This window comes from Hevea brasiliensis, chromosome 7 (genome assembly GCF_030052815.1).
Source record: "Hevea brasiliensis isolate MT/VB/25A 57/8 chromosome 7, ASM3005281v1, whole genome shotgun sequence".
Classification (NCBI taxonomy): Eukaryota; Viridiplantae; Streptophyta; class Magnoliopsida; order Malpighiales; family Euphorbiaceae; genus Hevea; species Hevea brasiliensis.
This window is the reverse complement of record NC_079499.1, coordinates 33,971,998-34,044,086: the sequence shown is the minus strand read 5'-3', so window position 1 is coordinate 34,044,086 and position 72,089 is coordinate 33,971,998. Positions and strand designations below refer to the sequence as shown.

Sequence of the window (72,089 nt, the reverse complement as noted above, 5' to 3'; positions counted from 1 at the left end):
TATTTTGCAAACCCTGAGAGAAAAGAAGCTGTATGCTAAGTTGTCCAAGTGTGACTTCTGGTTGAATGAGATTGCATTCCTTGGACACATAGTGTCAACTGATGGGATTAGGGTGGATCCCAAGAAAATAGAAGCAGTGATAGAATGGAAGCCTCCCAGAAATACAACTGAGGTCAGAAGCTTCTTGGGGCTAGCTGGGTATTACAGGAGATTTGTGAAGGGATTTTCCTTAATAGCTGCACCAATGACCAAGTTGTTACACAAGAATGTCAGATTTGACTGGAATGACAAGTGTCAGACCAGTTTTGAGAAGTTGAAGGCTATGTTGATAGAGGCACCATGTGCAGCACACGATGTCGTGAAAGGACTTTGTGGTCTCTGATGATGCCTCTCATAATGGGTTAGGGTGTGTATTGATGCAAGAGGGGAAAGTGGTCGCTTATGCTTCCAGACAGCTAAGGCCACATGAACAAAATTACCCTACCCATGATCTAGAGCTTGCAGCAATTATCTTCGCACTGAAGATATGGAGGCATTACTTGTATGGTGAAAAGTGCTACATTTACACAGACCATAAGAGCCTAAAATACTTGCCAACCCAGAAGGAGCTCAACCTTAGACAGAGACAATGGATTGAGTTCCTGAAGGACTATGATTGTGTAATTGACTACCATCCTGGGAAGGCAAATGTAGTTGCTGATGCTTTGAGCAGAAAATCCATGACAGCTTTGAGATCATTGATTGCCCGTCTATCTTTGGTTCGAGATGGAGCTATTTTGGCCTAGTTGCAAGTGAGGCCAAACCTGCTACAGCAGATTTTAGATGGGCAAAAGGCAGATGAAAAGTTAATGGCTATTACGAGCAAAATCTCAGAGGGAAAAGCAACTGACTATGAGGTGAAAGCAGGTGGTTATCTGTACTGCAAAGGAAGACTGTGTGTACTAGATGATGGGGAATTGAAGGCCAATATTCTAAAAGAGGCACACATCAGTGTATATGCTATGCACTCAGGAAGTACAAAGATGTATCATGATTTAAAGATTCAGTATTGGTGGCCTGGTATGAAGAAGGACATAGCTGACTATGTGACTAAATGCTTGACATGTCAACAAGTCAAGGCAGAACATCAAGTTCCATCAGGTTTGCTACAGCCTATACGCATACCTGAATGGAAATGGGATCGGGTCACCATGGATTTTGTAAGTGGTCTACCTCTCACCCAGAAGAAACATGATGCAGTATGGATGATAGTTGATAGATTGACAAAGTCAGCACACTTTCTGCCAGTTAGGACTGACTACTCACTGGAGAAGTTAGCAGAATTGTATATCAGTGAGATAGTTAGACTGCATGGAATTCCACTTTCCATCATATCTGATCGAGACCCAAGGTTTATATCGAGATTTTGGAAGAAGTTGCATGAGTCCTTGTGTACACAACTCCACTTCAGCACAGCATTCCATCCTCAGACGGATGGGCAATCCGAAAGAGTAATCCAGGTCCTTGAGGATATGCTGAGGGGTTGTGTTATTAAGTTTGAGGGAAGTTGGGATAGATACCTCCCACTGGCAGAATTTGCATACAACAATAGCTACCAAGCTAGTATCCAAATGGCCCCGTATGAAGCACTGTATGGGAGGAAATGTAGAACTCTAGTGTCTTTGGGTGAATTGGCGAACAAGCGGGTAGGGCGGATCTGGTGAAACAGACTGAGGAGAAAGTGAAACTAATCAAAGCCAATCTGAAGGTTGCCTCAGACAGACAGAAATCTTATGCCGACCTGAAGAGAAAAGAAATAGAATATACGGTTGGCGACAAAGTGTTCCTCAAGGTGTCACCGTGGAAGAAGGTATTGAGGTTTGGAAGAAAAGGTAAGTTAAGCCCTAGGTTCATTGGCCCATATGAAGTTATTGAACGTGTGGGTCCAGTGGCCTATAAGCTAGCTTTACCACCCGAGCTAGACAAGATCCACAATGTGTTCCACGTGTCCATGCTCAGAAGATACCGCTCAGATCCTTCACATGTCATCTCCAGGGAAGAAATTGAAATACAGCCGGATTTGACATATGAAGAAGAACCTCTACGGATCCTGGCTCGGGAAGTGAAAGAGTTGAGAAATAAGCAGATTCCATTGGTGAAAGTGCTTTGGAGGCACCATAACACCGATGAGGCAACTTGGGAAAGTGAAGAAACGATGAGGCAACAGTTCCCTCAACTGTTTGCATCAGGTAAATTTCGAGGACGAAATTTAAATTAGAGGGGAAGAGTTGTAACACCCTCCCTGTAGCAACTCCGTACATTCTACTGTTCCGGTGACCAGTGTTGGTCCGGACAGCTAGAACGATCGAAAAAATATTTAAACTAAAGTGAGGGACCATAATTAACTCAAATATTAATAAGAAAAATTTAGTAAAAATTTTAGAAATAAAATACAACTAAGCCAAATGAGCCGGTGCCCAAAGCGATGGGTAACCTAGAGGAAAGTTGCGGTTCTCGCAACTAGGAGCCCTAGACCTAGGGAAAAATTCATAAAATAATTTTTGGAACTCCAGAGAACGGTCATTGAGGTTATTATGGCATTAGAATGCCAAGAAAATATTTAGAAAAATTTTTCAATCGGTAAATACAATTTTAACCCGTTAAGCCAAACGGAGGGCATTTTGGTCATTTCGCCTTCAGAGGCAATTTTTGGCCGACTTGTCCAGTTGAGTAAATAATTATTATGACATAAAATATGAATTAATGTTGATGAAAAATTAATTTAAAGTTAGTAGAAAAGAAAAGAAAAGAAAAATCAATATAATGCAAATTATGACATCATTATGATGTCATTTACAAGTTCCCACCAATTACATTTAAACAACCATTTAATTAACTAATAAAAGAGACAATAAAGACCAAAGAAATTAAAAAGCAAAAAGCCATCTTCTTCCCTCATTCCAGCTGCACCATGGCCAAGGAAAGCCCTCCATTTCTTTTCTTTATTTTAGCTTGAAGATCTCTCCAACCTTACCCCAAAACCCTTAAGTCCTTTCACTAAAATTGGTCATCCAACCTTGCTAAAGTGTTTGGCAGCCTAGAAAAGGAAAGAAAGTGAAGTTTAAGCTTGGAAAAATTCTGCCCTACAAGAGGTTAGTGCCTATTTACACATAAATCTCTCTTATTCTATGTTAGAGACTTAAAATGAGTAAGGATTTGTGAATTAAATGAATAAAATTTATGTGTATGTACACCATGAATTTTAATGACCCTAAGGAAGGGATAAGATTGATTGTTATTGATGGACTTAGAGTGGACTAGAGATCATGTTTAAAGAATATATATATATATATATATATATATATATATATATATATATATATATATATATATATATATATATGGATAATGAATTAGTGAGTTAATTAAGGTATCTTGTGTAAATTCATAATGGGAATTAGGGTTTTGGGAGTGAAACTTGGACTTTGTTCATGAAATGGTGAGTGAACATTCTAATAGTCATTTAGTGACCATTTGAAGTAAGTTGACCGTAATTTGAAGTGAATTAGACTATTACAAACTGAATAGGTATCTTTGCCTAGTGAGGCGGCAGTGAGGCTGTGAGTCCAGCCTGTTTGGACTGCCATAACTCTGGCTGTGTTGGTTCAATTTGTGTTTGGCCAATTGGACATGAAACTAGACATATAATGGCACAATTTTGGTGAAGAAACCATGCCCAAAAGACCAAAGCAAGTGGACCAAAAATTGGCCCCAATCCGGATGTCCTGCAACCAGATTCTGCAGAATGACCAAATGAACAGTAATTGTTCATTTGGCCATAACTCATTGTAGAATGGCCCAATTGACCTGAAATTTTTACAGCAATAATTTAAGATATAGAAAAACAACTTTCATGAAGAAACCTACCCCAAATTATGACCAGAACCTATCCAAAAAGGCAGTTGCAGTCACTGTTCACTGTACTGTAGATATGGTCAGTTCTGCAATTTTTCAATCCGGCCAGCTGTGGTTTTTGGACCATAACTGGAGCTACAAAACTCCAAATGGAGTGATTCAAAAAAAGAAATTCAACTAGAAAAAATAAGGAACAACTTTCATGTTTATCATTTTCTCAAATTCTCACTGCAACAACAACTAATGGAACAGTAAAATTTAGGTATGAAAACTGAAAAATTCTGCTCCCTTAGTTTTAAGCTTAGGAATGGTATTGGTGATTAATTCCAACAAGTTTTGAATGCAAAATGTGGTACATTGGGAGTGTTAAAACCAATGTACCTATTTTCTATGCAAAAGTCAACATTTTTGTTGACTAGTGAAGTGAATAGTGACACTAAAACTTGAAATTCAAAAATTGAAGAATTCAAAAGTATCAAATGCCCTAGTATACCTAACAAGATTGGTTTGTATAGTTTGACATGCCAATAGGGTTCAGTTAGCAGTACTGCACATGGCATTATGCCATTCTGTGATTTTATGGCTTTTAGCCATTTTGACATTGTGTTGAGACTTGGCCTCGTGCCTCATATTATTTCTGACTTGTTAGTGTTACATTTGCCTGTGGGAGATACATTTGTGACCGATGGTGTGACGGCCCGAGGTACTTGATACCCAGTGCCAGTTTACCCTTTATCCAGTCCAGTCGTTCAGTATAGGTTACTTGGGCAACCAAAAGAATGAAAGTGGATAAAGTTAACGAAATAAATGATTATAACGAGTACAAAACAAGTAAAACATCGATACATTCAATGCATATTTATTACTGTTATTTCTTTTTATTTTATTATTGGCACCACTAAGCATATTTGCTTAGCGCGTTGCTTTTGCCACGCGTAGGTTCTGGAGATACTGATCGAGAGCCCAGTAGACCGCAGACTGGGTGAGACCATCCTGCAGCTCTGCATAGTGTCCGTGTCACCTCACCATCTTCAGTGCATTGGTAGGACACTAGGTTTCATTTTGGTATTTTGTAACTAATTTTTATTTTCTCATATGTAATTGAACTTATGTAATGTATTTTGATGTCCATGTAAATAATGAAAATTGTGGTTATGAATGTAAAATTTGAGTATTTATTTATTGCTTGTATATGAGTATCATGAGAAATGAATGTTTGAGTAATGGAAAGGTTGTTGAAAATCATATTAAGACTTTGTTGATAAAATGGAGTTGGGATTGTTTGGAAATGATTTTGGAAGTGTTTTTCACAGGTTCCGAAGAACTGTTTTCTCCATTTTTAGCCGGTACTCTGCCGGATTTTCTATAAAATTTTCGGAACCTCAAATAAATTATAATGTCAATAAATGACTTAAATGAATTATATTTCACGAGTTATATTCAACACTATGATCAAAATTAATTAAGATAAAATAGAGTGTTACGGTACACCGTGTGACATATCTTACTCGGATATACTGTAGACGGGTAAGCGGTGCCACATTTAGTGGTATCAGAGCACGGTTTAGGCGTTTCTGGGCTTAGATTGAGTCCATACCATGCATTGCATTTGTAAGAGTCGAGGTGACACTAATGCAGATCTTTTTGTCTTTCTTATTTTGAATAGGATATGGACCCTACATCACAGAGGGCAGTTGAGGAGGAAGTGGAGAGTCATGCTCCACCTGCAGCAACTGAGACTGGGGGTATGGGAGAACCTGCTCCGCCAACTCAAGCAGAGTCTGCTCAGCCTCCACAGGCCATGTTCCAACAAATGGCCGAATTCTTCAGGCAAATGGCCGGGGTAATGCCAGCACCACCACCACCACCTCCACAACCAAAATCACATCTAGAAAAATTGAGAAAGTTTGGAGCAGTGGATTTCTTTGGCAAGAGAGAAGATGATTCTGTTGCAGCCGAGAATTGGTTGAACAGAATAGGCAGAGTTTTAAAACAACTCCACTGCACCCTAGAGCAAACTTTAGAGGCTGCTGTATCTCTGTTGCAAGATGATGCATATGAATGGTGGGACACGGTATCCAGTGAAGTGCAGCCAGAAGTTATAACTTGGGACTTCTTCCTCTCCGAATTTAAGAAGAAATATGTGAGTAGTGTATACCTGGAAGAGAGAAGAAGAGAGTTCATTAATCTGAGGCAGAGACAGCTGTCAGTGGCCGAGTATGAGAAGGAATTCGTCAGATTAAGCCGCTATGGAAGGGAGATAGTCCCTAATGAGGCCGAAAGGTGTAAGAGATTTGAAGAAGGATTAAATGACAATATAAAGATCATGATCACTGCCTTGGGAATCACAGACTTCACCAAGTTAGTGGAAGCTGTAATAAAGGTTGAAGAGGTTAGAATAAGTGAGCAGACCAGAAGAGAGAGATAGCAGAAGAGGGGCCTAGGTCAGTCTAGTTCATCTCCTGCATTTGGGAAGAAGTTCAAGGGTCCACCTGCACAGAGTTCAGGTCAACCACAAGGTCAGGGTCAGTCTCAGGGGCCCAGGCCACAGTTTACCCCTAGGAGAGGTCAGTCCACACCATCAATGGGTAGCTCTCCAGGGATGGGGTTCAGGGGACCAGCCCAAGCATCTTCTGCATGTCCACATTGTTTGAAATGGCATAAGGGAGAGTGTTGGTGAGTGACTGGTGCCTGCTTAAGGTGTGGGTCAACAGAGCATCAGTTGAAGAACTGTCCACGCAGAACTACTATAGCTGCTTCAACACAAGCAGACAGACCTGCTCCTGCACCATAAAGGGGTAGGAAATCGCAAATCCGGACGCGATGGGACCATCACGAGGCTCGCATCCGAGCGTGAGAGGCTCGATAACGGACCACTGCGGAGCTTATGCCATGAGAGCTCAGGAGGAGCAAGATGCCCCGGACATCATCAGGGGTACGTTCTCCCTCTACAATACATCTATGCATGCATTGGTGGATCCAGGATCCACTCATTCATACATCTGCATCAACCTACCCATAGAAAGGGGGATACTAGTAGGGGAGAGTGACCAAGACATTCTGGTCACTAATCCATTGGGCCACAGTGTAGTGGTGAACAAAGTATACAAGGGTTGCCCGTTAAGGATTCAGGGGTATGAATTTTTGGCAGACCTAATTGAGTTGCCGTTCCACGAGTTTGACGTGATTTTGGGAATGGACTGGTTGTCATGTCATCAGGTAATAGTTGGTTGCAAATTGAAGAGAATTTCTCTGAAAACTTCTGAGGGTAATGAGATCACTGTTGTGGGTGAAAGGACAGATTTCCTGTCCAATGTTATCTCAGCCACAGTTGCAAGAAGAATGATGAGAAAAGGCTGTGAAGCCTACCTAGCACATGTGATGGATACTAGGCAGGCTAAGCCAAACCTGAGTGATATACCCACAGTAAGAGACTTCCCAAAAGTATTTCCTGAAGAATTGCCTGGTTTGCCACCAGAAAGAGAAGTTGAATTTGCTATTGAGACACTGCCAGGTACAGCACCCATTTCCATTGCTCCTTATAGGATGGCACCCACTGAATTGAGGGAGTTGAAAACTCAGTTGCAAGAGTTGCTTGATAAGGGGTTCATACGCCCCAGTGTGTCACCATGGGGAGCTCGGTCTTTGTTTGTGAAGAAGAAAGATGGGACTTTGAGGCTTTGCATTGATTCTGGCGATTGAATAAAGTGACTGTGAAGAACAAATATCCGTTGCCTAGAATTGATGATCTGTTTGATCAGTTGAAGGGAGCAGGAGTATTTTCCAAAATTGATCTCAGATCAGGGTATCATCAGTTGAGGGTGAAGGATGTAGATGTGCCAAAGACTACATTCAGGACCCGGTATGGGCATTATGAGTTTCTGGTGATGCCCTTTGGCCTAAAAAATGCACCAGCGGCATTTATGGACCTTATGAACCGTATCTTCCATCCATACCTAGATCGATTCGTAGTGGTCTTTATTGATGATATTCTGGTGTATTCCAAGACCAGGAAAGAACATGATGAGCATTTGAGGATTATTTTGCAAACCCTGAGAGAAAAGAAGCTGTATGCTAAGTTGTCCAAGTGTGACTTCTGGTTGAATGAGATTGCATTCCTTGGACACATAGTGTTAGCTGATGGGATTAGAGTGGATCCCAAGAAAATAGAAGCAGTGATAGAATGGAAGCCTCCCAGAAATACAACTGAGGTCAGAAGCTTCTTGGGGCTAGCTGGGTATTACAGGAGATTTGTGAAGGGATTTTCCTTAATAGCTGCACCAATGACCAAGTTGTTACACAAGAATGTCAGATTTGACTGGAATGACAAGTGTCAGACCAGTTTTGAGAAGTTGAAGGCTATGTTGACAGAGGCACGGTGTTAACTGCGGCAAAGTGTCGAGAAAGGACTTTGTGGTCTACAGTGATGCCTCTCATAATGGGTTAGGGTGTGTATTGATGCAAGAGGGGAAAGTGGTCGCTTATGCTTCCAGACAGCTAAGGCCACATGAACAAAATTACCCTACCCATGATCTAGAGCTTGCAGTAATTATCTTCGCACTGAAGATATGGAGGCATTACTTGTATGGTGAAAAGTGCTACATTTACACAGACCACAAGAGCCTAAAATACTTGCCAACCCAGAAGGAGCTCAACCTTAGACAGAGACGATGGATTGAGTTCCTGAAGGACTATGATTATGTAATTGACTACCATCCTGGGAAGGCAAATGTAGTTGCTGATGCTTTGAGCAGAAAATCCATAACAGCTTTGAGATCATTGAATGCCCGTCTATCTTTAGTTTGAGATGGAGCTATTTTGGCTGAGTTGCAAGTGAGGCCAAACCTGTTACAGCAGATTTTAGATGGGCAAAAGGCAGATGAAAAGTTAATGGCTATTATGAGCAAAATCTCAGAGGGAAAAGCAACTGACTATGAGGTGAAAGCAGATGGGTGTCTGTACTACAAAGGAAGACTGTGTACGGATGATGGGAAATTGAAGGCCAGTATTCTAAAAGAGGCACACATCAGTGTATATGCTATGCACCCAGGAAGTACAAAGATGTATCATGATTTGAAGCTTCAGTATTGGTGGCCTGGTATGAAGAAGGACATAGCTGACTATGTGACTAAATGCTTGACATGTCAACAAGTCAAGGCAGAACATCAAGTAATATAAATTTGAGATTTCATTTACTTGAATAGTCTTGTAATATAAATTTTAAGTCTTGTAATAAATAAAATGTTTATTTATGATAAGATTAGTTTGAAAATAAATGGATTGTTTATTGAGATTTGATTTGTGAATTGAAATGAAGTTGTTAGAGTTGTATTTGAAAAAACATATTGGGAGCATTTTCCTTTGCAGAATTGAAGAACTGTTTTCTCAAAATACAGCTGGCACTTTGCCGAAATTTTGAAAAAATTTTTATAACTTCAGATTTTAATCGATGATTTAAATTTTACGAAAATTGTTTTAAAATCCCTTGTAGAATATCTAATGGGTTATCGGTAGACAAAGTAAGGGTAATTTATTAGGTGTACTATAGGATCATGTTACATCTTACAGGGGAGTTGGGTGTGACATGGTTGTGTTTTGTTCTTTCATCCTTATACTTATATAGCTAGGTCACCACTTAAAACTTACCACATGTCACCTTCTGGTTGGCTCTAGGTTTAATTCACCCAATCACATTATGCCAAGTGTCAAACCTATATTTAATCTTAATTTTAATCATCTTACATGATTAAAAGATATTTAGCAAGCTTATGTGTAGTGCCATGTGTCACCATCTCATGATGCCACATGTCACCCTGTGAAATGACCAAAATGCCCCTGTGTCTTAATTTTGAGTTTTCAACCCAAAATAATTATTTCTCTTCTTCTAATCAATTTATATCAAATATAAATCAATTAATTAATCTTTATTAATTAATTTCTCATTAATTAAATTCATATTTAAATACTTTAAATATAAATTTAACTTATACTATACATCCAATAATCTAGATTTGGTTTCAAGTCATGTTAGGGACTTTGCAATCTAATTGCAAACCAAACCTATTTAATTAAATAATTAAACTCTTTAATTAATTAATTAAATCATATTTAATTTGGTGATTACTTGTGTATGTGTGTGACCTACTAGGCTCATCACTAATTGGCAATGAGATATGATATCAACTCTTAATATCATCAAAACTCTTTCTTACATTAAATGATTTCTCTAAACCATTTTATGCACCTCATTGACCATGGTTAACATCTAGCATAGCATGCTATGGCCACCCAATCAGTAATAAGGTTTACCTTAAATGAACCTATAATCATATGTTACCATGCACTAGAATCTCTCTGTTACAAAATCCTAACTCAAGCTGGAGTCATGGTTTATGTCAAACCCCATTTGATATGAATATTATATTCTCTTTTAATTTCAGTTCTTGATTAAAAGATTTTCTCATCAGAAACTCTTTTCTGATTAAATCTATCTGCCTTGGCCAGTAACTTGAAAGATCAAGAACAATTAAATAAACATAGGATTTTATCCCTATTTACTTAGAGGAACAGATTCCATCTTGATCAACACCTACCTCCATATATAATTAGTAGGAGCCAACACATGCCCATATACCCATACACAGTACAAGTATGAAAACGGTATCAAACTCAAACCACCTATATACAAGATAACTGTGCTATCTCAGGTCTAAAGATTATATGCACTGATATGATTTATGACAATACATTGAAAAGAGTAAACTCCATGTGCTTGTCATAAGTGTCACTGGTTCGACCTACTTATCATGTATAAGTGCTTATCATGTTTGTCATATGGCATGAGACTCACCATTCCATCTTATTTATATCTTATATAAATAACTTGGGAACAAACATGAATCCAATCTTTCTGGATAAGTCATGTCCTTATTGTGAAGTATCCTCTATTGTGAACCTATTTATGATACTTTGTACTAGAAATATTGTCACCCATATTCTTAACAACTTAAGAATAGAATTTCTAACAAAATATCAATGGACCTTTTCTATTACAGATAAATATATTATGTAAACGGAAAAGTGGAAATGCCTTTTATTAATAAAAACATGTACAAGATACATACTAAATGATATGCTCTAGGGCATACTACTAACAGTATTGTGGGGAAGAAGCAGAGATTTCAGACGTAGTTGCTGGTATATTCTTAATTTTTGAAAAGAATAATTATGTACTATTTGATTTCGGCTCTACTCATCCACATGCTAGTATTAAAATTATATGTTTTACTGCTATCCCCTTGCATAGAAATAAATTTTGATTTGTTAGTGATGAATTCTTTAGGATAAGAGCCACCACAATAAGTGTGATTGTAATTAGTTTTAGAAAAGTTGGCTAGTTAGAGACATCTCCTAGAATACGATAAAATTGTAGAGCTAATTAGTGTGCCTGTTTAGTGCAAGGCAAGATGACCTAAAAGTGAGTTATAGCAATATAGTTGCCTAGAGGAGGGCAAAGATATTACTACTGATAGATATCAGTGGATACCATAATCAGAATATGTTTAAGATATCAGTGGACTCGAGAAAAATAAAATAAAATAAAATAAAATAAAATAAAAATAAATAAATAAATAAATAAAAATAAGGAAGTGTGATCTATTGAGATGTATCATAGTAACTATGCAATATTCTTGATGTTTGTGCTGTAAGCTGCAGATTATAGTACTGACTTGGGATTTATTGTGTAGAGCTACGTACTACTCGATAGTACACCAAGATAAGAATAATTGCAAGTGGCTTTTGCTTTGGTACAGTTATGCCAGAGCAGAATTCTATTAATGGAAATGAGTTTGAAAACCTAATTTGAGATTTAAAACTCCATAATTAGAATATTCAAAGATCATGGTTGGAAGGTAGCGAGAGTCAACGACTCAGTTACCCTAGCAAGAGTTACATTGCATTAGGAATTGCTAGAAGACTAGAGATTTTAGTATAGTAATAAATTAAAGATAACACCTATAGGGCGAGGTCATCCGGTCTCTGATATGGGGTTTATAATTGTTTTGGTATTGTAATGGACCTTTTGCCTAAAGTCTAGTGAAAAACAATATTCTATTTGTGTAGCAGTAAGACACAAAATATGATTTTGCTCTCATGAATGAGACAGGATGCTATGGATGATAATTATAACTTATAAAATGATTAAGAAATGATGTTCTAATGAGAACAGTAGTTTGATAGAAAATCGTTAACTCAAATATTCCGTAGGAAGAGCATAACCCACATTGTACGGATTATAATGGATTAGATCATAATCATGCAGAACTTTTGAATGGCAAGAGAAAAAGGACAGTTCTATAGACTTCCTTCTTAAGATATTAAAAGATAGTTTATAGTTAAGTAGAAGAGAAAGTAATGATTACAAAATGGTAAAAAATAAGCTATAGGATATCGGTAGATAAAAGAAAATATATAAGCGAAAATTTGAACAGTAGATTTAAACGTGATAAAGAAATATCACAAATATTGAAAGTATTAGCCAGAGTGGTTAGAGGACCAATCCAAAGTAATATTGCAGTGTAGATAATTTATTGGGAATGGTAAAAAAGCACAAACTTTTGATATAACAGTTGGGCTAAGGAATAATGTCACACCATACTCCTCCGTTGTCACACCTTATCCCTTGTAAGGCATGACATGTTCCCGTAGCATACCTAATGAATTATCGAACTCCACCTACCGATAACCCATTAGTTACGCTATAAAGGATTTTAAAATAAACCATAACTTTTTATCTTATCAATTCTTTTGCTGAAAACTGTATGAGAATAGTTAAAATTCCATGTAAACATTCATTGGAAATAATGATAAACTAAATATTGCAAAAGTTATATTTTCATAAGTCTCAAAGTAAAATACAAAATAGTTACAAACTTAAAATGTGATAGCAATGCAATGCTTTTAAATACAAACTGCTCAATGTCCGTACATCCATGCATATAGGTGCAAAATACATCAAAAGGAAATTACAGGGGTATAACTACAATATTTACCCACAAACAATACCAAAATGCTGCTTCCAAGTCTCTCACTCGGCAGCCTTCTCCTTTCCCTTACTTGCAACAACATAAAGAAGCTATTGCTGAGTATATCACTCAGTGGTACACAACTAATGACTTTAAAACTTAAGGTAAAACACAATTTGTCAAAGCATAATAAATCACATTTTTCTTAAGCATGAAAACTTCACAATAGTTCTAAGTTCATAAGAGCCATTTATTGGAATAACATTTCAAATGAGAAATCATACTTCATAAATCACAATTCACAAAGCGTTAGTGTTGCCAACATCAACACACAGTTTAGGCCATGTCACAAAATTTCATGATCAGTGTCGTGTTGTACACCACGACAAAGTAATCTCAACCTCACTAACCGTTATTAATGAGGGAAGGGCTAGCTAGCTAATGAGTACTCATGTAGTCTTACCCCACTAACCATTATTAATGGGAGACATAAGAAATATCAATTATAAAATTCCAAGTAGCCGTTACTACTGGGGAGTTCCGAAGGGACTGTCATGCTAACTGTGGTTTCAAAATAACTTTCAAGAGTTTCTAAATCAATAATCACGTTTGCAAAACAATAACATATTCAAATCATCATAAAACCCATAAAAGAGGTGGCAACACACAAATTCTTCAAGTACAAGAGAAAAATATACCTCATTCAAAATAAACTCATTTCAAATCAAACTCATTCAAATCAATTTACGAAGCTAAAATAAAGAAAAAGGTTAGTTGTGCACAAACCTTCAATAATTCTCCTTCCTTATTACCTACTTCTCCTTGTCCGTTCCAACTTTTTTTTCTACTGAAAATACATAAATAAAATACCTCAATACTAATCTTAATTGCTGCCAAGAACTCATTACATGCATGTCTAATGCATCCCAAGTTAGCTTTAAAAATTTTAGAATATTTTGGTTTTGGGACAACTTGGTGTCCCAATATTTGAACCCAATTTGTACCTAGTTTCGATCATAATTTGTTGAGGTGTTCTTCATGAAAATTTTTCATTTAGGTCTTAACTTTATTTTCCTTTTTGAATCGCCTAATTTGGAGCTGTGTAGCTCAAGTTATGCCCAAAACACGATTACTGTTTACGTTACTATTCATGCTACAGATTTAGTTCTGGCAGATTTATCAATCCAACTTTGTTTAGCAATTTGATCAAGTTAAGGCTATAATTTGGTCTAATGTTCTTCATATGAAATGTTCTACTATGTCTTAGGTTTTCGTCGGTTCAAGAATTGCCAAAATCGGAGTTTTTTAGAGAGAGTTATAGCCTTACAAAATTTACTGTTCATTTGGTCAATTTTAGGTGCCCAGATTCTGGCAGATTCAGTGACCCGAATTCATTTCACAATTTGATTGAGTTAAGTTCATAATTTGGCCTAACATTCTTCATATGAAATGTTCTACTATATCTTAGGTTTACATCGGTTCAAGAATCACCTAAATTAGTGTTTTCTATAGAGAGTTATGGCTGTTTAAACTTTACTATTCACGTGCATAATTCTGCAGGTTCCAGAATTTTATCTCCCATTTCAAGGCTCATTTCGGGTAGCTTAAGGTCATTTTCAGGGCAAGGTATCTTCATGAAAATTATAGCCCTATGTCTTAAGTTTCGTTTTCAATTGGTTTCACAATAATTGGAGTTGTGTAGCTTAAGTTATGAGCTTCCAAACACACTAATATCAGTGTGCAAAATTCTGCCCTAAGTTCAATTTTTCATTTCTTCAATTACTTTCATTAACCAACCTCAATTCACTTTTAATTCACCCAAAAAGACTTTAATTTAGTATTGACACATCAATGGCACTTCCTAGCACAAACCCCACAATTTTCAAATACCAAAGTTTGTAATTTTCCCTAATCCTACTATTTCATTACTTCCATTCATCAATCCAATGTCAATTCAAACTAAATAAACCACAAATGATCATAATTTAACACTACACACACCAACTTCACTCTCTAGCACCAAAACCCAATTTTTCCATGAACCCTAATCTTCCATAATTCAATTTATGCAATCCCATGAAATTTTACTACTTCCAATTATGCATACTACTTTACTTTAACTTAGATTTATCATCAATTTAACTAAAAATACATCAAACCCTAATTTTTCTCTCATTTGGCCAAAACCCTAGTTTAGATTCTATACATGTTTTCTTTCATTTTTTTTATGAAATTTCATCATAAATTAACTTCATTCCAAGTTTATACAAGTAATCTAACATGAAAAGAAACTTACCTCTTGTTGATTTCTTTCCAACTTTACTTTTTTTCCAATTCTTGTTCTCCTTGCTTTTAATCTCTCAATCAAAGATCTCTTTGATGTTTTCTTTTAGTGGGCTATGGAATTTATGAAGGGAATTAAAACTTGGGAGGGGAAATCAATGAGGGGAAGAAGTGGAAGAAGAAGAGAAAAGAGAGAGAGAGAGGAAGAGAGAGGAGAAGGTGGTGGTATCTTACGAAAAAAAAGAAATGAAGAAGACATTTGTCTTCTTATATATATATATATATATATATCCCCAAAATTAGTTTATTAAAATTATAAATTTTAATTGTGCCATAAGGATAATTAGACTTAAATTTTTATTCCTTTTTTTTACATTTACACTTAATTTTTCCTTTTAATTAAATAATTAAATTTAACTATCAAAAGTCCATAAGTCTTTCATTTTAATTTTGTCATAATGGAAATGAAAGTTTAAGTTTTCATTTCATAAATTTTTCCTTACATATTTTTACATGAATTTTTCTTCAATTTTTACCCCATAATTCAATTCATTAATTTCATTTAATTTAATTGATATTTTGGTCAAAAATCAACTCTTGAGGTGAATTAATCAAAATACCCCTCATCGAGTCATAATCCTTCTTTTTATAATACCCGATGAGTCCTTAACTTTTTTGTTCACTAGAATTTTTATTGTATATCTCAATTAATTTTCTATTTATTTTTAGTCCTCAAGATGTCTTTGAATAGTAATAGTCACGGACCAAAAATGATACTATTCATAACTCGGAGGTTCGGGGTATTACATCCGTAAGGCATAACATGATCCCATAATACACTTAATGAATTACCATATTTCGCCTACTGGTAATCCATTAAATATACTATAAGGGATTTTAAAATAATTTTCGTTCATTTTTAAGTTGGTGGGTAATTTTTATCAAGTATTAAAAACCTTTAATTAACACTAAGTCATAAATCAAATTCTCAATTAAAATCTGGTGTTGCAAAAAAATTTTTAAATTTCGGCAAAGTGCCGGCTGTATTTTGAGAAAACAGTTCTTCAAACCTAAAAGGAAAATACTTCCAATATGTTTTTTCAACCACAACTCTAATACAAATCATTTTCATATCCCAATTCAACACAATCAACTTAATTCAATTTTCAAGCCATACATGGGTTCAAAACTCAAGAGGAAATTTGAATATCATACTCATTAGAATAATAAAATTAATATTACAACAATATACAAGTAAAGAAATTCTCAAATTAAGATTACAATAATTTGATTTCATTACATACCAAAATAATATTACAAGAGTTTTTGTACAACTGCTCAAACAATTTACATACATATAATTATATGCATAAATCAAACTCTAATGTACAAGGGTATACCTCTAATATACCCGAAGTTAATCCCAATGAGTCTTCAAGGCGTAGCTACCAGAAATCTCACTCGATTGCTCTATCTTTACTTTCACCTGTGACAGCATACAAAGCTATCACTGAGTGGTGAACTCAGTGGTGCACAACTATAATTTAAAATATAATATACAATATCTTGCCAAAATTTTAACAAAGAATTTAAAAATCTTAAAATTCAATCAAAATTCCAAAAATCAAAATATTCGTTGCCAATAAAATAAATCATTTGTTAAAAAAGACTCTGCTCAAGAATTTCAATTTATCAAATCATAACTAAACATTTAAAGTAATTCCAGTAATTTATGGAAACAAATCTTAACTTCAATAAAATCAATTATGCATAACTCTCATTTGAAATCATAATTCTTACTATTCAAAACTCATTATTCATCTCACTAACTATGCAAGACTAATCCATAAAGGCCATCTTCGGGGTGATTCTAACTCCCTATGGTCGAGGAGATCGAATCGAGATTCTAACTCCCTATGGTCGGGGAGGTCGAATCATCGTGCATAGTACACACCACAATAATGCAACTTCCAAAATGGCCAATGAAAAACTTAGATCTAACCTCTAATAAGAGGAGAATATAAGCCTGTGTACGTACCATGGTAATCAAAACAAAGCTAACTCTCTTGTCTCCTCAACAAATGAAAGAGACAGGTAATAACCTAGTCAAGCATCTATAGTGAGATATAAAACAATATAATGAATCTCTTTGTCCTTTTGTGAGCATAAATCACAACACAATTCAATTCAATGTCAATTCTAATATCCTATAATTTTTATGCCCACCACAATTCAAAACATCAATTTGTATTTTTTTTCCATGCAAATCCCATTTCAATCACAAATTTGTGAAACTGGATTCATTCAATCCATATCAAAAATAAAATCATAACTTAATCATTTCCCCACAACTAAACTCATTTATACCATGACACATTTCAATAATCATTGAAATAAATTCAATAATTGGTAAATATAATACATAAAGAAACTAAAATCCTTTAACCAAATAAAATATGCAAAACTTTAACAATGTAAAACTAGTTGTGCACAAACCTCTTTGTTAACTAATTTACTCCACCTTTCATTTCTCCTTCGAAGATTCTCTTTTTAACTGAAATACATAAATTTAAAGTGCTTTAGTATCCATTTCTAATGCTAAAATTCTAACAATTTCTTTGCAGACTTGTCCTACTTATTACGATTTATAATTTCGGGTCTTTTACTTTTTTGTATATAGTGGTACTATTTATGGTACTATTCAAGTCAAAATGTTGACTTTTCCATACTTAATAGGTTTATTAATTCTAATTGCACTCATATACCATATTTTCGGTGTTAATTTTATTGGCATTGATTGTCAATTCAATTTTTAAGTCTCCTAAGAGAAATTGTAAATTTTTAGTTTTAGGTCATTATTTTCTACTGTTTCATTGATCTAATTACTGTGGAAATTTAGCTAAATGTCCCTCATCAAAATTGCTTCTTATTGTCTTAGCTTTAATTCTCTTTTTAAATCACTCAATTTGGAGTTTTGTAGCTCAAGTTATGCCTATTTTTCTAAGGTTGACCGGATTGGTTCAAACCCAAAAATTCTGGGCAATTTCTTGTTCTGACAGTTTTGGTGACCCAAATTTAGGTGACAATTCAACTTGGTTATGGGCAGAATTTGGGTTGGTGTTCTTCATAAAAGTTGTAGTGTTATGTCATATCTTTCCAATGCCATAAAAATAAAGTCATTTGGACCTTCATAGACCAAGTTATGGCCAACATTTGATCATTTTTGTACAGTGGTAGTGTACCAATTCTGGGTTTGACCTAATTGTTTACTAACTTAGAGTCACTTTCTAGGCATGGTTTCTATATGAAAAATATGTCATTATGTGTCTATTTTCATCTCCAATTGGCCTCACACCAATTGGAGTGACAGAATTACAGTTTTGATCCCTAAAAGGGACCTAGGTCAGGTTATCCAATAGTGACCCCTCATCAATCCGAATTTGACTTAACTTCTCATCATTCAAACACATTCTAAATTACACCATTTAACCATTTTAAACTTCACTAACTACCTTAATTCAAAGATAATTTAACAAATCAAGGTAGAAAGAAAAACTTACTTGTGAGCAGAATTGTATCCCCTCTTTTCATTAATTTCTTTCAATTATTAACCTTCTAATCTCCCTCTTAAGGTTCCATTTGAAGTTTCTATTATTTTTCACCAAGAATTTATGGCTTAATTTGGGTTTAAAAAGCTTGGTAACAAGCTTCCATGGAGAAAATTAGAGAGAGAATAGGGAGAGGAGAGAGGGACGGTTAGGGAGGTTGAAGACAACTTTTCATTTTTTTTTCTTTTTATGAGTGTTTATCCTTAAAATTGACTTGGTCAAATTCTTAATCAAATGGGAAATTAATTTTGAGGTCATGTACGTGATGGCACCATGATTTAATAATCCTATTTTCTTTTCTTTTTCTTTTCCTTTATTTTTCTCCATACTTCTTAAATTTAATTCTATATTTCAAAATTTTCATTTCTCAGATTTTATTGGACAATTAGGTCATAAGTCATCTTTAGGGGTGAACTGACCAATTTGTCCCTCACCGGTCTAATCCGGTTTGCCAATAATACTGTGTTTTTTCCAAAATACTGATCTAATTATTTGATCTAGTTCTCTACCTTTTCCTGTGATTTTTACATTTCCCTTAGCTTCGCAATTTTTCTTAGGCCTGCGGTGTCACAATGACCCGTACAAATTTAGGGTTTTGACTGATCTCACAGTCACTTCCTAGTGCGGTCAGCCATCGCTGTGATGCCTGCTCATTTAACCTTTTATGTTCTATTTTTCTGATTTGTATTTAACCTTCTGATAATCACTACTAATTTCTGTTCAGGGCTTTTCTAGGTGACTTAAATATGATTCTAATCCTCTTAATTATCCGGACTGACACCAATCACATAAACAGTGATTTGCACAGGACTATGCATATAGGGGTGTTACAAATAACATTTGGGAGAAACAATTATTGTGGTGTAGAACTCAGAAATTGTTCAGCAGACAAAGGAGAAGATTAAGCTTATTAGAGATCGACTCAAGGCTGCATCAGATCAACAAAAGTCCTATATTGATTGGAAGAGGAGAGACATTGAGTATACAATAGTTGATAAGGTATTCCTCAAGGTTTTTCTTTGGAAGAAAATTATGAGATTTGACAAAAAGGGAAAACTGTCTCCTCGCTTCATTGGAACATATGAGGTTCTGGAGAGAGTGGGTCCTCTGGCAAATTGATTGGCATTACCTCCAAAGCTAGAAAGGATACATAATGTCTTCTATGTGTCCATGTTGAGGAGGTATAGATCAGACCCATCTCATGTTCTACCTGTTAAGGAGATTAAGGTGAATCCAGACCTCACATATGAAAAAGAACCTATAGAGATTTTGACATATGAGGTGAAGTAGCTGAGAAATAAGCAAATACTATTGGTTAAAGCGCTATGGAACCATCACTCAAGCCAGGAGGCTACTTGGGAGCGTGAGGAGGACATGAGGAGACAACACCCATAACTATTTAGAAACTAAAATTAGGTAAAATTTTGGGACAAAATTTCTTTTAAGGAAGGAAGAATTGTAACACCCCTATATTAAGCAGTCTACGCATTCTATTGTTCCGGTGACCGGTGTCTGTCCGGACAGTTAGGATGTCTGGAATTACACTTAAATGATATTGAGGAGACATAAAATGATGGAATAAATAATTCGAGAATACAAGAAAAATTAAGGAAAAATAAAAGATATGAAATACAATTAGGTTAAATGAGCTTGAACCGTAGCGATGGGTGACCGCACAGAAAGTCACTGCGTAGACAGTTGATGACCCTAGACTCGTGAGGAACCCCAAGAAATAATTTTTAAGACCTATTTAAAGGTCTACAGAGGTATTAATGACATTAGAAATGTCAAAGGAAAATTCAGTGAATCGATACAAATGAAAACGAAAATTAAAGAAACCGACGAATTTGGAATTAAATCGGTATTATCGAAAATTTTGAAATACAACACGAAGATGGGCATTTTGGTCATTTGACACCTAGAATTAACTTTTGACCTAAATGTTCATTAAAAATAAGTGGTATTAAATTTTAAAAATCCCATGAAAATTAAAAGTTATATGTGAAATGTAAATAAAGAAAAATGAGGGTATAATTTGAGATAATTAAAACTTTAATTATAATAATATTAAACCTAAGTTAGTGGAAGATTAGTGGGACATATAAACATATAAAATGCCAAATTTCCATCCACTTTCATCTTCTTCTTCCTCAATTTCTCTCACTGCCGAAATGGTTTCTCTCCCTAAATCCACCATAGCCGTTCCATGCAAGAGCTTCATCTCCTCCATGTTCAAGCCATGATTCATATAACTTCCTTCATTAAAAGTGGTCCACACATCTTGGGAAGGAGATAAACAGCAAAAAGAAGGAGATTTGGTAAAGTTTTATCAAGCTCTATAAAAGGTTAGTGTCCATTTTCCCTTCCTTGTTTAATTAAACTTTGAATTAAGGTTATGGTGAGTTGATTGGTTGAGGAATTTGAAGAATTGGTTGAGTATTTGATGAACTCAAATTCGGCAGCCATGCAAGACAAATGAAGTTTGGTTAATTTTCCATGTAATTGATGATTAGGCATATTAATTAAAGCAAATTTATGTATTAGAGCTTATTGGCATGTGTGTGTTTGAAATGACAAATTGAATTAGGGCTTTTGAACAATTGTTGAAGACCTTGGGTAATTGTCTAATTCAGCAGCTTTGATGAAGTTAGAAGAGTGATATTTCCATGAAATTAAAGGCTGAATTATGGTTTTGATGCATTAGTGGATGTGTATTATGTGATGTTAGTTGAAATTTCATGCACTAGTAATTTGTTCCATGTGTATTATGTTGACTTTGACTATTTTATTTAAGGTTTTGAATTGAATATTGAGGACTTGTGTAATTGCTAGACTTTTGACCAGTTTGAGATTTGATGAATGATATTAGAATGCTATGAATCCAGAATTTGAGTGTGGGAGATGGAGGGATAGAAATTTGAAGTGTAATGTTTGTGTATTTGAGAATTAGTTGAGGGCAGTGTGCATTTTGAGCCCTAACATAATTTGTGTGACCCCAATTGGTATGAGGCCAATTAAAAGTAAAACTAAATTTAAAATGGACTAACTTTCATGCAGAAACTTTGCTGAAATTCTGCCTAAAAGTAACCTAAAAATTTGACCTAATTCGGATTGACAATTTGCAAACCCAGAATTTTGAACAAATGAACAGTATTCACTCATTTGGCCATAACTCACTGTAAACAGATCCAAATGACCTGAAATTTATATCATTAGAAAGCTTAGACATAGGGCTACAACTCTTATGGAGATACCAAAGCTCAGAAATGTTATTAACCAAATCAATTTGCATGCCCAATTTGGGTTAGTCCTCAATGCTGTTTAGTCCTCAATGCTGCCAGAAATTCTGGGTAAATACCAATCCGGCCAGTCATATTAAAATTAGCATAACTTGATCTAGAAAACTCCAAATAGAGTGATTCAAAAAGGAAATTAAAGAAGACACAATAAGGAACAACTTTGAAGAAGATAGTTTAGCCAAATGTTTACTGTAACAATGACCAATAGAGCAGTGAACTTAAGGCATGAAATCTAAAAAATTGAAATAAAGTGCAATAAGTTTTGAAATGAAATTGGCAACAAATGCCAACATATGTGGAATGTAAAATGTGACATGTTGGTAATATAAAAACCAACTTACCTATTATGTATGAAAAGTTAACATTTTACCAAATTAGTCAAATGAATAGTAACTCCATAACCCTAAATACAAGAATTCAACTTATAAGACCTAATAGGTAAATTTAGTATGTAAAAATGAAATTATTGAAATTAATTATTAGAAATGGTTCAAATGGATACTGAAACACTTTAAAATTATGTGTTTCAGTTGGAAAGGGATCTTCGAAGAAAAAAAGAAAATTGGATTAAATCAAGTCAACAAAAGAGGTTTATGCACAACTAGCCTATTTCTATATTTTAAATTTATAATAGGTTTTGAATGAATTTGATAATTGTATTTTCTCTGTGTACAAAAATTTTAATTTATTGAATGACTTTGTATGATTTAATTATGTTTTCTTTTATGCATTTAAGGATTTATTGCATAGTTTTGACAATTACAAATTGTGAATTGTACACTTGATGTATTGACAATCTTATGCATGAGTTTAAAAGTATTAAAAATGTTTATGGATTTGTAAAGATGCTTATGAGTAAAAATTGTTTGAAATATATTTTGAAATTACAGTCGGCATGACAATGTGATTGAATTTCTCATTGGCTTGTCTAATGGGATAAATTGAATTCCCTCTCTGGCTGAAGTGTTGAGGTGTGTGCCAGTTAAGGAAGAATTGAATGAGTACTCATATTTGCTAGCTAGCCTGTATATAGCCCTTTAGCCTTTGGTTATTGGGAGAATTGGCTTTGTCGTGGTATATAATTCGACATTATTTTAGTGTCAAGCTCTAAGTTGTGTAAATATTTTCAACATCCTCAAATTATGCATACTTGATAAAATGTGATTGAAACAAATATTTGTTAGTGGTTGGAAAATGATATATTGTTTCATGATTCAAGAAAAATATAAATACTACAATTGCTTTATTATGAATTGAATAAATTGTTATTACTAGATTAAACGCTATTCATCAAATAATCTGTGTGATTGGAACTATCGATTTTGATTTTATTGGGTTTTGAAGCATTTAAATATTCTGATCCTTTTTGCTATGGTTTATCAAAGTATATTTTGTATTAAATTTTAATTTATTTGTTGTGCACTATTGAGTTCACCGCTAAATGACAGCTTTGTATGCTGTCGCAGGTGAAAGAAAAGATAGAGCAGCTGAGTGAGATCACTTGAAACTGTGACTTGAAGATAAACTGAGATTATATTGGGTATAGTGTAGATATATTTCTAGACATTAGATTTTAATGTAAGCATATAACTATGTGTATGTAAGTGCTTTTGAGTAGTTATACAAAAACTTTTGTAATATTATTTTAGTATGTAAACAAATACAAATAATTGTAATAGTATCTGAAAATTTTAATTACCTGTATATTTTTATGAAATAAATTGTATTACCCCAATGAATGCAGTACTTAAATTTTCTTTTGAATTTGAAAATTAATGAATTATTTCCTTTATGATGAGTTTGTTAAAAATGAATTGAGATGATTACTGGAAATGATTTATCAATTGTTGAGATTGGATTGTGACATTTTTTTTGTAAATTGCTTTTGTAGGTAAATTGAAGAACTGTTTTTATTTAGTTTTAGCCGTAACCACGCGAATTTTTTTCGTAAAATTTTAAAAATGCCAAATTATTACTAAATAAATTTATGACACATCATTGAGTTTAAAATACTCAGATAAATTTTTATTACCACGTTAGATTTAAAAACAAAATTATTCTGCCAAAATCTCTTATAATATATTTAATAGATTATCGGTAAGTGAAGTATAATAATTTATTAAGTATACTACAGAATCATGTTACATCGTAAAGAGGGATAGGGTGTGATAAAATTGTGTTATATTATATTTTATTTCTTTAAAGTAAGTTTTTACTCACTAACTCCCAGCTCATCTTTTTTCTCTGTCTCCCCTTAAGGACAAACATAAAAGACATAATCAATAACTTTTGATTAGTTGATTTCCAAGGGCTAATGTCTCAATTTTGCTTAAAAATATATGTATATTTTGTGGAATTTCTTTTTATAAAAACATGTAATTTAATTATTTGGTTAGTGTTCTACCAATCAGTATTTTGTAATATTAAAGAATTATAATTATATTTGTGTTAATAAAGTATTTTCATAAATAATATAGACTTTAAGTGAGATTAGATGTAAAGTTAGGTTTATTATGAATTTTGATGACCTTAATCCTTCCTGTACTGCACTGGTAATGATTTGAATTCAAATTATTTCATAATGCATGTTTTTTGATAATCAATTTTCAGAAATAACTATTCACTAAAATTACATTAATGGAAATTTAAGAGTAAATTAGATAAATGATTAAATATTAAAATTATATATTTTTTATATATAAAAAAATATGTTAACATTAATTTATAAAAGGTTATATTTATGAAGGTAATATTAATTTGATATATAAATACTTATTTAATATTAGTACATTAGTATTAATAAAAAAAATATTAATTAGATAATATAAATTTAACATGTTAATATTAAAAAATACTATAAATTTAACATATTAATATTAAAAAATAATATACTAATTAAAATATTTTTTAAAAATATTCAAAATGAACATGTTAAATCCTGATTCAACATGGATTTAAGTTCTCTTTATTGGTTGGCGTGGGCCGTCAATTAAGTTTAAGATTCCCATCTATTTTGCTACGCTGAGCAACACATCATCGCTTCTCTTCCAGCTTTGGCCTCCGGGCTCCTGCTCAAACCTAAAGAGATATTTTCTATTAAATAAAAAAGTAAAAAAAAAAAATCTCTTTCCTTTCCCACTTCGATTACAACAGAAGCAGCTATACATATACATCAACAAATACATCTTTTTCTCTCTCTCAGAAGCAGCAGCCACCCTAGTTCGTCTGAGAGGGAGAGGACATGGCACCGCCGGTAGCAGCAGGGCCGCAGAGACAGCAGCAGCAGCAGCAGAATGGGGGAATAGGGCAGACTATTACCGGAATCATTAGGATTGCTGTCTTTTGGTATTTCGCTTCCAAATTCTTCGCTCCTAAGAGACCCTCCGATCCTTCTCTTCTTATCTCCAATCTCTTCCAAAAGGGAGATTCTCTGGTAATCTATACGTTCCTTCTTTTTCATCTTCTTTTTTGTATGTATATATGGTTTCAGTGTTTATGGGATCCGGCTTCTCTCTTGCTCGCTTTTTCCTTTTTCAGCTTCTTCTCTCTCTATCTTCTCTTTAAAAGTAAAATTTTTTTGTTGATCCTCGCCTGCTATAATTAGTTTGGGGTTTATTTTGGTTGCTGATGATATATGGTTTAATTTTGTTCTGTTAATTCGAACGCTTTATAGGTAGATGTTTTTGTCAGCTTTGGTGTTGAAGCCTATTGGTGCAAAAATTTTTGAAAAGGCCTGGTGGTGTGTGTTGAGTGTTGCAAGAAACAGAATCTTAGATTACATGATAGAAAATACATGCATGCCAAATGTCATTTCAATATTACAACTTACAGTCTTCCTAATTTCTGTCCAAGTAGGTTGCTGAATTTTCTTTTTCCTGTACATATCAACAAGCATGTACATGACAGATATAGCCAAAGGTTGTAGAATGAAATTCGTTACATACAAGAGAGAGGTTTAGAAAGAAAGGGGGAATATTTGAGTAGATGTGAAGGGAATATCTGGGTAGTTTTTCTGTTATCAAGTGTTGCTTTCTGTTGTATGAAGTGCTTTTTCTGTTAGAGACCTACTTGACAGTAGCTAGGGGTAGTTATTAGCAGTTACTAATGAGCTAGCAGCTGCTATAAAAGAAGGGAGCATATTTCTATAAAAAGATTCATTGCAAGAATCACCTGTAATACATCTTTTCTTTTCTTTTTCCTATTTTTCCTTTCTTCTCTGTATATTCTCTCTTTTCCTTCTAATCTTTCCCTTCTATCTACTAATTCTGTACCAATTCCTCTAATTTTTTCAATAATATTCTGTTTCCAGTCCCTAACAAAATGCCATAAGACAATTATATAATTTGACAGCAATTTACATGTTGGAGAGTAACTGATTGCTAAGTAAAATCTTCAGTTGCATTGTTCCTTATTTCTATGTTGGAAATATATTGACGAATACATCAGTTTAACATTCTGGTTGCCTTTTCCTCATCATAATGTGCTGTGTCTTGCAACTTTCTGCCATCTCTAGTGTTTATCAGCAAGCTTATACTAATTGATGCTGCATTTGCTTGCAGGATTTGTGGTTTTATCTTTCTGAGCAGGAAAAGTTTAATGACTTCAACAATGAAGCTGCACTTGTTTGGCATGAAACTAACATACCTTATGCTGTTTGGGGACCAGAGAGTACCAGATCTCTTTCTATGAAATACTATCCATCTGAGGTACTATTTGTTGCAAGCACTTGATTTAACTTCATAGTCCATACATTGCATTACAATTGCATAATTCTTTAGGATTTGTATATTGAGATCTTTATGTGCTTTTCAAGGATGCTTGATGACAGATTTGTGTTTCTTCTATTCTTTTTTCTTTTCTTGCAGTAAGTGTGAATTCAATATTTCCTTTTTCAGGCAGTGAAGCAAAATGGCACTGTTTATGGCCATGTTTTCTTTGCACGGTCTGGGTATCCTCCAGACCCAAATGATCCAGAGTACCAACCTCTTTTTGCCTTTGGAAAGACTTATCGTAAGATTGTCTGACTTTATGTAAATGATCCTTGTATTGTATTTGGATAACATGTTGACTGAAACATTTTCAATGTTTTGTTTGTCTCTTCTTGGCTTAGAGTCTATGTCAAGGTATGAGCCTGAAAGCTAAATTTTGTCAGGATTAGCATTAATGCATTGTTGTAGGGACTAGGGAGGATGTTTTCAAATAACGGGCATTTTTTATAGGTTTTGAAGGCTTCGTTACGCGTTACTCTGTTATTTATTGGCGAATCCTAAGTTGCATGTGTAACAGGTGTTACGACCATTACGTAATAGTTATGGCCATTATTTATTGTTACGTAATGGTAACAACAGTTACTTCATCTACTACAAATCACATGGAAACAATAATTTTTTTCTTCTCATTATTTGTGTGCTTTTCTCTTCCATAGTTGTTGTTTCTTGCCTATTCTTTTAAAATTTTCACTTAAATTTCTCCTTTCTTCTACAAATGTCTCCCTTATTGTTTTCTAAGCTAAGATAAATATCTCTTTTCTCCAAAGCTACTTCTTACAAAAAGGTGTGTTACTTGCCTTGTTTTGCTATTTTTTTTGATTGTGTGCTATTTTGGTGGTAGAAAGGTTAATTTTTTTTACTATATCTACAAAATTATTTTGGCTATAAATTGTTTAATGATAATGATGTCAAAAATGATAGATTTAATGTCTTTATTTGATGTATTTTGTGCTTATTAAATAGTTGTGTGTCTTAGTTTTATTTTATCTACCTATATGTAGTCATTTTATAAACTTCGCAAATTTTTTTAAAAAAGTTGCGTGGTGCCAAGCCATCACCGTTATGTTATGGCTATTACTGGCCTATTTTCGTTACTTGCAACCGCGAGCGTGACCGCGATTTGATGCCATGCTAGGGAGTGGGTTGTCTTGTTGTTGCTGAGATTTTGGGTGTAAAAATTGTGAACACTTCTCATTTCTTTCTTTATATTGAGAGTCCATGTCAAGGCGTTGAAAGAAAATTTTGGGATTTGTGTGATGGCACTTGTGAGATTTTCCCCTTAAAAATTTAGTTCCTGGCAATTTTCTTGTTAGTTTCTAGTGGAGATGACTTTTTGATCTTTGCTATTTTTTGAGTGATAATCATATGGTTTTGGACTTGGTTTTTAGGAGTGAAGGGATGTTCTACATTTGATAGGGATTTCCTTAAAAAAGTATAAAAGATTTCTAATCTTTAGTTACAATGGGATGAAGATATGTTCATGGGAGTTGGTGAAAAGGGTGAATTCAGTGTGAAATCTTATTACCAATTAGTTGTTTGAGAAAGAGGAGCAAGGAAAACACAGTACTGTGGAAATTTTGGAGGATATAGTGTTAGTGATAATGTGATATGCTCTAGAGCAATACCATAGTGCTGTATATTGTGAACCATATTCCCAATAAATGGCTTTAATGTTTCTTTTAATTTAAAATGTTTATGGTTAATAGAAAAATCATTTAGTTTCTTGTTGGAAGTTGTATTCTTTAATAGTTGAGAATTTGAGTGATAGAACTATTCAATACAAATGCTATAAAAATTGGTTCACAGTTGAGAATACTATGTTGGTTATGTTTTATCTGGCTAGACTGTTATCTCTATTTGTTTTCATGGATTAGTATAAGATACTAATAAAAGTGAAATAATGAGTCTCATACTATTTGACATTAGGATGTTGGGACAACTACAGTGGGCACTTATAAGATAAATTAGCCAAACCAGTGGCGCATGGATGATATATACATGGAGTTTACTCTTACCAATATATTATCATCTAGATCCTACTTGTGCATATAGTCTTTTGACTTGCGATGACACAATTATCTCATATGTAGGTGGTTTGAGTTTGATATCTCTTATATACTTATACAATGTATAGGTTTACCGTCGTATGTTGGCTTCAATTAGTTATATGAGGAGATAGGTGTTTAGTTAAGATGGGATTCATTAACTTAAGTAAATAGGGATAAATTCTTATGCTATCTAAATTGTTTTTATAAAGAAAGTTCCTGTCCAAGACAATTTATATTAGTCAGAAAAGAGTTTTTAATGGTAAGTCTTATTAATCAAGAATTAGAATTTAGATGAGAACATATGATCCAAAGCAATTAGAGTTTGCATATAACATGGCCCTAGTTAAAATTGAGACTTTATGACAAAGAGATATTAGTGTATGGTATGTATGATTAAGGTTCAAAGGAATGGGATGAATTTCATTATCATTGATTGGGAAGTCATAATACACTATGATAGGTGTTAACCATGATTTATGAGAACAAGAGTGGAAAGGGAATTTCACTCTAGGCATGGAAAGAGTTTAGTGATATCAAATAGTTAATATTATATTCTCGTTACCAACTAGTCATGAACCTAAAAGTCACACACAATAGAACTAATGTGATTAAGACAATATTAATTTGATTAATTAATTAAATGGTTTAACTGATTAATTAAATTGATAAATTTAATTTTTAGTTAGATTGCAAGGTCTCTAGCATGACTTGATATTAAATTCAAGTAATTGGGTTCATTAAAAGGAAATAAGCTAATATTTGAAATGTTTAAATAGAAGCTTAATTAATTAAAGGAGTTTAATTAATTAGTAATTTATATGTGATATAGATTATTTTGGTAAGAAGAATTATTTAGCTTAAATGGCTTATGAAGCCATGAGAAAAAATGTGGCTTAGTGTCTTGGTGGTAATGTGGCATGAGATGCCAAGTGGCACCATAAGATGATGAAAACTTGTCAATTTGATTTTATTAGAGGAAGATAGTTGCAAACGTTGTCTCCTTAGTGGAGAACACTCATTCTCATCTAACTATGTTTAGGGATTACAAATCTCTAAATTTTAAGGAATTTCACCTACTTTAGAGATATGAGAGTCTTTAAAGTATAAAAGACTAACCAACATGTAAAGATAGAGAGAGATTTCATTTTCTTTTTCTTCTTCTTTTTTCTTCCAAGGAAAAGCCTAAGTTTCTTCTTCATATTTTCTTCTTCATATTTTCTTCTAATTGATTCAAGAGAAATTAGAAGTTTTACTCTTGAATCAAAGTTAGAGAAATTGTTTCTCTAATTACCCAAGAGAACAAAGACCCAAGAATTGAACCTTCCTTCCTTGTGTTCTTGGTTGGCCTAACCAAAGGAGAGGAACAAAAGGGAGCTTGCGGTTCAAGGGTTGAGTCAAGATTATGTGGTTCATATGGATGGACTAAAGGACCTACACTTGGAGGTCTTGCTTCCTGGAGGTGGAATTTGATTCTGCACCCTATCGGGTAAAATCCCTAAACCTAAGTGTAGGTTAATTAAGGAATCTTTATCTTAAGTTTCCTAATGACAGAATAGGCTAAAAGGTCAATTAAGATTACAAGAGTTATAACCATTTGTTAGACATGCTAATTGTTAGCATAGAAATGAGAAATTGGTTGCATTTGAAGCATGACACATAGGTTAATTAAAATTTAAAATTGACTAATGCCCAACCCCAATGCTTCTGCTCTTTCATATGGTGCCATCATCTTTTGTAGTGCCTCTAGGAGATAATCTTAATGATTGATAATGTGATGAAAAGGGGAAATGTAGTTAATCATTTACTTCTTCCATTGCAAATCGTTGAGAACACTTTGATAGTTGGTTTACATCATTCTTATTATCAATTGGATTTATGACAAATGTGAAGATTAATTGTCTGAGGCATAATGATTTTGGAATGGAATGAAATGAAATGAAATAGAAGTAGCATGTCATTCCATTGGCAATTTTCGGGTAAGAATGAAATTTCTGGGTCTTAAAAATTCAAAATGATAACTAGATAAGTGTAAATAGAAGTTGATGTGTACTTTTGCATTTGTAAGACTAGGGCTTCTAGTTGCAATATCTTGCTTCTGTAAATCTTGTGGAAGATCTTAAATTGCATGCTTGTAGCATATATAGGTGGCATTCTATTGTTAGTGTAGTATATATTTTTCCCCCAAATATATATTGGTGGCATTGTCTTATTTTCATCCAAATGTGTGTATGAATTCTTAATTTCTAAGTAGCCCTTTCTTTTCATTGATTTCAGCTGTTGTGACGTACTTGCCCAAGTCAAAGGCAGACAAAAGGAGGAGTCTGTTGGGGAACTCGAAACGATCTGATGAGGGGGAAATTATCTCCCAGGTATCTCCTTGGCTTTAATTTTTTACTAATTATTTAATTATGATTTGGTTACTTGAGCTTTATCCACAAGAGAAGCTTAATATTTTGTTGATACACATACATACTTACATATATATATTTATGTATACAAAACACACACATGCATATATAGAAAACACACACACACACACACACACACACACACATATATATATATATATGTATGTGTGTGTGTGTGTGTGTGTGTGTGTGTGTGTGTGTGTGTGTTTTGTATAATTGCACGCAGCCTCAATATGTTTTACTCTTCACTTTAGTATTTTGATTGCTACATTTAAAGTGCTATGAATCAGTTAATATTGTGGAAGAGAAGATTAATAGTTTAAGAGTTTTACAGAAGTGTCCCTTCCTTCTTGCATCTGCTCTTTTCCTTCATGTTTTAGAGTCAAGGTCTAAAATTTCACTAGCTGCCCAAGGAATATGTTGGGGTTCAAGGGATTATAAAAAAACTAAGAAATTGTCCTCCTTTTTTTTTTTTTTTTTGTGGTAACGCTCATAGAAGTAACTAGTGCTCAAAATCAGACTATTTGTTTATTTATTTATTTATTGTTAAAAGAAAGGAAGATTAATTGTTCATAAAAAGATGCTGCATATGCCTAGATCTGCAAACAAACCAAGTTGTTTGGGAACAGCTTGGAGGCTTAACTTAATAAGGTTTTCTTCAAGCTTGTTTGTTGAAATTAACAAGCAATTCAAAGATTAATTTTGAGGCATATTTAGCAAAAGAGCCAAGCTTAAAACAGCACTGGGCTTGATTTGTTTAGACTCTGAGAAGCTCGTTTAAGTTTGTCAATATGCTTGTTTATATGTTTGATAAAAATATATTGGTTTTTAAACATTTTAGGATTAAGTTACTTAAATGAAGTGTTTTCATTATGCTTTCTTTTTCTAAGAGAAAACTGTATTAGGAATTTAGGATGTTTGCCAATAGCGCAAAAGATGACCTTATGGGAATTTGTTTAGATTTACTTATGAAGGCTTGTACAATGAACATCAAGCTAATCTCAAGATTGATTCTTAGGCTCATTTTAGTAAACAGGCAATGCTTGAACATACCAAAGCTTGGCTTGATGCATTTTGCAACTCTCTTATGCTTTGTTGATATTAATAACATTATTTTTGGTACTATGGCCTAAAAAGGTAAGCCTAGCTAACTTAAAGTCAAAATTGCTAAAGGCAAGGTAACCCCAACCATTTTGGTAATTGGTAATATCTTTTTGATTGATGACATTCTGTTTCTATTGTGGCCTGGGTGAAAGGCTTCATGGTTAACAATGTACTAGTATTTGTTGTGGCTGATGTCTTCTAGAAATCTTCAACATCGATTTTTCAGAATTAGTTGATTGCCCAACAATGGGCTAAAATTTTCAACATTTAATCAAACAAAGTCATTAAGAGGTTTATAATATGCCTCATGAGGGATGAATGAGCAAAGTTGTGTTTAGAATGAATATGCAATTCGGCCAGAGGAAAACACTAGGAAGACTCGAGTTGAAACAATTGAAAACTTAGGTAAAAGTAGAACTTCAAGAGAAACAAGCTAAGAACTTGCCCAAACTCAAAGAACACGCTGAATTGGAATTGTAGCAATTGAAACTTCAAGAAAAAACAAATTGCACATACCAATAAAAATTGAACAAGAATCGACCAACACTCCTCTTTTTATGATTTTTATGTTTTAAATTGGTAACAAAGATAAAAGAAACAAAAGATAAAAGAAAGGTAGAAAATAGAAGGACAAGTAGAAGATTGAATTTCTTTGATAAGAAGAATCGCTGCAAAGAATTCCAAACTCCCAAAGTGACAAGTCAAGTAATTCACAACAAACAATGTATGTTTGATAAGATTTTTTGCAGCACTTTGTTCTTTATCATAAACTGTAAAGAAAATACATCACATCATAAGAAGAGTTCTTACAAAATAAGAAGTAATGGAAATCCTATTTAGGTAGGGAATAGGAAATCTTAAATAAGAAGGAATAACAATTACTAAATAGGAAAGAAAATTACTAAAGAAGAAATAAAAGTAAGTTGGAAAAGTTAAACTGCTTAATTAAAAAGTGCTTTGCCAAATCTTCTAACAAAGGAGAGATTCTTATCGACTTGTCAAGTCTGATTGCTTTCTTCCCCACTCTCTCACACGCCATTTAGTCTTCCTTGATGTGCTTGGATTTCACTGTGGTCAATCCAAGTTTTGCTTGGTCTCTGCCACCTTTCTTCCTAACTTGGATGGCTTTTTCAACTTGTTTCCTTACATTGGCAGTCCCATACATGCCCATGATGCTTCCTTTCTTGGACTTGAATTTCTCTCTCTTCTAGGCCTACATATGCAGCTCTTCAATTGGTCCATTAGCTTGCCCCACTCAGGTTTAGTCTTCTTGAGCCCAAACAAGCTTATTTCATTTACATTGTCATTAATACAGCTCATATTCATACACAACAAACATTTCCCATGCGCATTCAAGTAGACAAGCTCATTTTCTTGGAGTTCAGAATTACCAAGTAAGGAGTTTGAAATGCCCCATGATGCGGCACATCAGTTTACAGAGACATGATAAAGCATAACTTGTTATTATTATTATTTTTTTTATAAACTATATAATTTAAGCATAATTACATCCAACCTTACTAATCGGAAATTAATCACGATTGATGATATTTTCAGCTTCCTCAATAATATCTTTGTCCGTATAGCTATGCTTATATTCTCTGTGATTCCTTTTTCTTGTATTTTACTTACCAATGCAGATTTATGTTGGTTGATTCAGGTTGTTGGTGATAATGAAGTTGATCCTAAAGATGTTGGCCCCGTGGAATGGGTTTCATATTGGAAACCTAATGTTACAATTAATCTGGTTGATGATATGACAAAGTGAGTATACTTTAGTATCAAGTTTTGGCAAGATGGAAAAATAGAACATTGAACCAGAACTTGCTGCTTATTTGATTTTTGAAATACCTTGCTAAAATTATTTATATAAATACTCATTCCATAATTTTTACGAGGTTAAATAAAATGATAGGACTCTACATGATGCTTGCCTACTGTGTTTGCCTCATAAATCTCTGGTTCCCATGAACTTTGCTCACATTGTTTATTGAAGGCAAGAGCTTTGTGCGGATAAAATTCTTGAGACTCTTGATTTACTAACATTATGTGGAAGGGAAGGGAAGTTTTTTTAAGGAAGGGGCAAAGAAGTAGATGGAAATGGAAGGGAAAATATTTAACTTTTGGTGTTTGGGAAGCTAAAACTAAATAATAAAGGATAGAAAGAGAGAGATTTTTATTTTATTTGGATGAGTGGGAGGGGAAGGGAGCAGTAGTAAAAAAAAAATTCCTTTTTTGAAAGGTGAATATTTTACTCCCCAACTCGTGGTGTAATAAATTTCAGATACTAGAAGGAGAATGAAAGTGATTGAAGAAGAGATGTACCAAACAAGATAGCAAGGAGGTTTCCCTCCTATTCTCCTCCCTTCCCCTTCATTACACTCCTAGCGATGCATGAAGTCTAATGGTGAACGTGAAGAGAATGAACAGTTTTTTTAAATCGTGATATTTACTTTTCTGGTTTTTTAATTTTCTTTTCTTTTCACATAAAGGAAGGGTTGTTAGCATGCTTTAATTTTAGCCCCTGGCTGTTAATTGCTCTAGCAGGTTTCTCACACCAATCAAGTTAATTTAGGGTAAATTACAAGCTAGTACCTGAGATATGTCAAACTCCACAGGTTTGTCTGTGCATTTCTTATCAGAGACAAGTTAGTCCTAAATTTTCATTCCATTAGCTATTAACAAAATACTCATTCTGTCCAAATTACCATTAATTTGAAATAATTATATCCCTCAAATCTGTTTTAACAAAATGGTCTCTATCTAAATTTTATATTTAAGTTATTATTCGTTTAAAATTGAGAAAAGCATATAACTTTCTAATTAACCATTTTTAGTGTTTTGTAATTAAATAATTATGTATTTTAATTATATAATTATTTATATTGTATAATTATATATTATTTATTAATAATTATTTTAATATTTTATATTAAAATAAATAATTACTTAAATATAAATTTAGATGCAGGGACCATTTTGTTAACGGAATGAAACCTTAGGGCCTAAATTGTTTCTCATAAGAAATGCAGGAACTGACCTGTGGTTTTTGATAAATTTCAAGGATTAACTTGTAAGTAACACATTAATTTATTTGTTCCGTAAGATGATATAGGATAGCTGCAAAACTACTATTTGTAAAATAATTTCAATGCTTATCAATCATTAGGCAGCAATGTTACTTCACAAATCCTCTATATCAATTTAAGGGATTTGTGGGGTATGTATTTTGAAATCAAACAAGAAAAACAAGATGCGTTTTCATTCATTTTCTGTTGTGAACAATTATCTTATCTCTCTCTCTCTCTCTCTCTCTCTCTCTCTCTCTCTTCATTTTTTTTTTATGGTGAATTTGTTAATTCTTGGATTTTCCCCTTCTCCGTTTCTGTGCAGATACCCACATAGTTCTGTACCACCAAATATTGCTCCTTGTATCCTTGAATTCTATGATTTACAAACAAGAATTTTATTTTCATGTGTTTGTTTTCTATATTTGGAGGTAATTTCAATATGCATCTCCTAGTGAGAAAATAGACTCATTTTGTAATTGTGAGCAGATGAATAAGAAATGGAACTCCATTTTGTTGTTCCTGGCCTAGTCATTAGCTCTGATGCATCTGTTGTTTTTTGACAAATTATGAATAAGAATCTTGCTATCAGCCAGAGGAGAAAACATCTCAGAAATTAAAAATTGGAGAGTTAAAATGTTCAATTGTCATATTTGTTTTTGTGCACATGTAAGAGGCAACACATAGATAGAAGTAACAAGGGGTTAGGCAGTACTAACTTTTTTAAGTAGCATCCAACTATTGTGTGTGTGTGTGTGTGTGTGTGTGCTATCAGCCAGAGGAGAAAACACCTCAGAAATTAAAAATTGGAGAGTTAAAATGTTCAATTGTCATATTTGTTTTTGTGCACATCCAACTATTGTGTGTGTGTGTGTGTGTGTGGGCGTGTGTGTGCGTGTGTATGTGTGTGTGTGCGTGCGTGAGCTTGTGTGCGCACGCGTGTGCGCTTGTGGGCGTGTGTGCGTGTGCGTGCGCGCACGCGTGTGTGTGTGTGCGTGCGCGCGTGCAGTACTAACTTTTTAAAGTAGCATCCAACTATTGCGCGCGCGCGCGTGTGTGTGTGTGAAGCTCACTAGAGCATTGAGTAAATATGAATACTATAAAGTCCACCACTTTGCTTTGGATTTCTTGACTTCAGGTTTTCTGCAGACTTGAATGTTGAGCCTAGTACAGGGAATTACTACCCCACCATATTCTTCAATGAATTTTGGTTGCTTAGAGATAAGCTGATCCCAGTCAATGAGACAGTGACGGAGTTGCCACTTAATCTGGAGGTGGGCCCTATAAGCATGACAAAGTGGCAACTATTCCTGCAGATTGATCAATCATTTCAGATTCATCGCACTTATGGAAGCATGCTTGAAGGCGAGGCTGATGAACTGAAGGTATTATTTGGGTCTGACCAGAGACTCTAGGTTTAATTGTTACATTATCACATCTATTTTCACTTCATTGGTGGTTTACGTTATTTTTTAGCTGTTTTTTCACTATGAAGTGTTGGATTAGGGACGACAATAGTAATAAAAGTTTGGATAAATTATTTTGCTATGTTCACGATATTGTGCAAGTAAATTGACCTAGATGTCTTGGTCTTTAATAATCGCGAACCAGTTATGCCTATTAAAAAATCTTATTATCCTTGGAGGAGGTTCAAGATCTTTTAAGCTTTATTCTGGGTGTGCTTCCGGAAACTCTTTGTCAATCTTATTTAAGTTTTATTCTATTAAAATTGACTACTAACTTATCCAGTTGCAAACATTTTGAGTACTGTATGCTTTTTGATTGAAGAGTTGTTTTTTGGACTCAAATCTTATTGAAGATTGAAGCAATGTCTAAGTGTAAATAGAATGAGTATGTTCATTGGTAATCCTGAATAGTTGTTAAATGATAGGTAAAAAATAATTTACTTCCAATAAAAATTCTGTGCTTCACTCTTGGCATGAGCAGGATGGTAGAGTTTCAAATAATAGGTGTCAGTTCCAACTCCTAATTGTGCATGTGCATTGATGATTGCTTTCATGCTTCAGTTAATATAAAGGAATGTGTGCTTTGTGGAAACAGATGTCCTGTAACTTTGCAGGAGTAAGATGCATATAAAACACAGTTGCTTTTTAGTGTACCTAATAATTGGAATTTATTGCTTGCTAATTGATGTATCATGGTTAAGCTAATATTGTGTTTATGTGTGTAGAACAAATTCATTGTCTCATTCTAATTTCCTGAAGACGGAGAATTGGAGTTTAAGTTTCTAATATTATTGTTAGTTTGACTAATTTGTTACTTGTGGAACCAATTGTAGAAAGCTAAAATTTTGCTTCCATGTTTTTCCAAATGCTGACCATTCAATAATTTTTTTAGAGGGTCTTCTTGGAAGGAAATCCATACCTCTTGGTGATCACAATGGTTGTTTCATTACTTCATTCGGTCTTTGACTTCTTAGCATTCAAGAATGGTGCGACTCACAATTCTTCTCTGTGTCTAACTCCTGCTTTAAGATTTGTGGACTTTGATGCTTTCTGTGGATTGTGGAATGTACTTTTTATTAAATATTTTTCCAATTTTGCAGATATCCAATTTTGGAACAAAAATAAGTCGATGGAAGGGCTCTCTGCAAAATCTGTTGTTGTGAGCTTTATATGTCAGCTCATCGTCTTTCTTTATCTACTTGACAATGACACTTCATGGATGATACTTGCAAGTTCTGGAATTGGTTGCTGTATTGAGTTTTGGAAAATAGGGAAAGCCATGCACATAGAGGTATTAATCATAATCGCAATACGATTTGGTGCATGCTCAATCCATCTATGTATGGATGTACATGATGGTGTGGCTAACAAAAATTAAACCTTTTATAATGGTATTAATACAATTTTATGGAGTTCATTCACGAACTCGCACTTGATGTGCTTGCTATGCATAGAAATTCATTTGAAATTCTGAATTTTTAATTTTATCCAGTTGGTTATACTTGAGTAAAAGTCTACCAAAATTGATAGAATTTGCCTATGAATTCTAAACTAGTGAGGTTACAAATGTGACTCGACTTAAATGCCATTAACTAAATCAAATTTCTTTTTTTAAGCGTCCCTCCCTCTCTCCCACTCTCCATTCTAAAGTAGCTTCAAGCATATGCCTCTCTCGTCATTCACTTGCATGCCACAACTTAATGAGAAACATTTTCAATGGTCTTAGAAGACCAAATAATTGATTGGAAAGAAAAATCTGTATATTCTCATGTATCAATGACTTTGTACTTATTTATATATAAGATTCCTAGCATCAAAAAGAAACTTAATTTAATAGAAACTAACACAAATAGGAAACAAGATATACATAAGGAGAAAGAAACAATAATTCCTTTAATGTAGGGATTGAGATTCCAACACTTCCCCTCAAGTTGGTTTATATATATTACACATGTCCAACTTGCAAACTAGAGGATGAAACATTTTGCTGTCGAGTCCGTTGGTGAACACATTGACTAACTAATCTTTAAAAGTCACATGAGAGACACTCAACTATAATTTTCTCCTTTATGAAGTGTCGGTCAATTTCTATATGTTTGATTCGATCATGTTGTACTGGATTGTAGACAATACTGATAGTAGTTTTGTTATCGCAAAACAATTATAAACTATTTGTTTCTGATAGTTTCAGTTCTTCGATTAACTTTCGTAATCATAACATTTCACAGACACCTTGAGCCGTGGCTCTATATTCAGTCTCTGCACTGGATCTAGCGGTCACACTTTATTTCTTATTTTTTCAAGTGACTAGGGTATCACTAACAAAAGTACAATAACCTGTTGTTGACCTTCAATCATCAAGAGATCTAGCTCAATCTGCATCTGCAAAGGCCTTTATTTGATGATGTTTATGATTTAAGAAAAGAAGTCTTTTCCCGAGGGCATATTTCAGATATCTTAGAATGTGAAAAACAATTTTTAAATGAGATTCATGAGGATCATGCATATATTGACTCACCAAATTTGCTACAAAGGCTATATTTGGTCTAGTGTGTGAAAGATTAATCTGCCGATTATTCTCTAATATGGGAGACTTTATTGATTTACAGTTCAGCATACCTGTTTCTTCCAAAAGATCTAATATATACTTCCTCTGAGAAATAAAAATCCGTTTATTTGATCTGGCAATTTATATTCCAAGAACGTACCTCATTTTTCCCAAGTTCTTAATCTCAAACTCTTGTGCTAGGTGTTGCTGCAGATTTGCAGTTTCTTCCTCATCATCTCCTGTCACTACTATATTATCAGCATAAACAATAAGTAATGTGATCTTACCTCTACAATGTTTTATAAATAAAGTGTGATCAACATCACTTTGATAAAGCCAAAGGAGATCACAACCTTACTGAATTTGTCAAACTATGCCATAGGAGACTGCTTTAGGCCATACAAAGCCTTTTTCAATCTGCAAACCTTCCCTTGGATTTTTTCATCATGAAATCTTGGAAGTATTTCCATATACACTTTTTTCTTTAAGTCTCTGTGCAAAAAAGCATTCTTGACATTGAATTGCTGTAAATTCCAATCAAGATTTGCTGTACAAGACAATAAAATTCTAATAGTGTTCATTTTTGTAACAGGAGCAAACGTCTCCTGATAATCTACCCTATATGTTTGTGTGAATTCCTTTGCTACTAGTCTGGCTTTGTATCTCTCAATTGAGCCATTTGCTTTGTGTTTTACAGTGAACACCCACTTGCACCAAACTGATTTTTGTCCATCGGGGAGAGTAACAAGATGCTGTGTCCCATTCTATGCTAAAGCCTTCATCTCCTCAACTATAGTAGTCTTTCATTTTGAATTAAGATATGCTTCCTTCCAATCCTGTGAATTAAAAACAAAAGAAACAGACAACACAAAGGCTCTATAACGCACAAAATTAGAAATGGAGTGCTTAGTACAAGCTTTGACTCCCTTTTTTAAGGCAATAGGGACATTAAGATCAGAATTAGGATTAGAACTAGCAATATAAGGAGACTCATTACATGTCTTAGGATGTCGAGGGTTTGAATCCAGGAATTCCGATTGATTAGGAGTATCATGCTCAATGGCCTCATCTATTTTGTTCTGACGGGTATAGATTCTCAAATTTAACCTATTTAATCTTTCTCTAGGCTGAGGTGGTCCATTTTGAACTTGTTGAGGTGATTCATCCTGAACATCATTACTCTCACCTTGAAGAATTGGAAGGAAAGAAGATGGAGGAAGAAATATTTCTTCCCTCTTTTTCTCCTTCTGAAGAGGTGTTTGAAAAAATGATTTAGATTTCCTAAAAGTGACATTCATGCTTACATAATACTTTCTTGAAGGTGGATGATAACATTTTTACTCTTTTTGAGTATCAGAATATCTAATTAAAACACATTTAAGAGCTCGGGTTTCAAATTTTCCAACATTAGTCTTATGAACAAAGCATACACAACCAAACACTTTAGGTGGAACAGTATATGAGCTTTTTCCCTGCAATACTTCCAAAGGACTTTTAAAATCTAGAGTTCTAAGAGGCATTCTATTAATCATATAGGCTTTAGATAAAACAGCATCTCCCTAGTGAGGCATAAGGAGTTCATAATAAACATAAAAGCTCGAGTTATCTCAAGTAAATATCTATTTTTCCTTTTAAACAACCCATTTTGTGCGCTAGTGTCAACACAGTTGGTTTGGTGTAAAATATTACGTGACTCAAAGTAAGTCTGAAACAATCTATTCATATATTCTGTAGTATTATCAGTTCTTAGAGTTTTTACTTGAGCAACAAATTGAGTACATATTATTTTGTGAAATTGTTGAAAACAATAAAAACCTCTCTGTTTTTATCGGGTAACCCAAGTTAATCCAGTGCAAAAATTAATGAAGGTAACAAACTATCTATATCCAAATAAAGACAGTTTGGATAGGTCCTTTCACATCAGAATGAATAGTCATGAAAGAAATTGAGACTTTATTATTTATTGCAGGATAAGATTATCTTTTGTGTTTGTCTAATTCGCAAGCATCACAAACTAAACTTTCTAACTTACATCTCTTAAATAAAATGGGATATAACCTCTCTAAAGTTTGAAAAGAAGGATGTCCTAATCTCTTATGCTATTGTAGAATCTCTTTGTCAACTCTCATAGATTGTCCTAACAAAATTTGGTTTTTACCCAGAGTTGAGAAACCACCACAGTCATCTAGTAGATATAGGCGGTCTTGTAGTCTACCACTGCCAATAATTCTCCCTGGGTTATGTTCTTGAAATATGCAATGAGTAGGGAAGAATGAGATTTTACAATTAAGTGCTTTTGTGATGGAGCTAACAGATGAGAGATTCATAGGAAAGGTAGGCACATCTAAAACTGAGTGAGATTCAAAGTAAAATTGCATTTAACAGAACCTGTCCCGGAATTACTAGCTAGAGATCCATTCGCTATGCGGACTTTTTCTTTTTCTAAACAAGGTGAATGAGTTCTGAATTTATTGAAAGAGCTTGTCATGTATTTGTTTGCTTTCGAATTTATAATCCAAAAATTCTTTCCAAGATTGACAAGAAAAGCATTATTTGATTTGACAAAGTTGGAAGAGACAATTGTAGTAGACTAAGATACCAGCTGTGACAAAAAACATTTTAGGGATTGCACTTCCTCATTGGAAAGAATTCTAGTTGTAGCTATAGCCTTAGAAAACTCCACTATCTTAGACACATTTGTTTGTGGTCTTGTAGAGCTCATTCTTTTTCCTCCACGCCCCTTTGTTGGGCGACCATGAAATTTCCGGCAGTATTCCTTGGTATGGCAAGATTTGCCATAGTAGTCACAATGCAAATGATCATTGTTTGATGGATTAGAGCTATGTGATTGTTCTTTAGAGGCAGTAGTTACGAGCCCTGACTTGTCAATGGATGTAGTATGCACCATGGCACTTCTTTTGCTTTCCTTCTGTTGAACATAAGAATAAGTTCGCCTTAATGAGGGTAGAGGATTCTTACCAAGTACCTGGACCCAAATCTGGTCATATTCTATGTTTAGCCTAACAAGAAAAATCATAAATTCATTGTTTTTCAACCAATTTTTGAAATTTTGCAGCATCATTAGCACATGTAACTTGAAAGTCTTGATAGTAATCCAGCTCCTGCTATAAGCCACTATTGCTCAGTAATACTGAGCAATAGTCATCTCATCCCATTTTATACCTTGAACTTTATTTCTTAGCTCATAAACCTGTGCATCATTATCTACTTGAGAATAGGTCTGAGAAACAGCATTCTAAATGGTAGCTGCACTATTCAATAACAAATATCCACGAGCTAATTGAGGTTACATAGAATTAATAAGCATAGATATTACCAGAGAGTTTTCTGATTCTCACTGATCGTAGGTGGAACTGATGGTCTCTAGTTTGAATGAACAAAAGACAATATCTTGACCCAGCAAGATAATTGGTTCCATCAAGCTTTATAGGACTGATTTGTAGAGAGGAATTATCATTAAAAATAGTTGCATTACCCCCGGTAGTTGTTTTTTTCCCTTCAGCCATCTCAAAGTACAAGACCTAAAGAACCAAACTCAACTCAACTCAACTCAACTAAGCCTTTATCCCAAAAATTTGGGGTCGGCTATATGGATTCGCTTTTTCCACTCTGAACGATTTTGGGTTAAATCCTCAGAAATGTGTAATGCTTCTAAGTCATGCTGTACTACTCTCCTCCAAGTCAATTTAGGTCTACCCCTTTTTTTCTTTCTATCCTCTAGCCTAATGTGTTCTACTTGTCTAACTGGAGCCTCCATATGTCTACGCTTCACATGACCAAACCACCTCAATCTCCCTTCTCTCAACTTATCTTCAATTGGCATCACTCCTACCTTTTCTCTAATACTTTCATTACGGACTTTATCTAGTCTAGTATGACCACTCATCCACCTTAACATTCTCATCTCTGCAACTCTTATCTTAGATGCATACGACTCTTTCAGTGCCCAACACTCACTACCATATAGCATAGCCATCGTATGGTCAGACGGTAAAATTTTCCTTTTAATTTATTGGGAATCTTACGATCACATAAAACTCCCGTGGCACGTCTCCACTTCAACCATCCGGCTTTAATCCTATGACTAACATCCTCCTCACATCCCCCATCTACTTGAAGGATTGAGCCTAGATATTTAAAGTGATTACTTTGGGACAGTGCCACTCCATTCAAACTAACTCCTTCCCTATCACCAGTTTGGCTTTCACTGAACTTGCAATGCATGTATTCTGTCTTCGTTCTACTTAACTTAAAACCCTTTGACTCTAGAGTACTTCTCCAAAGTTCTAGCTTCCTATTGACTCCTTCTCGTGTCTCATCTATCAGAACAATATCATCCGCAAACATCATGCACCAAGGAATACTCTCTTGTATATGTTTCGTCAGTTCATCTAAAACTAATGTAAAAGGTAAGGGCTTATGGCTGATCCTTGGTGTAATCCAATTGAGATCGGAAAATCTCGTGTCCCCTCCCACTTTGGCGCACAATAGTAGTTGCTCCTTCATACATATCTTTCAATACTTGTATGTACCTAATAGATACCCTCTTTGTTCTAACGCATTCCATAAGACCTCTCTTGGAACACTATCATAAGCCTTCTCCAAATCAATAAAAACCATGTGTAGATCTTTCTTCCCATCTCTATATTTCTCCATCAAGCTTCTAATGAGAAAGATCGCTTCCATAGTTGAACGACCTTGCATTAAACCAAATTGTTTGAGAGTGATAGAAGTATCATTACGTAGTCGATGCTCCACAACTCTCTCCCACAACTTCATAGTATGGCTCATGAGTTTAATTCCCCTATAGTTTGAGCAACTCTGTATGTCTCCTTATTTTTAAAAATAGGTACTAAAATACTCTTCCTCTATTCATCAGGCATTTTCTTTGAGTTTAGAATCTTATTAAATAATTTAGTTAACCATGCCACTCCCATATCTCCCAAATACTTCCACACTTCAATTGGTATTTCATCGGGTCCACAGGCTTTACCTACTTTCATTCTCTTAAGTGCTTCCTTTACTTCTAAAGATCTAATCCTTCTAGTATAATTTACATTCTTTTCTATTGTTCTATAATCTATATTCACGCTATTTCCATTTTGACTATTATTAAAGAGATCATTAAAATAATTTCTCCATCTTTCTTTAATGTCCTCATCTTTCACCAACACTTTTCCTTCTTTATCCTTAATGCACCTAACTTGATTGAGATCTTGACATTTCCTTTCTCTACTCCTTGCTAATCTATAAATATCTTTCTCCCCTTCTTTAGTTCCAAGTTTCTAATATAACTTTTCAAAGGCTGTGCTCTTGCTTGGCTAATCGCCTTTTTGCCTCTTTCTTTGCTATCTTGTACTTTCATATGCCTCATTATTATCACATTTAGGTAATTTCTTATACCATTCCCTTTTTCTCTTCAACGCCTTTTGTACTTCCTCATTCCACCACCATCTCTCTTTTGAGGGTGGTCCATGTCTTTTAGACTCCCCAAGTACTTTTCTAGCTACTTCTCTAATCTTTGATGCCATCTGTATCCACATATCATTGGCCTCCATATCTAGCTTCCATACTTCAGACTCAAGAAGCTCATTTTTGAACTTCACTTGCTTTACTCCTTTGAACTCCCACCACTTTGTTCGAGCTACACTATTTCTTCTGACCTTACTTGAATTGTTCCTAAACTTGACATCCAAGACCACCAACCTATGTTGACTTGTTAAAGCCTCTCCTGGAATGACCTTGCAATCCTTGCATAGAGCTCTATTTGTCTTCCTGGTTAAGAGGAAGTCGATTTGGCTTCTATGTTGCCCACTTTTGAAAGTCACTAAATGTGACTCTCTTTTTATAAAGTAGGTATTTGCTAGTATTAGGTCGTATGCCATAGCAAAATCCAGAATGTTTTTTCCCTCCTCATTTTGACTGCCAAAACCAAAACCTCCATGAATATTCTCATAACCTTGCCTATCACTTCCTACATGTCCATTCAAATCTCCACCAATGAAAACATTCTCTTCATTCGGTATGCTTTGCATTAAATCATCCATATCTTCCCAAAATCTTTGTTTACTCTCACTGTCTAGTCCTATTTGTGGGGCATAAGCACTAACTATATTTATTGTTTCTCCGTCTAGTACTAGCTTTACTAGTATAATTCTATCTCCTACTCTTTTCACAGCTACTACTGCGTCTTTCAATGTCCTGTCTATGATTATACCCACTCCGTTCCTGTTTCTCTCCTTTCCGGTAAACCACAATTTATACCCTGAATTACCCACTTCCTTACTTTTCTCTCCTACCCATTTAGTCTCCTGAATGCAAGCAATATTCACCCTTCTCCTTTCCAAGGTATCCACAAGCTCCATTAATTTTCCTGTAAGTGATCCAACATTCCAAGTACCAACCCTGATCCTCCTCCTATCCTGCTCCTTCCTAATTGGTCTCCTTCTATGATATCTTCTATTATTTTCTATGTCTATCTTGTGTTCTGTTCCACTATTTGTTCTATTATCTGTCCTATGGACTAACTTATTTACCCACATCCGTCCATGATGTGGGAACCCTTGCTCACTTAACACCACACCCGGGCGCCGGCATGGCGCGTCGCTTTCGGTGAACGCCCTACACCCTTGCATATTTATCACTACACCCGGGCTCCGATGTAGCGCGTCGTTAGTAGAGGACGCCCCAACGTTTATATCATTTGAATTCATATCATAGGGTGTGACGAAATTTTTACGCTGGTTGTCACCTACCACAACCCTCCTCCTTTATCTGGGCTTGGGACCGGCTAAGCACAAACTACTTAGGCGGAGTTACCTAAAGAACCAAAGTGGGAAAAAAAAAAAAACAAAAGGATCAAAGAGAGAAATTAAGATCTCAAAGGTAGAAAAGTGAGAATCAAGTCATGGGTTTGGGCTAGTTAGAGGCGCGACACATGAATAATAGTTGAAAAAGGCCGGAAAAACTGTGAACAGTGCCAATGAACAGTACTAAAGCTTGCCCTAATAAATTGAAAGCTCTGATACCATGTTGATTTGAAACAATAGAATGGAGAGAAAAATCTGTACATTCTTATGTATCAATGACTTTGTACATATACCTATTTATATGCAAGATTCCTAGCTTTACAAGAAAACCTAATTTAACGAAAGCTAATACAAATAGGAAATAAGATATACACAAGGAGAAAGAAATAATAATCCCTTGGGATTGAGATTCCAACACTATGCTAGTAAAGTCACCACCTTAGCCAAAATCTCCAAGCATCGAGGAAGGCATGTTTAACAACACAGGTGAATACCAACTGTGTGCACGCGTGTGTATATATATAGTGTAGTTTTGGAAAAGTAATTCCTTGTTCCAAACATGAAATTCATTCATTTAAAATAAAGTTTATATATAGGATTAAGAGACCAAACATGAGAATTTATTTTTAAATGAAAGGAATTTTATGTTCATTTGTTTTAAACTTATTAGGTTATAAAGTGGCTTGTCTTGAAGTGTGATATGTTCAAAGAAATTTTGCTGAGTAAACATCGAATGTGCCAAGAGATAACACTAATGAAACTATTAGCATGTGATTACTAATTTACTATGACATTAAGTGAAAATTGGTGTATGCAGAAGGTAAATTAAACTTGCTGAAAGTGCTTTTTTGTGAATCTTTTGACCCTTAGGTCAGAACGAGGGAGGGAAAGAAAAGGAAGGAAAGAAACCTAAAAATAGACCCTGGAGGATATAAACTACATTCCCCCTTCCCATCACATTAAAGTGTTCGTTCTCACTTGTACTTTTGTGTGGCCTTGAAACATTGACAGGAGGATTGAGTCATTTTTATGGCTTGCCATACACTTCCTCTCTCTTCTAAATAAATATTTGTTTTGTATTGTTTGCTATTTTTATGTATTATATTCATGTGAACTATTATCATTTGTGTACCTGCACTCTGTGTGGGTACGATATGCCATACAGTGATGTTTGAGATGCTACATTCCTACGTTTCTGCAAGAACTGTATTGTGTCTGCAACAACATTATCATTGTGCACATGCATACTTGTATTGTTTATTACATTGGGAGCCTATACTCTTATATTTTTTCAATTGTCTCCAGATTGATAGAAGTGGAAAGATACCTATGTTGAAGTTCCGAGATCGTGAGTCTTATGCTGGAAATAAGACAAAGGAATATGATGACCTTGCAATGAAGTATTTGTCTTATGTGCTCTTCTTTCTTGTTGCATGCTCTTCTGTTTACTCGCTCATGTATGAGCGCCACAAGAGCTGGTATTCTTGGATTCTCTCTTCACTCACAAGCTGTGTGTACATGTTTGGTAAGTCATCAATACCATATGATATTTCATCATGTTGGAATTTGAGTTTATATTTTTTGGAGAAAATTTTGTTTAGTAAATAGTTCTTTTGAGACGTACATGCATATCCGTAATAACTTTTGGTTATTGGCTTCTGTTAATAAATATTTTTCATTGCAGTTTAAAAGCTTTTCAACTTAGAAAGTCTATAGATATAATTAAGTTGTAGATGAATTATATAATATACAACTCAACTCAACTAAGCTTTTATCCCAAAAATTTGGGGTCGGCTATATGGATTCGCTTTCTCTACTCTAAACGATTTTGGGTTAAATCCTCAGAAATTTATAATGCTTCTAGGTCATGTTGTACTACTATCCTCCAAGTCAATTTAGGCCTATCCCTCTTTTTTCTTTCTATCCTCTAACCTAATGTGCTTTACTTGTCTAACTGGAGCCTCCGTATGTCTGCTTTACATGACCAAACCACCTTAATCTCCCTTTTCTCAACTTATCCTCAATTGGTACCACTCTTATCTTTTATCTAATACTCTCATTACAGACTTTATCTAGTCTAGTATGGCCACTCATTCACCTTAACATTTTCATCTCTGCAACTCTTATCTTAGACGCATACGACTCCTTCAATGCCTAACAGTCACTACCATATAACATAGCCGGTCGTATGGCTTTACGGTAAAATTTTCCTTTTATCTTATTGGGAATCTTGTGATTACATAAAACTCTCGTGGCACGCCTCCACTTTAACTATCCGGCTTTAATCTTATGACTAACATCCTCCTCACATCTCCTATCTATTTGAAGGACTGAGCCGAGATATTTAAAGTGATTACTTTGAGACAGTACCACTCCATCCAAACTAACTCCTTCCCTATCACCAGTTTGGCCTTCACTGAACTTGCAATGCATGTATTCTGTCTTCGTTCTACTTGACTTAAAGCCCTTTGACTCTAGAGTACTTTTCCAAAGCTCTAGCTTTTTATTGACTCCTCGCATTTCATTTATCAGAACAATATCATCTGCAAACATTATGCACCAAGGAATACTCTCTTGTATATGTTACGTCAATTCATCTAAAATTAATGAAAAAAGGTAAGGGCTTATAGCTGATCTTTGGTGTAATCTAATTGAGATCAGAAAATCTTTTGTGTTCCCACCCACTATGCGCACAATAGTTGTTACTCGTCCATACATATCTTTCATCACTTGTATGTACGTAATAGATGCCCTCTTTTGTTCTAACACACTCCATAGGACATCTCTTGGAACACTATCATAAGCCTTCTTCAAATCAATAAAAATCATGTGTAGATCTTTCTTCACATCTTTATATTTCTCCATCAAGCTTTTAATGAGAAAGATCACTTCCATAGTTGAACGACCGGGCATGAAGCCAAATTGATTGAGAGAGATAGAAGTATCATGATGTAGTCGATGCTCCACAACTCTCACCCACAACTTCATGGTATGACTCATGAGTTTAATTCTCCTATAGTTCGAGCAACTCTGTATGTCTCCCTTATTTTTAAAAATAGGTACTAAAATACTCTTCCTCCATTCATCAGGCATTTTCTTTGAGTTTAGAATCTTATTAAATAATTTAGTTAACCATGCCACTCCCATATCTCCCAAACACTTACACACTTCAATTGATATTCCATCGGGTCCACAGGCTTTACCCACTTTTATTCTCTTAAGTGCTTCCTTTGCTTTTAAAGATTTAATTCTTCTAGTATAATTCACATTCTTTTCTATCGTTTTATAGTCTATATTCACGCTATTACCATTTTGACTATTATTAAAGAGATCATTAAAATAATTTCTCTATCTTTCTTTAATGTCCTCATCTTTCACCAACACTTTTTCTTCTTTATTCTTAATGCACCTAACTTGATTGAGATCTTGACATTTCCTTTCTCTCCTCCTTGCTAATCTATAAATATCTTTTTCTCCTTCTTTAGTTTCAAGTTTCTCATATAACTTTTCAAATGCCTGTGCTCTTACTTGACTAACCGCCTTTTTTGCCTATTTCTTTGCTATCTTGTACTGTTTATATACCTCATTATTATCATATTTAGGTAATTTCTTATACCATTCCCTTTTTCTCTTCACTGCCTTTTGTACTTCCTCATTCCACTACCATTTCTCTTTTGAGAGTGGTCCATGTCCTTTAGACTCTTAGACTCTCCAAGTACTTTTCTAGCTACTTCTCTAATCTTTGATGCCATCTGTATTTACATATCATTGGCCTCCATATTCAGCTTCCATGCTTCGGGCTCGAGAAGTTCATTTTTGAACTTCACTTACTTTACTCCTTTGAACTCTCACCACTTTGTTCGAGCTACACTATTTCTTTTGACTTTATTTGAATTGTTCCTAAACTTGACATCCAAGATCACTAACCGATGTTGACTTGTTAAAGCGTCTCCTGGAATGACCTTAGAATGACCTTGTAATCCTTGCATAGAGCTCTATTTGTCTTCCTGGTTAAGAGGAAGTCGATTTAGCTTCTATGTTGCCCACTTTTGAAAGTCACTAAATGCGACTCTCTTTTTATAAAATAGGTATTTGCTAGTATTAGGTCGTATGCCATAGCAAAATCCAGGATGTTTTTTCTCTCCTCATTTCGACTGTCAAAATTAAAACCTCCATGAACATTCTCATAGCCTTGCCTATCAATTCCTACATGTCCATTCAAATCTCCATCAATGAAAATACTCTCTTCATTTGGTATGCTTTGCATTAAATCATCCATATCTTCCCAAAATCTTTGTTTACTCTCACTATCTAGTCCTATTTGTGGGGCATAAGAACTAACTACATTTATTGTTTTTCCTTCTAGTACTAGCTTTACTAGTATAATTCTATCTCTTACTCTTTTCACAGCTATTACAGCGTCTTTCAATGTCCTGTCTATGATTATGCCCACTCCGTTCTTATTTCTCTCCTTTCCGGTAAACCACAGTTTATATCATGAATTACCCACTTTCTTGCTTTTCGCTCCTACCTATTTAGTCTCTTGAATGCAAGTAATATTCACCATTTTCCTTTCCAAGGTATCCACAAGCTCCATTAATTTTCCTGTAAGTGAATCAACATTCCAAGTACCAACCCTGATTCTCCTCCTATTCTGTTCCTTTCTAATTGGTCTCCTTTTATGATATCTTCTATTATTTTTTATGTCTATCTTGTGTTCTGTTCCACTATTTGTTCTGCTATCTATCCTATGGACTAACTTCTTTACCCACATCTGTCCATGATGTGGGAATCCTTGCTCACTTAACACCACACCCGGGCGCTGGCATGGTGCGTCGCTTTCGGTGAACGCCCTACACCCTTACATATTTCTCACTACACCCGGGCTCCGATGTAGCGTGTAGTTAGTAGAGGACGCCCCAAAGTTTATATCATTTGAATCCATATCATAAGTTGTGACGAAATTTTTACGCTGGTTGTCTCTTACCGCAACCCTTCTCCTTTATCCGGGTTTGGGACCGGCTAAGCGCAAACTACTTAGGCAGAGTTATGAATTATATAATATAAAACGGGGTAATTTCAAAAAAGTACCATGTGGTTTCACGCTTTATCATTCAAGGGACAAAGTTAGTTTTTCATCAAAAAATCATCTTGTGGTTTTGCACCCCTCCCCCATGACAACATGTTGATGTTGCATCTACTTAATTTAATTACGGATAATACAAATGTTTAAAGGTGTTAGACTAGGCAAGGATAAGGTAATGGCATGAAACCATAGGGCACTTATTTGATGAAAAACAAACTTGTCTCTCAAACACCGTCGTTAGAATCTTACGACTTTTGATTCAAATCCTTGTCATAGCGAAAATCTATAAGGTGAATGTACTGAATCTTGACCGAATCTTATGATTTGATGGTGAATTGATGTGAATTTACTAATTCGATCGATTCTTTTAATAGAGTGTTGTTAGACTTTGTAGCTTCAAAATTTAATATTTCATTTCATTTCATTTCATAAAACCTTTGCTTTCCTATTTTTCTTCCTCTAGCCATTATTTTCGCTCTCCCTTTCCTTTCTTTCTTTCTTCCTTTTTTGTTGTGTTAATATAATTCTCTAATTTTAATTGTCAGATTATGACATTTTATATTAATATATTCTGGCCTTTTAATTTAACTTACTATCCTTTTTTTATTATTTATTTATTTTTTCAAATTTAATTGGGTGTTTCGGCACTTGCACAATGATAATCATTGTTTACAATTTAAGAGTCCATAATCTATGATATAAAACCACATAACATAATAAGAATATATAGGTGCTCCATTTTATTTTTCCATTGAGGCCGAACCTAAACTTGTACTCGATAAAATATCTTCTTATTAGCTAAATTATGATTCTATATTTATCAAAATATGTAGAACATGTCATTTTTAATTAACTTTGAGATTTTTTATCGAATCTTACAATACGATTCTATTCGATTCTCAATTCACAAAATGAAGATTTCGATTCTTGATTTGACAACTATGCTCTCAAGTGATAAAGCGCAAAACACCATGGGACAATTGTGAAATTATTCCATAGAAAATATTGACATAATATGTTTGGAAAAAAAATTGAAATAGACTTTCCTTTATTACTTTTACTAGATATTTTTTGATGAATTGGTAGTCATATTATTGCTCTCTGATACTTCGACTCTTCATTTTGTCCTGCTGTTCTTGTGTCGACACGACATAAAATATGTGTCCAACACATATTCATGTAGCTGGACACTCGAGTGATAGAAATCTCTTAAGATGAAAAGCATATCAATTAAAGGATAGGGGGAAAACAAAACTAGTTAAAAAGATGATGCAACTTTGAATTAAAGGATAGGTACAAAAAAAAAGTTAAAAAATGTTAAATATTTTGAGAATTCAATGGTTGCAGATGACAATTAATTGTGGCTGGTCCCTTTTGGATAAGATTACTTCTATCCTTTCAACCTATGTAACGTATCTGAGCACCCATGTCTAAATTTAGATCCATATCCCTATATTTTCTGTCTAGAAAGTTCAGAAAGTCTGACACATGGAAAAGTACACATTTCAACATCCATGCCTGAGTCCAAGTAACATATTTATTGCTTTTTCTTAAGTTTAATAATTTAGGATGAATGATATCTAGTACATTTAATGTGTTTTATATGTGTGCACAAGTAAACAAAAGGATACTTATAATTTTATGTCTGGCCCCAAAAAAATTACTATCTAGCTCCTTCACTACATGTATCATTAGTAACTCGACTTCAAAATTTTATAACATTTTAGGCATCTTGGCTATTTTCTTTCAAATTCCAATTTTATTCGACCTTTTAGAGTGGTATGGTAATATTTATGCCTTATACGCAAGAGGATATTTGATGAGAAATTTGCTTGTCAGGAAGTTAGTTTCTGCTTAGTTGGAAGTTATTGATTTCATGATTTGTAATACAATTTTCCTAATGATGTGTGTTCTTTTGAACCTCTCTACTCTAGTCACTTGAGTCAAATATGGCTATACTTCTTGTAGTAATGAGAACTCCCCTTTTGCCTGACAGTGAGTGGCTCAAAGGTCTTTGGCATCCCTTATGTTGCGGCAAAATGTTTCATAGCCTTCTAATTTTAACATCTATGTTATTATTGCAGGTTTTATTATGATGTGCCCTCAGCTGTTCATAAATTATAAGTTGAAATCTGTGGCTCATCTACCATGGAGGCAGATGACGTACAAGTTCCTGAATACCATAATTGATGATCTCTTTGCATTTGTCATAAAAATGCCAACACTACATCGGCTTTCTGTCTTCCGTGATGGTGAGATACAGTTAACATTTAGATTTTATTTAGAGAGTGCTTGTCTTAGCATAGAAACTGGTTTGACCAGTTTATAAGCTCTAAAAATAAGTTTACCTGTTTGTTTATAGTATTTTTTGGGGAAGCTAAAAAAAAAAAAAAAAAAAAAAAACTGGGTGCTAGCTTTTTATGTTGGTGCTTATAAGCTAGTTAGACTAAATATTTTACCATGTTACTCTTATTTAATTTTAAAATTTCATCATATCTCATTTAATATTATTTTTAATAATTTTAACAATAAATGTACTTATAAATTACTTTTTATCAAACGTGTCATCTACTTATTAGTCACTTATTAGCACTTTGACTATGTAATTATTTAAATTTTTAAATGCTTATAAGTTTAGATTCACATACTAAATCTTAGGAACAATTGGTGATAGTTTAAATCTAGATGTGTTTTCAAGTGATTGACAATAAAATGTATTGGGAAGGAGTCGAAGACTAGTCAAGCTGCTCTAAGTTTGCTGGTTCCACTAAAAAATTTAAAGTTTGGATCTAATCATTTGCTTGCTTATTTCCTTTTTGCAGATGTCATATTTTTGATATATCTATACCAGCGATGGATTTATCCAGTGGACAGTTCACGTATAAATGAATTTGGTTTTGGTGGTGAGGATGAGCAGGTCGCCAGTGCGGATGTAATTCCTGCAAAACCTGAAGAGAAGAAAACCAATTGAGTTGGGTTTTTGTCGATCTTTTGAAACTAAATTGCAGAATATAACTGTAAAATTCAGAAACCTTTTTTTGTCATTTCAACATTAGAATGTTATTTCAGAAATATGATTGGTTAACTTATAGGCCGTCTGTGCTGCTTTAGTAAGAATTGTTGGATTAGAGTAAGGGATGTTGGAACATATTGCACTTCATCTTCACTTCCAGAGTAAGGGAGAAGAAAATATTTTGCTGTATGTATGACTACTGGCTTTAGAAACGGATTTCATTTTTGCCTGGTAAGCTACGATGTTGAATGCTACAGATAATAACTAATTGGTAAAAAGGCTATTTAGGCTCTGCAAGTTATGTTAAATGGTTAAATAAGTCTTTAAAATATTTGGGAATTAGATTAAGCCTTTAATTTTTAAAAAATATTAATAAATTTAAATTTTAAAAATAAATTAAATAAGTCTTTATTATTTTATAAAAAAATAAGCTTTTAAAAATAGATAAAAGATTGAATTATAATTTTACTTTAATTAAGGTTGTATACAAAAATTTTTTAATGTATGAGATTCGCAAAGGTTTTTATTACTAATTTTGCTTATTTGACTTGCAACAATTTGATAAAAATCTACTATATTCTTGAATAAATTGATTTTATAGAATGTGCACCCATTTTGATTTGTAGCATATTGGTGGAAATTTGCTGTATCCTGAAATAGATTATTATTTACAAAATGTTAATTCATAGAGAAGTTTTTTTAATCATTCGGTAAAAATAATTTATCAATTTACTTCAAGATAGAATAGATGCTTATCAGGATATAGCAGGATTATTAATGAGAAGAACTAGAATGTTACATCTTATCTCTCGGTAAAGTATAACATGATTCTATAATATACCTAATGAATTACTGAATTTCGCCTACTGATAACTCATTAAATATACTATAAGGGATTTTAAAATAATTTCATTTCATTTTTAAGTGAAAATGATGATAAAAAAGAAAATTATTAAAGTGTTTTTGAATTAGGTATATGCCATAAAATTGATTTAGAAATAATTTAATATTTTTAAAATTTTATAGAAATTTTGCATAGTGATGACTAAAACTATACAAAATCAGTTCTTCAAACCTGTTAAAAATCAATCTATAAAAATACATTATACATAAATTGAAATCAATCAAGCTAAAATCATTTCCTTTCATTCCACCAATATCAATAAAATATACTTATCTCATATACAAATCAAAATAAATGTTCATATGCAAATCAAAATAAATGTTCGTATACAAATTTATAACCCAAAAGATATCAAAATATTATTATAATTTCGTTTAGGTAACTGCTTATTTGTCTTTTATATACAGACATGCTAATTTACATCAAAATGAATCTACAAATGTTAGACCTAATATGTATACTCGAAGATGATCTTTAACAGCTCCAAGTAGCTCATTCTGCTGCTGTACCTTTCTCTTTACCCGCGACAGCATAAAGAAGCTATCGTTGAGCATTTCACTTAGTGGTGCACAACTAAAAATTTTTAAAATACAATACAAGACATGTTTTATCAAATCATAACATGTTTTATCAAATCATAACAAGGAATTTGAAATATGTTTGAATTCACCACAATTCATGAAACCGAGGTGTTGCCAACAATTCACACATTTAGAGTCATGACACAAAATTTCTGATCAATGTCGTGCTGTACATCATGACAAAGCAATCTTACCCCAATAATAGAGGCTAAAGGGGAACGCAAAGGCTAGCTAGCTATATGAGTACTCATCCGAATCAATTTCAATTGGCAGGTCAGAGAGGGAAATTCAATCCCACAAGTGGAGGAGATCACATCAAATATTATCTCACTAGGCAAGTTAATGAGGAACGCAAATCACATTGCCATGCTAACTGTAATTTCAAAATAAATTCAAATAATTTCCATTCAAAGAAGTACATTGCAAATCAAATAAACACATTTCATTCATAAAATTCCCCTTATAGGATTGGCAACACAATTTCTCAAAACACTTCTAAAGACATTTAAAATCGGCTCACCCCCTTGCTACAATAAAAATAATAGCCAATATCTGCATTTTCCATAATTATAAATTCATTCCACAATTCAAAGTTTTCAAAACAAAATACAAAATTCTCATTTGTAGCAAGAGAACACATAATTGACACATTCAAAGTTCATTCAATTCAATTTTAAATTTTAAAACAAAAGAGTGGTATAGTTGCGTACATGTAACACCCCTATGTTCGGTAGTGCGTTCTACTGCTCCGGTTATCAGTGTCTGTCCGGACAGCTAGAATGCCTAGAACTATATTTAAATATTAGTGAGGAGACATAAAATAATGAAATACGAGAAAAGAAAATACAAGAAAAATAAAAGCAATGGGTGACCGCACTGGAAAGTCGCGGCGTGGACCGTTGACTAGCCCTGGACCCTAGCGATGGGTGACCCTAGCGAGCCGAGAACCCTAGCGATGGGTGACCGCACTGGGAAGTCGCGGCGTGGACCGTTGACTAGCCTTGGACCGCGAGGAACCCTGTAAAATATTTTTAGGACTTAAATAAATGTCTATTGAAGTATAAATATCATTAGAAATATCAAAGAAAAATTAATTAATTAGTACAAAGAAAAGTGAGAAATCGAAAACGGACAAAACTCGGTGTTACTGAAAAATCGGGAATGCAACCCGAACAGGGGCATTGTGGTCATTTGACACCCGAGTTGTCTTTTGACCTAAATGTCCATTAAAAATACATGATATTACACTTGGAAAATGTCATGAAAAATTAAATTGGTGGTACATAGTTTAAATAGCAAAAATTGGGAGTTAAATGTGGGAAAATAAAACTTTAGATTAAATAAACATTAAATCACCCATAGTGCTCCACTAACTCACCAAAGTGGACCACTTATTCTTCATTTTGGACAGCAGAAACACATTTTCTTCAAGGTCTCAAAACTCAGCCGAAAATGGTGAAGAGGAGTCCACCATTGCCGTCCACCTTGGAGCTCCATGCAAGCATGATCCAAGCCATGTTTTCACTAGCTCCCTTCATTAAAAGTTGTCCATACACCTTGGGCAATAGATAGGCAGCAAGAAGACCAAGTTTTGGAGAGGTTTTGAAGAGTTTCCAAAGTGGTAAGTATGTGTTTTTGATTATTGCTTCATTAAAGTTTGTGAGGATGTTATGGGTACTTGAATTGTGGAAAGAATTTTGGAGTTTGATGTTCTAAGAGAGATGTTTATTTTTGGCAGCCATGGAACTCCTTAAGGGCAGTTTATTCTTGTATGTAAATGGTAGATTAAAGTGTTGATGTAACACCCTCCCTGTACCAACTCCGTACATTCTACTGTTCCGGTGACCGGTGTCGGTCCGGACAGCTAGAACGTCCGGAAAAATATTTAAACTAAAGTCGGGAATCATAATTAACTCAAATATTAATAAGAAAAATTTAGTAAAAATTTTAGAAATAAAATACAACCAAGTTAAACGAGCCGGTGCCCTAGCGATGGGTAACCAGAGGGAAGTTGCGGTTCTCGCAACGAGGAGCCCTAGACCCGGGGGAAAAATTATAAAATAATTTTTGGGACTCCGGAGAAGGGTTATTGAGGTTCCCATGGCATTAGAATGCCAAGAAAATACCTAGAAAAATTTTTCAATCGGTACAGACAATTTTGACCCGTTAAGCCAAACGGAGGGCATTTTGGTCATTTCACTTTCCGAGGTGATTTTTGGCCGACTTGTCCAGTTGATTAAATAATTAATATGACATAAAATATGAATAAACATTACTAGAAATTAAATTGAACTTGAGTAGTGATGAAAAGAAAAGAAAAATCAAAGAAAAGCTTATTTATGACATCATGGTGATGTCATTAAGAAATTATGACCAATCACAATTAAGCCATCCTTTGACTAACTATTAAAAGAGATAATTGAGACTAAGAAATAAAAGAAAAACCAGCAGCCACCCCCTTTCCCATTCCAGCCGAAATCCCTATCCTTTCTCCCTCCATTAATCTTCAATCAAAAGCTTGATTTTTCCCTTGTTTACACCACAAAACCCTAACTTCTCTTCATTAAAGCTTTACCCCACATCTTAAACAAGCTCTTGGCAGCCAACAAGAGGAAAGAAATTGAAGTTTGGGGCTTGGAAAAATTCTGCCACCTGAGGTTAGTGCACCTATATCCATTAAACTCTTTATTTTCATGGTTTGGGACTTGAAACTAGTAAGAATTGTGATTTAAATTAACAAAAACTTATGTGTATAACATCTTGAATTTCGGCAGCCCTAGCTATGGAATAGGGGGAAGTGTTTTGATGAGCTTAGAGTGAAATAGAAACCATGTTGAAGTGATAAACATATGAGCAATGCATTGGTAGCTACTAAGATACATGACATAAACCATGAATTTGAATTAGGGTTTGGAAAGGTGAAAATGTGACTTGGCTTAGGAAATTATTAGAGAGCATTTTAATGGTCAATTAGTGACCATTTTAGGTAATTTGACCAACAAAGGGACTGAAAAATAGGATTCCAAAGTGAGGTTGCAGGCTGCCCTAGGACAGCAGCAGAGGGACTGAAAATTCAGTCCACTTGCACTGCCATAACTTGGGCTGTGTTGATCCAATTGGTGTTTGGCCAATTGGACATGAAACTAGGCTTATAATGGCACATTTTTTCTGAAGAAACCATGCCCAAAAGACCAAGGCAAGAGGACCAAAACTTGGCCCCAATCCGGATACCCTGAACTGATTCTGCAGAATTGACCAAATAAATAGTAACTGTTCATTTGGCCATAACTCACTGTAGATTTGGTCAATTGACCTGAAATTTTTACAGCAACAAGTTAAGACATAGACAAACAACTTTCATGAAGGAACCTACCCCAAATTATGGCCAGAACCCATCCAACCAAGTGACTCTAGTTACTGTTCATGTTACTGTAGATATGGTCAATTCTGCAGATTGGCAATCCGGCCAGCTGTGGTTTTTGGACCATATCTAGAGCTACAAAACTCCAAATGGAGTTATTCAAAAAAAGAAATTCAACTAGACAAAATAAGGAACAACTTTCATGTTTTATATTTCTTCAATTTCCCACAGTAACAGGGTCCAATGGAACAGTGAAGTTGACTCACAAAAACTGAAAATTCTGCTTGTGTTGGTTTAAACTTTGAAATGGTATAAATGCTTAATGCCAACAAGTTTGGAATGCCAAATGTGGTATATTTGGGGTGTTAAAACCAATACACCCATTTTCTATCAAAAAGTCAACATTTTTGTTGACCAATGAGGTGAATAGTGACACCAAAACTTGAAATTCACAAATTAAAGAATTTAAAAGTTTCAAATGCCCTAGTATACCTAACAAGATTGGTTTGGATAGTTTGGCATGCCAATAGGGTTCAGTTAGCAGTACTGCACATGGCAATATGCCATTCTGTGATTTCATGGCTTTTAGCCATTCTGACTTTGTATTGAGACTTGGCCTTGTGCCTGATATTATTTACAGCTTGTTAGCTGTTCTGTTGCACACCGGGAGATGCATATGTGACCGATGGTGTGACGGCCCGAGGTACTAGGTACCCAGTGCCAGTTTACCCGTTATCCAGTCCAGTCATCTAGTATAGGTTACTTGGGCAACTACATGAATGAAAGTGGACAAAGTAACGAAATGAATGGATATACAAATACAAAACAAACAAAACATCCACATGCAATACATATTTACTTCATGTTATTTCTTCTATTATATTATTGCACCACTAAGCATTATTGCTTAGCGCGTTGCTTTTGCCACGCGTAGGTACTGGAGATCCCGATCGTGAGCCCAGTAGACCACAGACTGGGTGAGTCCATCTGGCAGTTCTGCTCAGTGTCCGTGTCACCTCAACTTCTGCTGTGCATTGGTAGGACAATAGGTGTCATTTTGACATTTTGTAACTTAAATATTGATTTTTCTTCATATGTAATTAAACTTGTGTAATGTATATTGATGTTTATGTAAATTATGAAAATTGTACTTGTGAATGGAAAAGTAAATGTTTACTTGTGATTTATATGTGATCATCACATGTGATGGATGATTGAGTACTGGAATTAAAATGTTGTTGAGATCCTAATATTGAGATTTTGTTGATAAATTGAAGTTGGGATTGTTTGGAAATTATTGGAAGTGTTTTTAACAGGTTCCGAAGAACTGTTTTCTCCATTTTTAGCCGGTACTCCGCCGGATTTTCTTTAAAATTTTCGGAACCTCAAATAAATAATAATTTCGATAAATGGCTTAAATAAATCATATTTCATAAATTAGCTTCAAAAGCATGATACAAATTAAGTAAGGTATATTAGAGTGTGCCAGTACACCGTGTGGCATTACTTACTCGGGTATACTGTACACGGGTAAGGGGTGTCATAGTTGATGAAGTGTTTGTATATATAGGAATAAATTTGGTGATGTATATTAGATGTATGTGAATGTACACTTGATTTTGGAAGCTTGGAAATTAATCCAAGGAGAGGTATGAATCGGCAGCCTGAATTGTGGACCAAAAATATGTTGCTTTATGGTTTGTTTTATGGAATTATATGATTTAATTATGGTGCTTATTATGGCAGCTTGTACATGTGTGTAAGAGTTTGAGTTTGGACATATAAATGAGCCATATTATGTAGTTAAATTGTGTGTAAATTGGACTTGGTAAATTCTGTACTATAAGGTGCATATTGAGTGTGGTTATAAGCAGCCAAAGTGACCAAAAATATGTTGTGAAATGTATTTAGGTTATGGTACAAAATAGAAATGGCATGAATGTGTAATTTGGTAGGTGTTAAATGTATCCTTGATGAGTGATAGACAATGTGCAATAGGGCAGTGTGCATTTTGGCCTAGAACTTTAAGTGTGTGGCTCCAATTGGTATGAAACCAATTGGAGGTGAAACTAGGAACAAAATGTGCCAACTTTCATAAGGAAGCTTACCAAAATTCTGCTTGTAAGGTAACTTGAAAAATGACCAAATCCGGATTAGTGCACTTAAGGCCTGAAAATTGACCATTTGGGCAGCAGTTAGTTTTTTGGCCATAACTCACTCAAAACAGGTCCAATTGACCTGAAATTTTTCCCATGAATAGTTGAGACATATATCTACAAGTCCTATGAAGACACCAAAGCCAAGAAATGACCATAAGCAAGTCAAATAGCTTGCACAAGTTCGGGTCCAAAAACTGGCCGAACCTAAAATGACCTAAAATGACCTAAAGTAACCAATTTTAGTACATTCTGATCAGCAATAGTAAAATGACCATAACTTGGTCTACATAACTCAGAATAACCTGAAATTTTTCCTCGCGTGCAATAAGACATAGATCTACAAGTTTGTAGTTTTGATCGAAACTCGAAAACCGAGGAAACTAGGTCATCCGGCTAGGTCAAATTAGTATACCGAGATCCGACAAATTACAATAAAACGCAATATACATGGAAATGAATTGGGTAACATGTACCAACCCTAAAAGGCTACAAATATGACATATTGATGACATTAAAACCTAATTCACCTAGACTGCATCGAGGGTTAACATCTTAGGTTGACTAAGGAAATAATAGAATTCGATAAACTAAGTGTTAAGCCTTATTGTTAGAAATGGTTTAAATGAGTACTGAAACACTTCAAATTGTGTTTCTCAGTTAGCAAAGACTCAGGGAAAGGGAAGGAAACACTGAGTCAGAGCCAAGAGACAGTTATCAGAGGTTTGTGCACAATAGTTATTTCTTTTGAATTTTTCAAATGAAATAAATTATGATTACTTGTATGTTATAGTTTTAAATTGTGTCCGTGTACAATACTTTTATATTCATTGCTTTTACTAGCAAATTTATTTGGAGAAATGAGTTATGAATAATTTTTGATTATTTTGGTTTTGGGAATATTATTTGGAAGTTATTGTGTTGCCAACTTTGCAAATAGAAATTTTGAGATAAAATGTGATTTGTGGGTTGTATGAAATATTGTGATTTGAAATTGTTTTGATTCACACTTGGCATGACACTGTTACTATGTTCCTCCTCCATTTATGGGGTGAGTGTGATTATATTCCTCCCTCTTTGACTTATCAGTCTGGGGTGAGTGTGATTATTTTCCTCCCTCTCTGGTTTACCAGTTGAGGTTGTAGATCGGATGAGTACTCATTAGCTAGCTAGCTAGCCACCTCCCTCATTGATTTCGATTAGTGGGGTTGTAGATTGCTTTGTCATGGTGTACAACACGGCATTGATTGAAAATTTTGTGTCGTGGCTTAAGTTGTGTATGAATTGGCAACACTGTGTTTATTAAATTATTTGACCCAAAATTTTTCTATAATGAGCCTTGATAATTGTGCAGCATTCAAATTGTGTTATTGATTGACAAAATTGTATTGTTCAGTTATTTGATCAAATTGTGTTATTGATTGGTAAAACTGTATTATTCAGTTATTTGATCAAATGGTATTATTGATTGGCAAAACTGTATTATTCAGTTATTTGATCAAATTTATGTTATATGAACTTTGTAAATTGTAAAATGGAATTATGAACTATTTGATTTGTGAATTGTCAATAAAAGATTTATGTATCGCATTTCAAATTGTTATTGTGCACCACTGAGTAAATGTCACACCTTACCCCTCTGTAAGGCATAACATGATCCCGTAGAATACCTAATGAACTACCGAACTTCACCTACCGATAACTCATTAAGTACCCTACAAGGGATTTTAAAACAATTTTCTTCTTTTTGATAAGTGGTGAGCATTTCTAATAAATATTTAAAACATGTAATTAAGTTGAAAGCTAGTTGGAAATTTTGGCCCATTTTATTTTTCCGCAAATTTTATAAAAATTTTGACAGAGTTTCCTCTGTATTTTGAGAAAACAGTTCTTCAAATACCTGTAAAAAGCACTTCTAGAAGTTTTTCTCAACCACTACTTCGGTTTCACAATCAAACTCAATCAATTTCACAATCATTTCAATAAATTTCTCAAGTTCAAAATTCAATAGTCCTCAAGGTACAGTCAATCAATTTCATACATTCATATTTCTTTAAAGATAAACAATTTATGTATTCATCATACAAAAATTTACATTAAGAAAATCCAAACTAAAGTTTATTACAAATTTTATACAGATTTTGTACAAGCTGCTCAAAACCCATCTTCACATGTCCATACATTTCTGTGCATTACATACATCAAAATAAATATTTATGATCAGGGTATAAATTATACCCGATAACTTCAAAGCAGAACGATCCTCAATCCTCAGCAGCTCAGTCTGCTGCTCCTCTAGTCTCTGTATCTGCGACAGCAATAGAAGCTATCGCTGAGTACTAGGACTCAGTGGTGCACAACATACTAAAATAATCTTTATGCAAAACTTAAATCATATTTATTCAAAAATTTGACTAAACATGAGCATTAAACACAAAACATAAATTATGAGATTTTAATGCAAACCAGGTTCATTTCAAAGTATCAAAACACATTTCATAAAACCCACAGTTAGATCATGCCATTCGAAACAAATAGAATCTCAATAGCCAGAGGCTAAAGAGAAATCACATCACAAGGCTAGCTAGCTCAAATATATGGATATCCATTCACATCCTCTTCTACTGGCACACCTCAACACTTCTCCAGAGAAGGAATCAAAATTCGAAACTAATTACCCCCACTAGTCGTGCTAGTGAGGTGTTCAAATATATGGTCATGACACTGCGGTTTCAAAACTTATCTTAACAATTTGCTAAACATTACCATTTCAAACATACACAATAACTTTCAACAATTTCGATCAAAGCATCATAAATAATGTCTCATTTCACTTTTTCAAACCATTCAAAACAATATGCAGCAAATAATTTACAGAAATTATACGTTGTGCACAAACCTCAAACGAGTCGTCCCTTAGCCTCGACTCGGTTCCTTGGGTTCCTTCCCGATATTCTTTTCAACTGAAACACACAATTTTACAATGTTTCAGTACTAGAACTTAACATAAATCCAAAATAAATTTAGCTTCACATTTACCTAGCTCTAACGTGCTAAATTCGATGTTCTTTAAATTTTGTGTTTCGGGTTACTATTCACTGCACTATTCAAGTCAAATAGTTGACTTTCTAAGGCTTAATAGGTATGGGAATTCCAACTTCACCCACATACCACATTTTGGTCACTAAACTTGTTGGTTTTGGTTATTTTCTCAAAGCTTAGGTCATTTTGGCAAAATTGCCAATTTTCGGTTTTGGAGTTCTAAGTTGCACTATTCTATTGGTCAATCTACTGTTGGAATTTGGCAAAACTTTCTTCATAGAAAATGTTCCTTATTGTCTTAAGTGTATTCTCATTTTTGGATCACCCCAATTGGAGTTTTGTAACTCAAGTTATGGCCAAAATAAGTTTACTGTTCACGTGCACTGTTTATGCTGCAATTTTGGGTTCTGGCAGATTTTGATCCAACTTTGGTCAGTAATTTGATTAAGTTAAGTTCATAATTTGATCTGAATTTCTTCATATGAAATGTTCTACTATGTCTTAGGTTTCCATCGGTTCAAGAATCGCCTAAATCCGAATTTTCTAGAGAAAGTTATAGCCATCCAAACATTACTTTTCAACTGAAAATCTGCAGAGTTGCAGGTTTGGTAACTCAACTTTGCTCAATTATTTGAATGGGTTAATGGGGTGATGTTCTTCATGAAAGTTTTAGGTCTATATGCCCTCTAACCCCTGGCCAAATTTCAGGTCAATTTGACCTGTCTAACTCGAGTTATGACCAAATGAACAGTTGGTCAGTTTGGTGCAGTGGCAGCCTGCTATCATTTCACTTTGGTCAATTGTTTCACCAAGTTTTGGTCAGTTTTTGGCCATGGTTCCTTAATGAAAATTGTGCTCTTTTATGTCTATTTTCATCTCCAATTGGTGGCATATCAATTGGACTTGTAAAATTTGAGTTTTGGTCCTTCAAAGTGGGTTTGGTCATGCTGCCAGCAGCATGACCATTGACCTACGAATTTGGTTTAATTTCCTACCATTCCCACACAATCCATTTGGTCATAATTGACCATTATTTCACTTCACAATAGACCAAAGTCATCATTTAAGCATTTCTCCAAAATTTGGTTCACAAACCCTAACCACACTAAATTGTTTCATTTAATCACATTTAAGCATACCAACATCACATCTACCTTCATATAAGCTTGCCTACACTTATAATCTAATCAAATTCATGCACTACCATATCAAACCCTAGCTGATCAAAATCCAAGTTTAGTCCTCCTACAATTAATTTCATTTCATTTTAAGTTAAGATCTAAGTTACATACAACAAGAACACAAATATTAAACATAATTTTCAATTTTAAATTCACTAACATTAAACTTTGAATTTCAATCTTCAATCCCACTCCTCTTTCTTTCTTTCTTTCTTGATCAATCCTCTTCTCAAGTGAGGTTATCAAGTTTTTATGGAATAATTATGGAAGAAATTGGGGTTTAGTAGGGATTTAAAAGCTTGAACTCAAGCTTTAATGGGATTTAGAAATGGAGAGGGAGAGTGAGAGTGGTGGACGTCCACTTAGGGAAGAAGGACTTTGTTTCTTTTTTTTTTTTTTTCCTTTTCCTTTATCTAATTTAATTTATGGAAGACCACAAAAAAAATCCCAATTAAAAAAATTCAATTTATTAATTTAGTTATGAAATCATCCATGATGTCATAACTTTTGACTTTTTCATTTTCATCTCTTTTTTCTATTAGTTCTTTAATTTAATTCTCGATTCCGAAATTTTTTTTTCTCCGATTTTATTGAACAGTTAGGTCAGGAGTCAGCTCTCGGGGTCAATTGACCAAATTGCCCCTCGCCGGTTCAACCCGGTTTGTAAATAATTCAATATTTCTTCCGGCTCCCTGACCTAATTATTTGACTGACTTAACAGTTCTTTTTCATGATTTTCTCTTTTCCACAGTGTCCATAAGGGTCCTAAGGACCGCAACGTCACTTTTTACGGTTCGAAATTTGAGTTTAAAACGACTTCACAGTCATTCCCGAGGAGGTCACTCATCGCTGTGACTCTCGGCTCGTTTAACTTCTTATGTTCTGTTTTTCTTATTTATAGTCAACTAATTAAACATTACTAATTATTTGTGTTTATGGCTTCTTAAGTTGTCTTAAGTGTGGTCCTAATCCCCTTAATTGTTCCGATCGACACCGGTCACCGGAACAGTGAAATCTACCAGGCTATGCAACCGGGGGTGTTACAGTAAATTTTACTCAGCGATAGCTTTTCATTGCTGTCGTAGGTAGACAGACTGACAGGGCAGCAGACTAGGCTGTTAGTACTACACTGAGAGATCATCGAGTATATTGAGTATATCATAGTTTGCATTTTATATTGTAATGTATGTTCACTGTATGTATATAGTGTTCTTGATTTTGAGCAGTTGTGTATTAAAATTGTACATTGAAGTTGTAAAATAAATTGTGAATTATTTTGGCTTGTAAAATTTGTACTATATTTCTTTTATCTCAGCCTTTGAAAATACTGAAAAATTATTGTGGATTTGAGTTGTCAAACATATTGTGTTGATTAAATGTTGGAGTTTGAGATTGAGAAATATATTTGAAGTGCTTTTTACAGGTTTTTGAAGAACTGGTTTATTCAAAATACAGATGGCACTCCGCCAAAATTTTTACAGAAATTCTTAATACTTCAAATATGTTATTTGGTTTCACTTCAGTTAAATTTTTTTTTAACACCTGTAAATAGTGCTCACCATTGTAAAAAGAAGTAAGAAAAGTTTTAAAATCCCTTGTAGTGTATTTAATGGGTTATCAGTAGACGAAGTTGGTAATTCATTAGGTATACTACGGGATTATGTCATGCCTTACAGATGGGTAGGGTGTGATAGTACAAACCTTCAATGGATCTCTTTCTTTGTATCTTAAGTCTTCCCTTCCTTGGAAGTCTCTTTGTCCATTGAAATTGCATAATTACCAAGCTTTAATACTCATTCTAAGTTCCATTCATAGTTAACTAAATAAAATTGTAATGAATTCCCAAGTTCTAGTTGATTTTGGACTCATGGCAGATTTGAAATCTGACCTTAGAGCCCAAATTCAACCTAATTCCAGTCATGATTTGGGAAGGTGATCTTAATGAAAGTTATTCCTATATGTCTTAGTTTTATTTTTCTTTTTGAATCACTAAATTTGGAGTTCTGAATCTCAAGTTATGGCTAAATTACTAAACATTGCTTCATGTGTCATATCCTAAAATTTAAGATTTTTAAGATTTGTACCTTAAAATTTTATTCTATATCTGGGAATCTTAAGCTTATAATTTAACCCTAGTCCCTAAAATAATATTTTAGGCCTTTGTCTTAGATTTTCAAATCATTTTGAATCACTTCAATTGGAGTTTTGTAGAGGAAGTTATGGCCTGATAACCATTCGGAGGTCACAGGGTAATTTGCTTAAGGTGCATAAATTTCAGATTTAGCATTCCTGACATGCCCTAACAATTTCTCTACTTTGCCCCAAAAATTGGGTTTTGATCAAAACATGATGTTTTTAGTTGTTATACTTTACACCTCCGTAAGGCATAACATAATCCCGTAGTATACCTAATGAATTACCGAATTTCGCCTACTGATAACCTATTAAATATACTACTAGGTATTTTAAACCAATTTCCTATCATTTTAAAGTGGTGGGTAATGCTGATTAATTATATAAAACCTTTAATAGAAGTTTAGGTTGTAAATCAAATTTCTAAATTAATTTGAAATCTCCAAAAATTTTACAGAAAATTCGGCAGTGCCGTCTATATTTTGGGAGAACAATTCTTTAAAAACCTGTTAAAAACACTTTCAATACATTTAATACCCACAACTCTAATATTCTCATCACAATTTAATCTCAACAACCACAATTTCGAGCAGTTCATTATTTTAATAACAAAAAATGTAAACAAAACAAAGAAGAACTTAAACTTTTCATTAATAAGAAATAATAAGTTTGTAGTACAAATATTTACAATGGTCAAAATAAAATTTCAAAATTTATTATACAACCACTCAAGTCTAATATACATACACACAGTTACATATACATTAAGATAAAAATTGACAAGGGTACAATCGATATACCCGGTAATGATCCCAAAAAAAAAAAAAAAAATTCCAGTCACTTCGAGTCTCAAGCAGCCTACTCTGCTACTTTATCTACCTCTTTATCTGAGACAGCAATAAAAAGTTATTGCTGAGCCAAAGACTCAGTGGTGCACAATTTAAAGAAAATAATAATTTACACAGCAAATAAATCACAATTTCCCCAAGTAAATCAATTCAAATGTTAATACATATAAATCATGCTTTATTTCTAAAGCCAGAAAATTTCTTAATAAAAACATATTTCATTCCATCAATCATAAAACAAAATTCTAAAAAAATACATAATTTTGATCATGACACGATTTCCAATTCGTCCCAATAACCAAAGGCTAATGGAAAATACCAAAGCTAGCTAGCACAAATATATGAGTACTCATTCAATTCATTCTCAACTGGCACACACTTCAACCAGAGAGGTGAAGGAGTGGAAGCATGGTGATTAGTTCATTAGAGCATTGAATTTCAAAATTTTTCTTCTAGGGTTACATGCATCATACCATATCTCTTATGTGCCTAATTAATTTCAATGCTCAATTGCATATTAAAACACTTTTAATATGTATTAGGATTTATGTTTGCCATTCAAGATTGTGAATTAACAAATTAATTCATTTAAATCACAGTTTAAAAGATGAGTTTGAGCACTAACCTCTTTGATGCACTTTGTATGTAATTGGCACCTTTAGGAAGCACCTAGGACTCTAAGTGTTATCCCTCTAGCTTGTTCACACCAAGAACACCAATGGGCAGCCTCCAAATCAGCTTCTCAAGCCTTGCCAACCAATTATAATTTGAGTTTTTGCCATTAGAGAGGTTGTATGTGTGTATAGGACATTAGAAACAATTTCTAGCAATTTTAATTCAAAGGGAATGGAGTGATTTTCTTTGAATTGATGAGAAAACAAGAAGAGGAGAGGAGAGAAAAGTGTGCCACCACCCTTGAGAGGCTAGAGAGAATGTTATATTTTATTCTTCTTTCTTTTCCCTTTTATAATTAGGTCATTAAATCACTTAAACCCTATGCCACATGTCACCACCACATTGCATCTTATTTTTAATTGACTTAATCACATTAAGCCAAGTGTCAAAGCTAGACTTAATCTTGACTTTGATCATCTTACATGATAGTAAGAAAAATGGCAAGCTTATATGATGCCATGTGTCACCATCTCATGGTGCCACATGTTACCATGTGAAATGACCAAATTACCCTTATATTGTAATTTTGAGTTCTCAAACCAAAATCATTATTTCTCCTCTACTAATTAATTTATATCAAATATAAATCAATTAATTAATCAATCTTCATGAATTGATTTCTCACAATTAAATTCATATTTAAACACTTTAAATATAAATTTAACTTATACTATACATCCAATAACCTAGATTTGGTTTTAAACTATGCTAGGGACTTTGCAATCTTATTGCAAACCAAACCTATTTAATTAATTAATTAAACTCTTTAATTAATCAATTAAATCACATTTTACTAGGTGATTATCTTGTGTATATGTGTGACTCACTAGACTCATCACTAATTGGCAATGAGATATGATATTAACTCTTAATATCATCAGAACTCTTTCTTACTATAAATGATTTCTCTAAATCATTTTAGGAATCTCATAGACTATGGTTGACACCTAGCATAGCGTGCCATGGCCACCCAATCAGTAACAAGGAATACATTAAATGAACCTATAATCATATGTTACCATGCACTAGAATCTCTCTATTACAAAATTCCAATTTGAGCTGGAGTCATGGTTTATGTCAAACCCCATTTGCTATGAATATTATGCTTTTAATTCTAGTTCTTGATTAATTAGATTTTCTTGTCAGAAACTCTTTTCTGACTAAATCTGTCTGTCCTGGCCAGGAACTTAAAACATCAAGAACAATTAAATGAACATAAGATTTTATTCCTATTTACTTAGGGTAATAGATTCCATCTTGATCAACACCTATCTCCATATATAACTAGTAGGAGTCAACACATACCCATATACCCATACACAATATAAGTATGAAGGCAGTATCAAACTCAAACCACATATATACAAGAAAACTATGTTATCTTATGTCTAAAGATTATATGCACTAATATGATATATGACAATGCATTGACAAGAGTAAACTCTATGTGCTTGTCATATGCGTTACTGGTTCGGCCTACTTATCATATATAAGTGCCTATCATGTTTATTATATGGCATGAGACTCACCATTCCATCTTATTTATATCTCATATAAAGACCTTGGGAACAAACATGAATACAATCTTTTTGGATAAGTCATGTCCTGTGTGAAGTATCCTCAATTGTGAACCAATTTATGATACTTTGTGCTAGAAATACTCTCACTCATATTCTTAACAACTTAAGAATAGAATTTCTAACAAAATATCAATGGACCTTTTCTATTACACATAAATACATTATGTAAATGGAAAAGTGAAATTGCCTTTTATTAATAAAATATGTACAAGATACATACTAAATGATATGCTCTAAAGCATACTACTAACAAGAGGGAATACAAATTTAATTCATCCCACTAGGCAAGCTAGTGAGGAATTCAAACATATAGTCATGACACTGTGGTTTCAAACCATTTCAACAATTTTCCAAGTATCAAAATATCATTCAATTCACTTTCGTATTTTATTTAAAATAATTTCCCAAAAATTTGGGCTAGCAACACAAAATTTTGTCAAACACCATATTCAACACAAATGAGGCCATAAATTAATTTCACAACTTGTGACACCCCTTTACCCGTGTACAGTACATCGAAGTAAGCAATGTCACACGGTGTATCGGCACACTCTAATTTTACCTTAACCAATTTTTTTGTCATATTTATGAATATAATTTATGAAATATAATTTATTTAAGCTTTTTTTCGAAATTATAATTTATTTGAGGTTCCGAAAATTTTATAGAAAATCCGACAAAGTACCGGCTAAAAATGGAGAAAACCGTTCTTCGGAACCTGTGAAAAACACTTTCTATATTCTTATTCATTCATCTCAACTCCATTTATCAAAATCTCAATATTTTTCAGTTCACATTCATTTCTCAATCATTCATCTCATTTGTTAATCATGTACAAGTCATAAATAGACATTCACTCTTCCATTCACAAATACAATTTTCATTATTTACATGGACATCAAAATATGTTACATACGTTCAATTACATATGAGAAAATAAGCATTAGTTACAAAATACCAAAATGAAACCTAGTGTCATACCAATGCACTGTAGCCTGTGAGGTGACACGGACACTATGCAGAACTGTGAACGGCCTTACTCAATCTGTGGTCTACTGGGCCCTCTGTCCAAATCTTCAGTACCTACGCGTTGCAAAAGCGACGCGCTAAGCATAAAGCTTAGTGGTGCAATAATAAAATAAAAGAAAATAGCAGAAAATAAATGTGTATTTAATGTA

The 72,089-nt window shown here is 34.0% G+C and overlaps 1 protein-coding gene across 2 annotated transcripts; it reads left to right on the top strand.

Annotated features, from left to right (window-relative positions):
• The first annotated feature begins 25,095 nt into the window (after window positions 1–25,095).
• LOC110658655 (uncharacterized) lies at window positions 25,096–54,685 on the top strand. Of its 2 annotated transcripts, XM_021816375.2 has the most exons (12): window positions 25,096–25,543; window positions 26,670–26,816; window positions 27,006–27,120; window positions 31,202–31,296; window positions 34,100–34,203; window positions 35,833–35,870; window positions 36,657–36,892; window positions 37,866–37,959; window positions 38,074–38,264; window positions 47,657–47,876; window positions 53,522–53,689; window positions 54,260–54,685. In XM_021816375.2, the coding sequence occupies exons 1-12, from the start codon at window positions 25,352–25,354 to the stop codon at window positions 54,406–54,408; spliced, it is 1,749 nt and encodes a 582-aa protein (XP_021672067.1). In that variant the 5' UTR covers window positions 25,096–25,351; the 3' UTR covers window positions 54,409–54,685. The 2 variants fall into 2 exon arrangements, with proteins under 2 accessions (XP_021672067.1, XP_021672068.1); XM_021816376.2 differs by lacking the exon at window positions 35,833–35,870 and having other exon boundaries at window positions 25,134–25,543; window positions 36,646–36,892.
• Window positions 54,686–72,089: the final 17,404 nt, after the last annotated feature.

Excerpts from the sequence above, each read along its gene's own strand:
- LOC110658655 (XM_021816375.2), top strand. The coding sequence starts at position 25,352 with ATGGCACCGCCGGTAGCAGCAGGGCCGCAGAGACAGCAGCAGCAGCAG. Across the intron at positions 31,297-34,099 it reads AGGGGGAAATTATCTCCCAG|GTTGTTGGTGATAATGAAGT; the intron begins GTATCTCCTTGG and ends TGGTTGATTCAG. Across the intron at positions 34,204-35,832 it reads CTGGTTGATGATATGACAAA|ATACCCACATAGTTCTGTAC; the intron begins GTGAGTATACTT and ends GTTTCTGTGCAG.